The 72,089-nt window shown below is 44.1% G+C and overlaps 1 protein-coding gene across 1 annotated transcript; it reads left to right on the top strand.

Annotated features, from left to right (window-relative positions):
• The first annotated feature begins 37,172 nt into the window (after positions 1-37,172).
• Positions 37,173-65,973, top strand: LOC135525196 (MAGUK p55 subfamily member 2-like). Its single transcript, XM_064952928.1, has 11 exons — positions 37,173-37,271; positions 48,756-48,932; positions 49,284-49,439; positions 49,704-49,931; positions 54,505-54,636; positions 54,769-54,871; positions 59,184-59,252; positions 59,473-59,634; positions 59,891-60,093; positions 60,517-60,645; positions 64,841-65,973. The coding sequence occupies exons 1-11, from the start codon at positions 37,173-37,175 to the stop codon at positions 65,015-65,017; spliced, it is 1,635 nt and encodes a 544-aa protein (XP_064809000.1). The 3' UTR covers positions 65,018-65,973.
• Positions 65,974-72,089: the final 6,116 nt, after the last annotated feature.

The raw sequence follows: 72,089 nt of genomic DNA, 5'->3' as shown, positions 1-72,089 counted from the left end.
TAAAAACATGTTTTCACTTTGTCATTATGGGGTATTGTGTGTAGATTGCTGAGGATGTTTTTTATTGAAATCAATGTTAGAATAAGGCTGTAACGTGACAAAATTTGGAAAATGGGAAGTGGTTCTGAAGGCGCTGTAACTTCTAGCATTTTGCTCACCATTCATTGCACATAAAAACGTTGCAGGTTCATTGACTGAGTGCATGAACCACCTACTCGCTCCAAATCAAAATGTAATTGTATCCGGCTGCATACCATTGCCAAAAATATCTACACTGATAAATGCTATCCTTTTTCATAAATGGGAGACATGAAATGGTTTGGAGGCACAATTTATTCTAGGTTACTGAAAATTCCAGTCGGGAAACTTCCCCTTAGGCTCGTTTACAAAAATAGATTGATGTGTGGGACATTTTTTTAAACAAATGTAATGCTGTCACGCCCTGATCTGTTTCACCTGTCCTTGTCTCCACCCCCCTCCAGGTCTCGCCCATCTTCCCAATTATCCCCTGTGTATTTATACCTGTGTTCGCCAGTTCGTCTTGTTCGTTCAAGCTTACCAGTGTTTTTCCTGCCAACTTCTATTGTTTCCCAGCCTCTCTTTGCTCGTCCTCCTGGTTTTTGACCTTTTCCTGTCCTGACGCTGTACCTGCCCGCCTGACCTCTCTGCCTGACCCTTAGCTTGTCTGCCGTCCTGTACCTTTGCCTTACCCTGGATTTTGACCCCTGCCTGCCTTGACCTGTCTTTGCCTGTTGCTACTATAAACAATGTCACTTTGACAGCCTGGGTCTTACCTTGATCCCTGATAAATGCACAATCAATATATCTGAGGAGATGAATTTATCTCGGGAGTTGAATTTCCATCAGAGTAAATTCATCTCCTCTCTCCGTCCTGCTCAAACTCACAATATACTTGTGTTTTCCATCAGAGGCCATACAACTTTTGGTAATAGATTGATTCAGCCAGCCAAATAAAAAGAAAACAGCTTAATTTTCCCTCTCCTCCATCTCTCTCTTCTCTCCTTCACTTCCCCTCCCAGTGGATTGATAAATTAATATGATATTTATTGTCTCTGTCCTTGTCCTTGTGTCTGTCTGTGTCCCTGTCCTTGTTTATGTCATTCTCCCACTCACTGTCCTTGTCTCTGTCTCTGCCACTGTCCCTGAGCCCTGTCCCTGTCCAATAGCAAGTACAGATAGGCAGAAATCAGGTCACAAAATGGGTACAAAGCATGGCAAAACCTTCAGGGAATTTAACCCTATCAGTCCCGAGACTCTAACTTATCTAACTTTAATTTATCTGCATGTCCAGCCCTTATATTTAGCCTCACAATTACCTTTTTATTTTCAGGACAAACAGGGCTACAAGTAGAACACAAAATTATTTGACATAAACAGTTGTATTCATGAGTTTTATTGACAGTTTTCAATAAACAAATAAGGTCCAACAATGCAAAAACCTGATAAAAATGTATTGATAAGATTGCTGTTAGTACAGAAATTGTTTGCTCTGTGGAAACTTAATATCCTGACAACTGTGTGGAGTTTGGAGTTTTTGACAGGAACTATGTGAGGTTATTTCAGCATGATCCAAACAGTTGGAACCAAAAACATGTTTATCAGCCAAGTTGCTCTTCTGGTTAAAGTCCCAGTGCAGTCAAACATTTGATTTCCTGTGTTTTATGTTACATTTTAAAATGACGAGCTTGGGATAATACTGTGAATTGGGGGAGGGGTAGCTCTAATGCTACCTATGCCATCACTCAACACGCTGTCGGGCACGGGGGCGTTGGAGCCAACCCCCCTGACACACACACCGCCAAAGCAGTGCAGGGACGGAGATGCAGGTCCAATCACTCAAAGAGGCAGGCTTCTGACAGCAAGTCCATCAAAGGATGCATACAGTCACTATGGCAATGCATGCCACAACACCTTCCTTTCAGTCAATTATCTGTCTCGAAGGACCATGTAAAAACTGGGTCCCACTCAAAACGGAGTACAATTAAAAGCTTTATATAGCATACATAAACGTTTCATAATCACTACATAAATGCTTCACATATCAAGCGTATGTCATATTCTAAATGGTTTTTGTAGGGGTGACATAACAATTCCCACTGAAGGGTTATTTACAAAATCTGACATAACGCACTATGTTCATACCCCATTTATGTAGTACGATATACACTTATAGATGATTTGTGAAGCATTGATTATAAAACCTGTATGTATGCTATATAAAGCCTTTATAATTGTATTGGGTTAAATTGGGACCATCACCTGCTAGTGACTTAAGCTGACTTGTCCTCGGTCTGGCTTTGACTATGTACAGACTCAGTGAGCATAGCCTTGCTATTGAGAAAGGCCGCCGTAGGCAGACATGGCTCTCAAGAGAAGACAGGCTATGTGCTCACTGCCCACAAAATGAGGTGGAAACTGAGCTGCACTTCCTAACCTCCTGCCCAATGTCTGACCATATTAGAGAGACATATTTCCCTCAGATTACACAGATCCACAAAGAATTTGAAAACAAATCCAATTTTGAAAAACTCCCATATCTACTGGGTGAAATTCCACAGTGTGCCATCACAGCAGCAAGATTTGTGACCTGTTGCCACGAGAAAAGGGCAACCAGTGAAGAACAAACACCATTGTAAATACAACCCAATTTATGCTTATTTATTTTATCTTGTGTCCTTTAACCATTTGTACATTGTTAAAACACTGTATATATATAATATGACATTTGTAATGTCTTTATTGTTTTGAAACTTCTGTATGTGTAATGTTTACTGTTCATTTTTATTGTTTTTCACTTTATATATTAACTTTATATATTATCTACCCCACTTGCTTTGGCAATGTTAACACATGTTTCCCATGCCAATAAAGCCCTTGAATTGAATTGAATTGAATTGAGAATTGAGAGAGCCAGACTCAGCGGTTAGACTACCATTTGAAGTGTTTTATTAGGTCTATGTGGTCTGAAGAGAGAGAGAGAGAGAGAGAGAGAGAGAGAGAGAGAGAGAGAGAGAGAGAGAGAGAGAGAGAGATTTGAAGTGTTTTATTAGGTCTATGTGGTCTAAAGAGAGAGAGAGAGAGAGAGAGAGAGAGAGAGAGAGAGAGAGAGAGAGAGAGAGAGAGAGAGAGAGAGACTCAACGGTTAGACTACCATTTGAAGTGTTTTATTTGGGCAATGTGGTCTAAAAAGAGAGAGAGAGAGAGAGCCAAACTCAGCGGTTAGACTACCATTTGAAGTGTTTTATTAGGTCTATGTGGTCTAAAAAGAGAGAGAGCGAGAGAGAGAGAGCCAGACTCAGCGGTTAGACTACCATTTGAAGTGTTTTATTAGGTCTATGTGGTCTAAAAAGAAAGAGAGAGAGAGAGAGAGAGAGAGAGAGAGAGAGAGCATACTCAGCGGTTAGACTACCATTTGAAGTGTTTTATTAGGTCTATGTGGTCTAAAGAGAGAGAGAGCGAGAGAGAGAGAGAGAGAGAGAGAGAGAGAGACTCAGCGGTTCGACTACCATTTGAAGTGTTTTATTTTGTCTATGTGGTCTAAAAAGAGAGAGAGAGAGAGAGAGACCCAGACTCAGCGGTTAGACTACCATTTGAAGTGTTGTATTATGTCTATGTGGTCTAAAGAGAGAGAGAGAGAGAGAGAGAGAGACCCAGACTCAGCGGTTACACTACCATTTGAAGTGTTGTATTATGTCTATGTGGTCTAAAAAGAGAGAGAGAGAGACCCAGACTCAGCGGTTAGACTACCATTTGAAGTGTTTTATTAGGTCTATGTGGTCTAAAAAGAAAGAGAGAGAGAGAGAGAGAGAGAGAGACAGACTCAGCGGTTAGACTACCATTTGAAGTGTTTTATTAGGTCTATGTGGTCTAAAGAGAGAGAGAGAGAGAGAGAGAGAGAGAGACAGACTCAGCGGTTAGACTACCATTTGAAGTGTTTTATTAGGTCTATGTGGTCTAAAAAGAGAGAGAGAGAGAGAGAGACCCAGACTCAGCGGTTAGACTACCATTTGAAGTGTTGTATTATGTCTATGTGGTCTAAAAAGAGAGAGACAGACTCAGCGGTTAGACTACCATTTGAAGTGTTTTATTAGGTCTATGTGGTCTAAAAAGAGAGAGAGAGAGAGATGAGAGAGAGAGAGGAGAGAGAGAAAGCCAGACTCAGGTACACCTTAGACTACCTTTTGAAGTGTTTTATTAGGTCTATGTGGTCTAAAGAGAGAGACCCAGACTCAGCGGTTAGACTACCATTTGAAGTGTTTTATTAGGTCTATGTGGTCTAAAAAGAGAGAGAGACCCAGACTCAACAGTTAGACTACCATTTGAAGTGTTTTATTAGGTCCATGTGGTCTAGAGAGAGAGAGAAAGAGAGAGAGAGAGAGAGACTCAACGGTTAGACTACCATTTGAAGTGTTTTATTTGGGCAATGTGGTCTAAAAAGAGAGAGAGAGAGAGCCAAACTCAGCAGTTAGACTACCATTTGAAGTGTTTTATTAGGTCTATGTGGTCTAAAAGAGAGAGAGCGAGAGAGAGAGCCAGACTCACGGTTAGACTACCATTTGAAGTGTTTTATTAGGTCTATGTGGTCTAAAAAGAAAGAGAGAGAGAACCTATTATATTATATTATATTATATAACAATACTTACTTTGGCAATGTTAACACGTTTCCCATGCCAATAAAGCCCCTTGAATTGAATTGAATTGAATTGAATTGAGAGAGAATTGAGAAGACAGAAACATACTCAGCGGTTAGACTACCATTTGAAGTGTTTTATTAGGTCTATGTGGTCTAAAGAAAGAATAAAGAGCAAAGAGATACAGAGAAAGAGAGAGAATCAGCTATTAAAGACTACCATTTGAAGTGTTTTATTTTGTCTATGTGGTCAAAAAAAAGAACCCAAAAAGGCCTGAGGTGAGATGGTATCCCAGACTCAGCGGTTAGACTACCATTTGGAGTGTTGTATTATGTCTATGTGGTCTAAAGAGAGAAGAAGAGAGAGAGAATCCCAGACTCAGCGGTTACACTACCATTTGAAGTGTTGTATTATGTCTATGTGGTCTAAAACTGAGAGAGAGTGAGAGAGACCCAGACTCAGCGGTTAGACTACCATTTGAAGTGTTTTATTAGGTCTATGTGGTCTAAAAAGAAAGAGAGAGAGAGAGACCAGAGAGAGAGAGAGAGAGACAGACTCAGCGGTTAGACTACCATTTGAAGTGTTTTATTAGGTCTATGTGGTCTAAAGAAAGAGAGACAGAGAGAGAGATAGAGAGAAGAGACAGACTCAGCGGTTCGACTACCATTTGAAGTGTTTTATTAGGTCTATGTGGTCGAAAAAGAGAGAGAGAGAGAGAGAGAGACCCAGACTCAGCGGTTAGACTACCATTTGAAGTGTTGTATTATGTCTATGTGGTCTAAAAAGAGAGAGACCCAGACTCAGCGGTTAGACTACCATTTGAAGTGTTTTATTAGGTCTATGTGGTCTAAAAGAGAGAGAGAGAGAGAGAGAGAGAGAGAGAGAGAAGAGCCAGACTCAGCGGTTAGACTACCTTTTGAAGTGTTTTATTAGGTCTATGTGGTCTAAAAAGAGAGTGAGTGAGAGAGACCCAGACTCAGCGGTTAGACTACCATTTGAAGTGTTTTATTAGGTCTATGTGGTCTAAAAAGAGAGAGAGACCCAGACTCAGCGGTTAGACTACCATTTGAAGTGTTTTATTAGGTCCATGTGGTCTAGAGAGAGAGAGAGAGCCATCAGAGAGAGAGAGAGACAGACTCAATTTAGACTACCATTAGAAGTGTTTTATTTGGGCAATGTGGTCTAAAAAGAGAGATAGAGAGAGAGCCAGACTCAGCGGTTAGACTACCATTTGAAGTGTTTTATTAGGTCTATGTGGTCTAAAAAGAGAGAGAGAGAGAGAGAGCAGCAGAGCAGAATTAGGCCAGACTCAGCGGTTAGAATACCATTTTAAGTGTTTTATTAGGTCTATGTGGTCTAAAAAGAAAGAGAGAGAGAGAGACCCAGACTCAGCGGTTAGACTACCATTTGAAGTGTTTTATTAGGTCTATGTGGTCTAAAAAGAAAGAGAGAGAGAGATATTATATTATATTATATTATATTATATACCTTACTTGCTTTGGGAATGTTAACACGTTTCCCATGCCAATAAAGCCCCTTGAATTGAATTGAATTGAATTGAATTGAAGAGAGAGAGAGAGAGAGAGAGAGACATACTCAGCGGTTAGACTACCATTTGAAGTGTTTTATTAGGTCTATGTGGTCTAAAGAGAAGAGAGCGAGTGAGAGAAAATGAGGTGGAAACTGAGCTGACTCAACCTCCTTCAATGTATACCATTTGAAGTGTTTTATTTTGTCTATGTGGTCTAAAAAGAGAGAGAGAAATCCAGAAAAACCCAGACTCAGCGGTTAGACTACCATTTGGAGTGTTGTATTATGTCTATGTGGTCTAAAGAGAGAACCAGAGAAGAACACGACCATTGAAATACCACAGACTCATGCGGTTACACTACCATTTGAAGTGTTGTATTATGTCTATGTGGTCTAAATTGTTTTGAGAGAGAGTGAGAGAGACCCAGACTCAGCGGTTAGACTACCATTTGAAGTGTTTTATTAGGTCTATGTGTCTAAAATGTTTCCCAGAAAGAGAGAATTGAATTGAATTGAGAGAGAGAGAGAGACAGACTCAGCGGTTAGACTACCATTTGAAGTGTTTTATTAGGTCTATGTGGTCTAAAGAGAGAGAGAGACAGAGAGAGAGAGATAGAGAGAGAGAGACAGACTCAGCGGTTCGACTACCATTTGAAGTGTTTTATTAGGTCTATGTGGTCGAAAATTAGAGAGACCCAGACTCAGCGGTTAGACTACCATTTGAAGTGTTGTATTATGTCTATGTGGTCTAAAAAGAGAGAGACCCAGACTCAGCGGTTAGACTACCATTTGAAGTGTTTTATTAGGTCTATGTGGTCTAAAAAGAGAGAGAGAGAGAGAGAGAGAGAGAGAGAGAGAAAGCCAGACTCAGCGGTTAGACTACCTTTTGAAGTGTTTTATTAGGTCTATGTGGTCTAAAAAGAGAGAGAGAGACCCAGACTCAGCGGTTAGACTACCATTTGAAGTGTTTTATTAGGTCTATGTGGTCTAAAAAGAGAGAGAGACCCAGACTCAGCGGTTAGACTACCATTTGAAGTGTTTTATTAGGTCCATGTGGTCTAGAAGAGAGAGAGAGAGAGAGAGAGAGAGAGAGAGAGAGAGAGACAGACTCAACGGTTAGACTACCATTAGAAGTGTTTTATTTGGGCAATGTGGTCTAAAAAGAGAGATAGAGAGAGAGCCAGACTCAGCGGTTAGACTACCATTTGAAGTGTTTTATTAGGTCTATGTGGTCTAAAAAGAGAGAGAGCGAGAGAGAGAGAGAGAGAGAGAGCCAGACTCAGCGGTTAGACTACCATTTTAAGTGTTTTATTAGGTCTATGTGGTCTAAAAAGAAAGAGAGAGAGAGAGACCCAGACTCAGCGGTTAGACTACCATTTGAAGTGTTTTATTAGGTCTATGTGGTCTAAAAAGAGAGAGAGAGAGAGCCAGACTCAGCGGTTTGACTACCATTTGAAGTGTTTTATTAGGTCTATGTGGTCTAAAAAGAGAGAGAGACCCAGACTCAGCGGTTAGACTACCATTTGAAGTGTTTTATTAGGTCTATGTGGTCTAAAAAGAGAGAGAGAGAGAGAGAGAGAGAGAGAGAGAGAGAGAGCCAGACTCAGCGGTTCGACTACCATTTGAAGTGTTTTATTTTGTCTATGTGGTCTAAAAAGAGAGAGAGAGAGAGAGACCCAGACTCAGCGGTTAGACTACCATTTGAAGTGTTTTATTAGGTCTATGTGGTCTAAAAAGAGAGAGAGAGAGAGAGAGCCAGACTCAGCGGTTAGACTACCATTTGAAGTGTTTTATTAGGTCTATGTGGTCTAAAAAGAGAGAGAGCCAGATTCAGCGGTTAGACTACCATTTGAAGTGTTTTATTAGGTCTATGTTGTCTAAAAAGGAAGGACAATACAATTAAGATGATCCACTTTTATAGACAAATTACAAACGCACTGACAGCGCATTGCGTAAACAAACAACCCTTGCAATATCAACTGGAATTACATGTGTCTATTACTGAACTTTTTGTTGAACAAAACTTTTTAATGGGAAGAGACTGTCACTGGCCAACATGGTTACGAGGAGGGGATACTATAATGTTGTTGGAGAAAAGCACCTGAGCTAATTAGAACACACAAAGTAAGCAAAACAATGATATGCATCATTCTAAAATTGCCTTAAAATTATGAATACTGATACTGTCCTGACGTTGGCCTGGGGGTAGGTTTATGACAGTCATAAATACCTCCTCCCCCCCTTTTTCCTTTCTCTACCCTACTGTTGTGACATTTGAAAAACCCTTGGTTAACATAGAGATTCTGGGAAAATCAGAAGGTGGGGGGAAATGAATCATATTTTGGTAATCCAACCAGTTGAACATATGCGGTGGTACTTAATGAATATGATGTCAGTTCGGTTGTCATCTGAGACATTCTCATCAATGATAGGATGACATAAACTCTACAGCGGAAAGTCTACACATTAGAGTTATCAGATTCACATGGAATTGTTTGGCAATTTAAATGTTTGAATATAAAATGATTGGTGAAAAGATTAAATGTAATTTTAGATTCCAAATGAGAGATTTGGGTTTTCATAAGGTTAGGGCTCTGCTCATTCAGTGGCCCGCCCCTGTGATGAGACATGGGCTATAAAACTTTTCAAACACACCCTTCTCCCTCCACTATATAAAGCCTTGATGAAAATGTAAACTCCTGTTCCGGGTACATGAGGATGACGATCTGATGTCAGAAGGGTTCAGATAATAACTACAGAACGAAGCCAACCTCAGCGTGAGCTTTGGTTGCGAATGGTATGAACTTTGAACTCTTATTCACTAAAGAAGTGATACCTCCTAGCCATTGAGTTAGCAACAGCAGCTGCAAACGTGGGCTAGGAAAGAACAGACAGAGTATTCCGTCTACCACACAACGACGGTACTACAATTTACCAGCAGAGACATTCTTCAAAGAACAAAGAACAAAGGACTCGGTTTGGCAACACAGCCTTCCATCTACCACCAACCTACCGAAGCGCAGCTCAGAGTAAATATTTATTGCATTTTCCTTTTCCAAATGGGCGGTAATTTAGAATGCATAAGATACTGTATTTACGATAGCACAGCTTCGCCCTTTGTTCCTCAGTCTTCCCGCTCTTTCACTCAAACTCAGAACCCTTTTCTTTTGTGTAATCAGCTGTCATATCTGTTCCGCCCACCAGGGACGTTTTCTTTTATTACGTAATTTGTAATCAAGGTATGATTCATTCTGTATATTTGTAACTCTGTGTGATTAGTTAGGTATTTAGTAAATAAATAATTAAACCCAATTTTGTTTTGCTGATTCAACTTGTTAGCCAGGGATTGTGAAGATAACCAAGAATGTACAACTTTCAGATGAGACTGAAATAAGGTGACGATTAATATTGACTGTTATTGATGTAAAATATTACTAGGTCTTTAAGAGTTTATTCGGAAGATAACTGCTCTATGAATATTATTTTGTGGTGCCCCGACTTTCTAGTTAAAACCTCTTGATACTCCCCATCCCGGATCCGGGATCGTGAATAAAGCCTCAGGCTCATTAGCATAACGCAACGTTAACGATTTCTGAAAATCGCAAATAAAATGAAAATAATGCGCCTGCTCTCAAGCTTAGCCTTTTCTTAACAACACTGTCATCTCAGATTTTCAAAATATGCTTTTGAACCATAGCAATTCACTAATTTGTGTAAGAGTATGTAAAGCTAGCTTAGCATTTTGAGTAGCATTTAGCACACAACATTTTCACAAAAACCAGATAACCAAATAAATAAAATCATTTACCTTTGAAGAGCTTCGGATGTTTTCAATGAGGAGACTCTCAGTTACATAGCAAATGTTCAGTTTTTCCTGAAAGAATCTTTGTGTAGGAGAAATCGCTCCGTTTTGTACATCACATTCGGCTACCGAAACGAACCGAAAATTCAGTCACCAACAACGTCAAACTTTTTCCGAATTAACTCCATAATATCGACCGAAACATGGCAAACGTTGTTTGGAATCAATCCTCAAGGTGTTTTTTCACATATCTCTTCATTGATATATCGTTCGTGGAAGCATGCTTTCTTCTCTGAATTCCATGGAAAAATACTTGCAGCTGAGTTTTGCGCACCAATTTCGGCGCAGGACACCGGGCGGACACCTGGTAAATGTGGTCTCTTATGGTCAATCTTCCAATGATATGCCTACAAATACGTCACAATGCTGCAGACACCTTGGGAAACGACAGAAAGGGCAGACTCACTCCTCTCGCATTCACAGCCATATAAGGAGACAATGGAAAACGGAGCCTCAAAAATCCTGCTCATTTCCTGGATGCCGTTTCATCTTGGTTTTGCCTGTAGCTCACGTTCTAGGGCACGCACAGAGAATATCTTTGCAGTTCTGGAAACGTCAGAGTGTTTTCTTTCCAAAGCTACCAATTATATGCATAGTCGAGCATCTTTTTGTGACAAAATATTGCACTTAAAACGGGCACGTCTTTTTATCCAAAAATGAAATAGCGCCCCCATAGCATCAAGAGGTTAATTACATTTACATGATTAGCTCAATCAGGTAATATTAATTACAGAAAAGGATTTTATAGAATAGCATGTCATATCACTTAATCTGGCATAGACAAAGACACGAGAATACTAATGATATAGACCTATATAAGCAATATAACCATTCAGATGTACGAACTATGGCATATACGATGGTAAGCAGGTTAAGGGTCAAGCCGTAATTTCGATTAAGACATGAGCAACTTGAGACGGATGTAGCCTATATGCCGCCTATTCGTTCAACACTTTTGAAATGGACAGCGATATAATTCAGAACATGTGCCATTCTTACAGTATTCTCACTGTACAGCAAGTCAGAACCGTAGGATGAATAACAGGGGCACATAAGCAGACAATGAAAGCTCTTATAATATTCGATGATGACATTTCTTTACAACACGATGTAGGCTACATGTGCACTACCAAGTCAGAACAGTATCCAACTATATGCCTATTTTTTTAGCTCTTTTGAAATGGACAGCGACATAATTCAGAACATGTGCCATTCTTACAGTATTCTCCATTTACACCAAGTACGAACAGTTGGCTGAATTAACAGGGACACATAAGCAGACAATGAAAGCTCTTACAATGGGGGCGCGTAAGCAGGCAATGAAAGCTGTTACAATACTCCATGATGACATTTTCTCTAAAACTAGTGGGGAACCACCAAGTCAGAACTGCTCTACAAACAGGCTCCTCAGTGCTGTCTCACAATTGCCACACAATTTAATGCATGCTATAATTCTGGCAAGCGGGTACCTATTCTCCTGCGTTTATTGGTTGTGAAGGTTGATGGCTTGTCTATATGTGGTGTCTAGCTGAGCCACAACTTTGATTTCCTCAGTCATCCGAGTTTAGCAGCGTTGTCTTTATGTGTTGTCTATATGTTTTAAGTCCCTAAACCCAGACTTGGACCACACACACTCTCCACTGAATAGCGATCAGGGGAAGCACAATAGTGATTGCTTTGAAATGCTTGCAGTTAGCCATTGAATCGTTCCAAACCACTCATTGTTGAATTTGCAATTTCCGACTAGTTGTGTAATGTTTATGGCCAATGGCCGATGAGCACCGAGAGGTTTTATCTCTAATGTCCCTTCATATGACAAGGTTGAAAATGATTTGCCAGTAGATTGTCAATGTGATTCATGATGGTGACTGCTTGTCTAGCTTGCTAGCTAAGATTTTGAAAGTATGATGTTGATATGATCAGTCCAATCAAAGCTATGGCAGATAAAACGTGATTTGACGTCAATTTATCCGTGGCCAATGACATTGAGCCTTCAAATCAAATCAAATCAAATTTATTTATATAGCCCTTCATACATCAGCTGATATCTCAAAGTGCTGTACAGAAACCCAGCCTAAAACCCCAAACAGCAAGCAATGCAGGTGTAGAAGCACGGTGGCTAGGAAAAACTCCAGAGAAAGGCCAAAACCTAGGAATAAACCTAGAGAGGAACCAGGCTATGTGGGGTGGCCAGTCCTCTTCTGGCTGTGCCGGGTGGAGATTATAACAGAACATGGCCAAAATGTTCAAATGTTCATAAATGACCAGCATGGTCAATAATAATAAGGCAGAACAGTTGAAACTGGAGCAGCAGCACGGCCAGGTGGACTGGGGACAGCAAGGAGTCATCATGTCAGGTAGTCCTGGGGCATGGTCCTAGGGCTCAGGTCCTCCGAGAGAGAGAAAGAAAGAGAGAATTAGAGAGAGCCCATGTGGGGTGGCCAGTCCTCTTCTGGCTGTGCCGGGTGGAGATTATAACAGAACATGGCCAAGATGTTCAAATGTTCATAAATTACCAGCATGGTTGAATAATAATAATGCAGAACAGTTGAAACTGGAGCAGCAGTACGGCCAGGTGGACTGGGGACAGCAAGGAGTCATCATGTCAGGTAGTCCTGGGGCATGGTCCTAGGGCTCAGGTCCTCCGAGAGAGAGAAAGAAAGAGAGAAGGAGAGAATTAGAGAACGCACACTTAGATTCACACAGGACACCGAATAGGACAGGAGAAGTACTCCAGATATAACAAACTGACCCGAGCCACCCGACACATAAACTACTGCAGCATAAATACTGGAGGCTGAGACAGGAGGGGTCAGGAGACGCTGTGGACCCCTTCCAGGCACGGCATGAGAGAGCCCCAGTAAGCCAGTGACTCAGCCCCTGTAATATGGTTAGAGGCAGAGAATCCCAGTGGAAAGAGGGGAACCGGCCAGGCAGAGACAGCAAGGGCGGTTCGTTGCTCCAGAGCCTTTCCGTTCACCTTCCCACTCCTGGGCCAGAGTACACTCAATCATATGACCCACTGAAGAGATGAGTCTTCAGTAAAGACTAAAGGTTGAGACCAAGTTTGCGTCTCTGACATGGGTAGGCAGACCGTTCCATAAAAATGGAGCTCTGTAGGAGAATGCCCTGCCTCCAGCTGTTTGCTTAGAAATTTTAGGGACAATTAGGAGTCCTGCGTCTTGTGACCGTAGCGTACGTGTAGGTATGTACGGCAGGACCAAATCAGAGAGATAGGTAGGAGCAAGCCCATGTAATGCTTTGTAGGTTAGCAGTAAACACCTTAAAATCAGCCCTTGCTTTGACAGGAAGCCAGTGTAGGGAGGCTAGCACTGGAGTAATATGATCAAATTTTTTGGTTCTAGTCAGGATTCTAGCAGCCGTATTTAGCACTAACTGAATTTATTTAGTGCTTTATCCGGGTAGCCGGAAAGTAGAGCATTGCAGTAGTCTAACCTAGAAGTGAGAAAAGCATGGATTAATTTTTCTGCATAATTTTTGGACAGAACGTTTCTGATTTTTGCAATGTTACGTAGATGGAAAAAAGCTGTCCTTGAAATGGTCTTGATATGTTCTTCAAAAGAGAGACCAGGGTCCAGAGTAACGCCGAGGTCCTTCACAGACGACTGTACAACCATTAAGATTAATTGTCAGATTCAACAGAAGATCTCTTTGTTTCTTGGGACCTAGAACAAGCATCTCTGTTTTGTCCGAATTCAAAAGTAGAAAGTTTGCAGCCATCCACTTCCTTATGTCTGAAACACATGCTTCTAGCAAGGGCAAAATTGGGGCTTCACCATGTTTCATTGAAATGTACAGCTGTGTGTCATCCGCATAGCAGTGAAAGTTAACATTATGTTTTTGAATAACATCCCCAAGAGGTAAAATATATAGTGAAAACAATAGTGGTCCTAAAGCGGAACCTTGAGGAACACCGAAATTTACAGTTGATTTGTCAGAGGACAAACCATTCACAGAGACAAACTGATATCTTTCCGACAGATAAGATCTAAACCAGGCCTGAACTTGTCCGTGTAGACCAATTTGGGTTTCCAATCTCTCCAAAAGAATGTGGTGATCGATGGTATCAAAAGCAGCACTAAGGTCTAGGAGCACAAGGACAGATGCAGAGCCTCGGTCCGATGCCATTAAAATGTCATTTACCACCTTCACAAGTGCAGTCTCAGTGCTATGATGGGGTCTAAAACCAGTCTGAAGCATTTCATATGCATTGTTTGTCTTCAGGAAGGCAGTGAGTTGCTGCACAACAGCCTTTTCTAAAAATTTTGAGAGGAATGGAAGATTCGATAAGGCCGATAGTTTTTTATATTTTCTGGGTCAAGGTTTGGCTTTTTCAAGAGAGGCTTAATTACTGCCACTTTTAGTGAGTTTGGTACACATCCGGTGGATAGAGAGACGTTTATTATGTTCAACATAGGAGGGCCAAGCACAGGAAGCAGCTCTTTTAGCAGCTCAGTTGGAATAGGGTCCAGTATGCAGCTTGAAGGTTTAGAGGCCATGACTATTTTCATCATTGTGTCAAGAGATATAGTACTAAAACACTTGAGCATCTCTCTTGATCCTAGGTCCTGGCAGAGTTGTGCAGACTCAGGACAACTGAGCTTTGAAGGAATACACAGATTTAAAGAGGAGTCAATAATTTGCTTTCTAATAATCATAATCTTTTCCTCAAAGAAGTTCATGAATTTATCACTGCTAAAGTGAAAGTCATCCTCTCTTGGGGAATGCTGCTTTTTAGTTAGCTTTGCGACAGTATCAAAAAGGAATTTCGGATTGTTCTTATTTTCCTCAATTAAGTTAGAAAAATAGGATGATCGAGCCACAGTAAGTGCTCTTCGGTACTGCACGGTACTGTCTTTCCAAGCTCGTCGGAAGACTTCCAGTTTGGTGTGGCGCCATTTCCATTCCAATTTTCTGGAAGCTTGCTTCAGAGCTCGGGTATTTTCTGTGTACCAGGGAGCTAGTTTCTTATGATAAATGTTTTTAGTTTTTAGGGGTGCAACTGCATCTAGGGTATTGCGCAGGGTTAAATTGAGTTCCTCAGTTAGGTGGTCACTGATTTTTGTCCTCTGGCGTCCTTGGGTAGACAGGGGGAATCTGGAAGGACATCAAGGAATCTTTGTGTGGTCTGTGAATTTATAGCACGACTTTTGATGTTCCTTGGTTGGGGTCTGAGCAGATTATTTGTTGCAATTGCAAACGTAATAAAATGGTGGTCCGATAGTCCAGGATTATGAGGAAAAACATTAAGATCCACAACATTTATTCCATGGGACAAAACTAGGTCCAGAGTATGACTGTGACAGTGAGTGGGTCCAGAGACATGTTGGACAAAACCCACTGAGTCGATGATGGCTCCGAAAGCATTTTGGAGTGGGTCTGTGGACTTTTCCATGTGAATATTAAAGTCACCAAAGATTAGAATATTATCTGCTATGACAACAAGGTCCGATAGGAATTCAGGGAACTCAATGAGGAACGCTGTATATGGCCCAGGAGGCCTGTAAACAGTAGCTATAAAAAGTGATTGAGTAGGCTGCATAGATTTCATGACTAGAAGTTCAAAAGAAGAAAACGTAATTTGTTTTTTTGTAGATTGAAATTTGCTATCGTAAATGTTAGCAACACCTCTGCCTTTGCGGGATGCACGGGGGATATGGTCACTAGCGTAGCCAGGTGGTGAGGCCTCATTTAACACAGTAAATTCATCAGGCTTAAGACATGTTTCAGTCAGGCCAATCACATCAAGATTATGATCAGTGATCATTGACTATAATTGCCTTTGAAGTAAGGGATCTAACATTAAGTAGCCCTATTTTAAGATGTGAGGTATCATGATCTCTTTCAATAATGACAGGAATGGAGGTGTTCTTTATCCTAGTGAGATTGCTAAGGCGAACACCGCCATGTTTAGTTTTGCCCAACCTAGGTCGAGGCACAGACACGGTCTCAATGGGGATAGCTGAGCTGACTACACTGACTGTGCTAGTGGCAGACTCCACTATGCTGGCAGGCTGGCTAACAGCCTGCTGCCTGGCCTGCACCCTATTTCATTGTGGAGCTAGAGGAGTTAGAGCCCTGTCTATGTTGGTAGATAAGATGAGAGCACCCCTCCAGCTAGGATGGAGTCCGTCACTCCTCAGCAGGTCAGGCTTGGTCCTGTTTGTGTGTGAGTCCCAGAAAGAGGGCCAATTATCTACAAATTCTATCTTTTGGGAGGGGCAGAAAACCAGCGATTGAGTTGTGAGACTCTGCTGTAGAGCTCATCACTCCCCCTAACTGGGAGGGGGCCAGAGACAATTCCTCGATGCCGACACATCTTTCTATCTGATTTACACGCAGAAGCTATGTTGCGCTTGGTGATCTCTGACTGTTTCATCCTAACATCGTTGGTGCCGACGTGGATAACAATATCTCTATACTCTCTACACTCGCCAGTTTTAGCTTTAGCCAGCACCATCTTCAGATTAGCCTTAGCCTTCTTGGACAGGCATTTCTATTTTAAATCTATGGCAGCACCCAAAGGGGCTTGAACTTTCTAGCTCTCCCTGTAGATTTTGCAGTGATGTTGTGTCCCCAGTAGTGACAGAACACTAAGCCAATGATGGCGCAACTAGAGAACATTACCAACCCCTACGCTCTGTATTTTCCGCTGGCTGCCCCACCACCACAGAAAGCACTGATCTAGGCTGAAACACCTGCATTTTGGAGCTGCCTTACTCAAGAAAACATGTGGCTAAAATAATATATTTACAGTGGGGCAAAAAAGTATTTAGTCAGCCACCAATTGTGCAAGTTCTCCAACTTAAAAAGATGAGAGAGGCCTGTAATTTCCATCATAGGTACACTTCAACTATGACAGACAAAATGAGAAGAAAAATCACATTGCAAATTATGGTGGAAAATAAGTATTTGGTCACCTACAAACAACTTCTTCTTTAAGAGGCTCCTGTGTCCTCTGTTCTCCACTCGTTACCTGTATTAATGGCACCTGTTTGAACTTGTTATCAGTATAAATGACACCTGTCCACAGCCTTAAACAGTCACACTCCAAACTCCACTATGGCCAAGACCAAAGAGCTGTCAAAGGACACCAGAAACAAAATTGTAGACCTGCACCAGGCTGGGAAGACTGAAACTGCAATATGTAAGCAGCTTGGTTTGAAGAACTCAACTGTGGGAGCAATTATTAGGAAATGGAAGACATACAAGACCACTAATAATCTCCATCGATCTGGGGCTCCACTCAAGATCTCACCCCGTGGGGTCAGAATGATCACAAGAACGGTGAGCAAAAATCCCAGAACCACACAGGGGGGCCTAGTGAATGACCTGCAGAGAGCTGGGACCAAAGTAACAAAGCCTACCATCAGTAACACACTACGCCGCCAGGGACTCAAATCCTGCAGTGCCAGGCGTGTCCCCCTGCTTAAGCCAGTACATGTCTAGGCCCATCTGAAGTTTGCTAGAGAGCATTTGGATGATCCAGAAGAAGATTGGGAGAATGTCATATGGTCAGATGAAACCAAAATAGGACCTTTTGGTAAAAACTCAACTCGTCGTGTTTGGAGGACAAAGAATCTGAGTTGCATCCAAAGAACACCATACCTACTGTGAAGCATGGGGGTGGAAACATCATGCTTTGGGGCTGTTTTTCTGTAAAGGAACCAGGACTACTGATCCGTGTAAAGGAAGGAAATAATGAATGGGGCCATGTATCGTGAGATTTTGAGTGAAAACCTCCTTCCATCAGCAAGGGCATTGAAGATGAAACGTGGCTGGGTCTTTCAGCATGACAATGATCCCAAACACACCGCCCGGGCAACGAAGGAGTGGCTTCGTAAGAAGAATTTCAAGGTCCTGTAGTGGCCTTGCCAGTCTCCAGATCTCAACCCATAGAAAATCTTTGGAGGCAGTTGAAAGTCCATGATGCCCAGCAACAGCCCCAAAACATCACTGCTCTAGAGGAGATATGCATGGAGGAATGGGCCAAAATACCAGCAACAGTGTGTGAAAACCTTGTGAAGAGTTACAGAAAACGTTTGACCTCTGCCATTGCCAACAAAGGGTATATGATTCCAAGAACACAGGATGAGATGTTACTATCCTTTGTGCAAGCACTTCCAAGAGTTAATGAACAGTGAGCGTGGTGAAATTTGGGGAGCACATCGTCAGTAGTGTACCTTTGGTTCCTAGGGTTTTTCTGCCTTTCACATTATACACCCTCCCCAAAGGCGGCCAGCGACAGGGTGATCAATCCTACGCTTGCGTCCCATTCCCAATTCGTCATAGGAGTTGCCTTGTTGTTGATAGCCAACATCCCATGGGACTATGCATGGCAAGGGTGTCCTCCTCCCTGAGTCAAGCATTGTTGACCGCATACCTCCTGGCCCTCTCACTTCGGGGCCCAGCTGGGGTCTTTCCTCTTCATCCAGAGCCACTGACTGCTGCCTTCTGCCGCCTCCGATACAGTTTTGATTGCCGAACCCTGGCTCTGGCCCTTAATTCCCAGGTCTCTAAGCAGTCTGGTTGTAGATTGTGCCACAAAACCTCTGCAGCCCACCTCCACTGGTCGGACTTCTGTGTTCCAGCCATGATGCCGTGCTTCGGCAGCTAGATCGGCATAGCACAGATGTTTTCGATCATAAGCCTCATCTACTGAGTCCTCCCAGGGTACTGTGAGCTCAATGATGAAGACCTTATTGAGCAAACGGGACCAGAGCACCATGTCAGGTCTTAGGGTGGTGGTTGCAATCTCTGGAGGAAACACAAGTTGCAGGCCAATGTCAGCTAGCATTTTCCAGTCGCGGGCCAAGCGCAGCTGGTCTCGCTCTAATAGTGTAGAGCCGCTCTTCGGTGGTTTAGCCCCTTCGCGGACAAAGTTTGTCCGTAAGGAGTGTGATGCTGCTGTGGGTGGTAGGGAGTTGGTGGCAGCTCGCTTGTCCTCAAGGGCGGACGCAAGGTTTTTAAGGACTTGGTTGTGACTCCAAGTGTATTGTCCTTGGGTGAGGCTTGTTTTACACCCTGTGAGAATGTGCCTGAGGTTGGCTGGCGTGAAAAGAGGGCACAGTCCGGATCTTCACCATACCATTGGTGAAGATTAACTGGTGTTGGAAGGACGTCATATGTTGCTCTGATGGAAAAGCTCAACCACCTTGCTTCCATGGCCCACAGATCCTTCCAGCTGATCTTCAGCTAACAAAGTATTGAGATAAACTTTTGTTATTGACCAAATTCTTATTTTCCACCATAATTTGCAAATAAATTCATTAAGAATCCTACAATGTGATTTTCTGGATTTTTTTCCTCATTTTGTCTGTCATAGTTGAAGTTTACCTATGTTGAAAATTACAGGCCTAAGTGGAGAACTTGCACAATTGGTGGCTGACTAAATACTTTTTTGCCCCACTGTATATATATATATATACACACAAAAACTGCATATTTTAGAGTGGCCTTTTATTGTCCTCAGCACAAGGTGAACCTGTGTAATGATCATGCAGTTTAATCAGCTTTTTGATATGCCACACCTGTCAGATGAATGGATTATCTTGGCAAAGGAGAAATGCTCACTGGCAGGGATGTATTCAAATTTGTGCAATTTGTTTTTGAGAATAATCTGTTTGTGCGTATGGAACATTTCTGGGATCTTTTTTTCCAGCTCATGAAACACTTTAAATGTTGCATTTATATCTTGGTTCAGTGTATGTTATAGGCTCGGCAGAGCCATGGTTGGGTCCGTTCTTGGTATATTAGCTGTAGTTGCATAGACCCGAGGACAGATGACAAACAAACAGGACCCGACCCTGACATAAAGGAAAATAGTTTTGGACCCGGATGACTTGAGTCCCAGGTAGGGTCTTGGGTGGGCCCGTGAATACCTCTAATTAGGACACATCCAATGGGTGGTGGTGGTGTGGTGATGTCACTAAACAGGAAGGAAGTTCTAGGTATAAATTCCAATCAGAAGATCCCTCTCTCAGCCCCCCTGCTCTCTTTCCCAACACACACACATACTGAGTAGTGGCCGGCAGTAGAAGATTTTTGTGTCTTGTTTCCCCATTTCCAAGCATCACACCTCTCTCGTGTTGTCTCTCTAGAGAAGCATCGCTCTACCCCCCCCCCTCACTTTCTCTATCTCCCCCTCCTTCTCTCCTCTGAGAGGCTTCCATTCAGAGGGAGAGGCTCAATCAGCCTTGGCAGCTCTCAGGAGCTGTGGGTATTGGGAGGAGAAGAGAGAGAGAAGAGAGATAGAGGCGCTCTGTGGAAGGGAAGGATAAAGAGGAGGGGAGGAGCTTCTCAGTTGTGAGTGTATGAGTCGTCAGTGGGTGGTCTACATGGCTGGCAGCCTGTTTGGAAGACTCTCCCTGGAGGAGGAGGAGGACTTTGTCATGTCCCTGGAGGGCCTGGAACTCAGTGGGGAAGGTAAGGACAGAGGGCTGAGGTGATGCTAATGGTGATGGGGGTCATAGTAAATGGATAAGGGTTTGGACTATATGGTGATAGGATAAGGGTTGTGACTCTGTGTTTCATCTACGGTGAAGGGATGGGGGTTTGGATTCTATGGCTCAACTTACTTCTTGGATGTTGTCTTATGTATTGGTCTAGAAGTGAAGTGTGAGTGAGAATGATTACCTACCTATAGATACAGTAGGTGCAGACAGATGGGATCCCAATAGGGTGTGGATGTGTGAGACTCATTGCTGTGAGGTGGGAATCTGTCTTCACCCGATGTCAGAAATAACAAACAGCAGAATCTCAAGCATGTGGGAATACTTCTATTGTTGTATGGCATTACTGTCCTTGATTTTACCATTGATAAAGTGTAATTATTACATACTAGCTAAACTATGTATTGATCCAATGTGCATTATGACTAGGGGAAAATGAGAGTCCACAGAGAGAAAACATGTAGTACTTTTAACACAGCCCTCAAATGGCCATAGAAATAGAATCACTCTATTAGATTGTATTTCTGTGATAAAAATCATTATACTCTTTATGACAAATATGGCTGGCCTTTAACAGTAAATCGCTGTGCCTGACAAAGTTGAATGAGTGTGTGGGGGAAGTGCTCGTCTACATTATATCCATAATTGATGGTATTAAATATTTATGTATTGCATTAGTGATTGGGGAAAAAATGATAGTTACATATCGGGATATTCTTTTTGACGATATATTGTATCGTTTTGACAATATCGTAATGTTATATTTGCACTAGTTGGCTGTACCTGCATAGCTTGTTCACCATATTATTTTAAAATAGGCAACTAATTGCTTTTAAGAACTTTTATTTCCATGACTGTTAAAAACTTGTTTTCTCATGGCTTTCTTGTTTCTCTGCAGCAGATATATGGTAATAAAATCACAGTATCGAATCGCAATACATATAGAATTGTGAGAAAGGCAATACATATTGTATTGTCACGTAATTATTGTGATATAATCGTACCGTGAGGTCTCTGGCAATTCCCAGCCCTATATTGCATACTCTACTGCATGTGTGTTCATGCTGTTTGCATTGATTGTTGTTGGTCATAGAAATCGAAGAACAGTTTATTGGCAGCGTTCACAGATTTGCAGATGTAATCGCAGGTGCAGCGAAATGCTTGTGTTTCTAGCTCCAACAGTGCAGTATAATATAGCAATAAAAAATAAAACAATACACACATAATCCAGAAAAATAACATAATAAAGAAATTCAGAAATATGTTCAGTCACTGAAATCACAGCCACTAAGGAAATGTATCGCTGTACAAATGGATAGGGGTCAAAATGGAACATGAAGCTTTCACAGGACGTACTAGAATCATGTGCCTTTGTTAGACATTATGTTGCATTGACTATCATAATACACTGAACAAAAATATAAACTCAACATGTAAAGTGTTGGTCCCATGTTTCATGAACCGAAATAAAAGATCCCAGAAATGTTCCATAAACACAAAAAGCTTATTTCTCATCCCTTTTAGTAAACATTTCTCCTCGACTATAAGCATCCTGCAACTTATTTTTTTGAGAATTTGGCTGTATGTCCAACCGGCCTCACAACTGCAGACCACCTATAACCACGCCAGCCCAGGACCTCCACATCCTTCACCTGCAGGATGGTCTGAGACCAGCCACCTCACAACTGCAGACCACCTATATCCACGCCAGCCCAGGACCTCCACATCCTTCACCTGCAGGATTGTCTGAGACCAGCCACTGCACAACCGCAGACCACCTATAACCACGCCAGCCCAGGACCTCCACATCCTTCTTCCCCTGCAGGATTGTCTGAGACCAGCCACCTCACAACCGCAGACCACATATAACCACGCCAGCCCAGGACCTCCACATCCTTCACCTGCAGGATTGTCTGAGACCAGCCACCTCACAACCACAGACCACCTATAACCACGCCAGCCCAGGACCTCCACATCCTTCCCCTGCAGAATTGCCTGAGACCAGCCACCTCACAACTGCAGACCACCTATAACCACACCAGCCCAGGATGTCCACATCCTTCTTCCCCTGCAGGATTGTCTGAGACCAGCCACCTGGACAGCTGATGAAGCTGTGGGTTTGCACAACTAAATCATTGCTGCACAAACTGTCAGGGAAGCTCATCTGGGTGCTTGACGTCCTTACCAGGGTCTTGACCACCCTGCAGTTCGGTGTCATAGCCAAATTCAGTGGGCAAATGCTCACCTTCAATGACTTCTGGCATGCTGGATAAGTGTGCTCTACATAGATGAATCCCAGTTTCAACTGTACCGGCCAGATTGGGCAGTGTGGGTGAGCGCTTTGCTGATGTCAACATTGGGAACAGAGTGTCCCCTGGTGGCGGTGGGGTTATGGTATGGGCAGGCATAAGCTACAGACAACAAACACACACAATTGTATTTTATCAATGGCAATTTGAATGCACTGAGGTACCGTGATGAGATCCAGAGGCCCATTGCCGTGCCATTCATCCGCCGCCATCACCTCATGTTTCAGAATGATAATGCAAAGCCCCATGTCGCAAGGATCTTTACACAATTCCTGGAAGCCCAGTCCTGCCATGGCCTGCATACTCACTAGGCATGTCACCTACTGAGCATTTTTGGAATCCTCTGGATCTACGTGTACGACAACGTGTTCCAATTTCCGCCACTATCCAGCAGCTTTGCACAGCCATCGAAGAGGAGTGGGACAACATTCCACATGTCACAAATTAACAGCCTGGTCAACTCTATGCGAAGATGTTTCGCACTGGATGAGGCAAACGGTGGTCACAAGATACTGACTAGCTTTCTGGTCAACGGCCCTACCTTTTCTCCACCATTAGTAGTTACAATCTTTTCTCATCTCAGCAACTCCCCAACAGGCTCGGAAGGTTGAGTCATGCGTCCCCCGAAACATGATCGCAGGTGCAGCGAAATGCTTGTGTTTCTAGCTCCAACAGTGCAGTATAATATAGCAATAAAAAATAAAACAATACACACATAATCCAGAAAAATAAAGAAATTCAGAAATATGTTCAGTCACTGAAATCACAGCCACTAAGGAAATGTATCGCTGTACAAATGGATAGGGGTCAAAATGGAACATGAAGCTTTCACAGGATGTACTAGAATCATGCGCCTTTGTTAGACATCATGTTGCATTGACTATCATAATACACTGAACAAAAATATAAACTCAACATGTAAAGTGTTGGTCCCATGTTTCATGAACCGAAATAAAAGATCCCAGAAATGTTCCATAAACACAAAAAGCTTATTTCTCTAAAATGTTATGCACACATTTATTACATCCCTTTTAGTAAACATTTCTCCTCGACTATAAGCATCCTGCAACTTATTTTTTTGAGAATTTGGCTGTATGTCCAACCGGCCTCACAACTGCAGACCACCTATAACCACGCCAGCCCAGGACCTCCACATCCTTCACCTGCAGGATTGTCTGAGACCAGCCACCTCACAACCACAGACCACCTATAACCACGCCAGCCCAGGACCTCCACATCCTTCACCTGCAGGATGGTCTGAGACCAGCCACCTCACAACTGCAGACCACCTATAACCACGCCAGCCCAGGACCTCCACATCCTTCACCTGCAGGATTGTCTGAGACCAGCCACCTCACAACTGCAGACCACCTATAACCACGCCAGCCCAGGACCTCCACATGCTTCACCTGCAGGATTGTCTGAGACCAGCCACCGCACCACCTATAACCACGCCAGCCCAGGACCTCCACATCCTTCACCTGCAGGATTGTCTGAGACCAGCCACCTCACAACTGAGACCTCCACATCCTTCACCTGCAGGATTGTCTGAGACCAGCCACCTCACAACCACAGACCACCTATAACCACGCCAGCCCAGGACCTCCACATCCTTCATCTGCAGGATTGTCTGAGACCAGCCACCTCACAACTGCAGACCACCTATAACCACGCCAGCCCAGGACCTCCACATCCTTCTTCCCCTGCAGGATTGTCTGAGACCAGCCACCTCACAACCGCAGACCACCTATAACCATGCCAGCCCAGGACCTCCACATCCTTCCTCCCCTGCAGGATTGTCTGAGACCAGCCACCTCACAACCACAGACCACCTATAACCACGCCAGCCCAGGACCTCCACATCCTTATTCCCCTGCAGGATTGCCTGAGACCAGCCACCTCACAACTGCAGACCACCTATAACCACGCCAGCCCAGGACCTCCACATCCTTCACCTGCAGGATTGTCTGAGACCAGCCACCTCACAACCGCAGACCACATATAACCACGCCAGCCCAGGACCTCCACATCCTTCATCTGCAGGATTGTCTGAGACCAGCCACCTCACAACTGCAGACCACCTATAACCACGCCAGCCCAGGACCTCCACATCCTTCTTCCTCTGCAGGATTGTCTGAGACCAGCCACCTCACAACCACAGACCACCTATAACCACGCCAGCCCAGGACCTCCACATCCTTATTCCCCTGCAGGATTGCCTGAGACCAGCCACCTCACAACCGCAGACCACCTATAACCACGCCAGCCCAGGACCTCCACATCCTTCTTCCCCTGCAGGATTGTCTGAGACCAGCCACCTGGACAGCTGATGAAGCTGTGGGTTTGCACAACTAAATCATTGCTGCACAAACTGTCAGGGAAGCTCATCTGGGTGCTTGTCGTCCTTACCAGGGTCTTGACCACCCTGCAGTTCGGTGTCATAGCCAAATTCAGTGGGCAAATGCTCACCTTCAATGACTACTGGCATGCTGGATAAGTGTGCTCTACATAGATGAATCCCAGTTTCAACTGTACCGGCCAGATTGGGCAGTGTGGGTGAGCGCTTTGCTGATGTCAACATTGGGAACAGAGTGTCCCCTGGTGGCGGTGGGGTTATGGTATGGGCAGGCATAAGCTACAGACAACAAACACACACAATTGTATTTTATCAATGGCAATTTGAATGCACTGAGGTACCGTGATGAGATCCAGAGGCCCATTGCCGTGCCATTCATCCGCCGCCATCACCTCATGTTTCAGAATGATAATGCAAAGCCCCATGTCGCAAGGATCTTTACACAATTCCTGGAAGCCCAGTCCTGCCATGGCCTGCATACTCACTAGACATGTCACCTACTGAGCATGTTTGGAATCCTCTGGATCTACGTGTACGACAACGTGTTCCAATTTCCGCCACTATCCAGCAGCTTTGCACAGCCATCGAAGAGGAGTGGGACAACATTCCACATGTCACAAATCAACAGCCTGGTCAACTCTATGCGAAGATGTTTCGCACTGGATGAGGCAAACGGTGGTCACAAGATACTGACTAGCTTTCTGGTCAACGGCCCTACCTTTTCTCCACCATTAGTAGTTACAATCTTTTCTCATCGCAGCAACTCCCCAACAGGCTCGGAAGGTTGAGTCATGCGTCCCCCGAAACATGATCCGCCTAGCCGAGCTGCTTTTTAACACACTGCGCGATTAACCCGGCTAACAACTAATGATCAGAATCAGCTTGCGGGCGACCGGCCCGCCACAAGGTGTCACTAGAGCGTGATGAGCCAATATATGAACTGTAAATCAGTAGACTCTGAAATTGCTGCATGTTGCTTTTATGTTTGTGTTCAGTGTATGTCATTATATACATTATATAAACAGCAAGAGAGAGGTGAATGAGGAATGAATAAGATAATGCATGTGGTGCATACTACTGTATAACACAGTGAGATCGAGATGTACAGTATCTTCCAATACAAGTTGATGTGACAGACAACACAGTCCTATGAACTACACAGTTTGTCAGTACATTGACATTAGTCCTTCATTGAGGACCTGTCACGACTTCCACCGAAGGTGGTTCCTCCCCCTGTTGGGGCGGCGCTCGGCGGCGCCGGCCTACTCGCCATCACCGATCCTTTTTTCCTTTTCCGTTTGTTTTGTCTTTGGTTCTTTCACACCTGGTTTCATTTGCCTTCATTTCTGTGTGTATATATTTACCCTGTTGCCTGCGGTATTGTTTTATTTTGTGATGCAGCTCGGTGAGGTTGTGCCCAATTGTTTTTGTTTCACGCATTTCATTAGAGTGTTATTTAGGAGCTTGTTTGTTCCTCCTTGCGTGAGTAACGGGTGTGTCTGTTGTCGAGGGCGTTTGACTTTTGGATTGTGTTATACCTGTATTTGGTGGACTTGTCTATTAAAAGTACTCATCTCAGACATCTCTGCTCTCCTGCGCCTGACTCCTTCACCTACCTCCTAACGCAACACTGTCACAGGACCTCCCTCCTACCCAGGGCATTGTGTATTCTATGGGAGCTGCTATGCGGGGATTCATATGCAACAGTGCACTTCTCAGAGCGGTCACGTTTGGGAGTTTCTGAGACAGAGACACAACCTTCAAACAACATCCCTCTCTCTCTGCCCTCTCTGTACCAGGACCTGTCACATTGAAATACTCAATGATATGCACAATTGGTAATGGCCCAGGAAAGACATTGTTGTGTACGTCCCAAATGGCACCCTATTCCCTATATAGTGCCCTGATCTGGCCATACGTTGTGTACTATAAAGGGATTAGGGTGCCATTTGGGACGTAACCTTCAGCACCATTGACGATGAGTAAGGGTAGTTTTCATGTATGATTAGGCTGTGAGGAATAGAAGTGTGGTGCCATAGAAGGGTGACTGCTGAGTGTAATGGACTGACGGTGACAGTCTTACATCCTGATCTGATTGTGTGGTTTGTTAACGATGATAATAATACCTGGGTGTTATGTAGCCATTTTCAATGACCCAATGATGGTTTGGTGACAATGGTGATGTCTTCATCTCTGTCATGTAATGCCAGGTCATATTGCTATTGACATGTGATTATATATTATAAGTGTCATTATAGAAATGAACAAAGTGTGTCACGCCTTCTTCATTGTTTCTTCCCCGACAGCCATCATATAATAACCCTGTTGTTTTATCCTGGTCATGCTAGGATTAAATATAATGGGAGCGAAATATCACTGGTTGTTGTCTGGACTGGTGACCTTCAGCTTGATAATGAAGTCTGAGCCCTGAAGCACGTAGACTGGGACAACGACCATCACCATGGAGATGTTGTGGTGTCAATGGCTGCTATACTGTAGGCCCTTCAGAGGGCTTGTTGTGTTCTCCAGGGAAGGGGTGTTGGAAATATCTTAACTGTCAGAATATGCAACACACATACTGTATATTGTCTACATGCATTGCACACAAATGCGCACAGATACACCCACACTGCATGCACATGTACTGCACACAAACATCAGCCCAAACCAGTTGACACAGTGAAGTTACTGTGTCACTGGGTGAATTTTGACTTCAACTCTCGAGACTCTGTTCACAAACTAGAACTCCATTTGCACACTAGGCTGGCTCAATTGATAATTCCAATACCTCTTGTGCTGCATGACATTTTGAATTATATTTGATGTTGTCTAGATGTTGGTTGAAAGTGGGAATTTAAGGCTTTTCTTCAAGTGTTCCAAGTTCAGAAACACAGCACATACAATAATGAAAGCTAGTGATTAAAAGTGCATGTTCCATCAAAAATTGCTAATCAGGGACATACCACTCAGGAACAAGCTCCACTCTAAAACATTTACTGAATATTGTCTACTGGCAGTCATCATCTTTACTGGAGGCCTGAGTTTAATTACACAACTCCATGGAAAGCAGGGAATATTTTTATATTATGTCTACTGCCTCTAACTGTTTCATCATTTCTCATCAAATCTAATGTTGTAAAACTCTTACTGCCGATAGATCATTTAGGCAATTTAGGGTGTCAGTAATTGTTCATTTGAAATGTATTTGATTTATAAATCGCTCCATGGCAGTGCACTTACTTCTAAAAAGCCATTTAAATGCAATTCCTTACAGTCATATCAAACAGCTCATGGATTTACTCAGAGGGAGCAAAGTCGAAGAGGATTTCAGGGAAAGTACTCAAATAGCCTACAGAAACACTACCTGTTAAGACCCTCAAGACATGCCAGTGTGAATTACTGTGTTGTTCTTCAGCAAACTCAAATGTTTAAGCCATAGCTTCGTCTATAGACATTATTAGTCTGCATTTCCTACATCCTTCAATCCTCAAAAAATACTATATCCACAGTACATCCTGTTGTTGTCAGGTGCTCCATATTTGAGATCTGAATGTATTTTAGACAACTCTTCTGACATATGTATGGCATGACAACAACAGACAGATCTCAGAATAGTATATTCCCTATGTGGAGTCACTACACAACAAAAACACCCACTGCCCCTGGCTCACTCACTTGAGCCACAGAGCTCCATAGCAACCTCTGCCACTATCCCTGTCTCACTCACTTGAGCCACAGAGCTCCATAGCAACCTCTGCTAATACTATGAGGTTAATGTTCCCCACTGTGTTCCCATACCAGAACCACAAACAACAACAACTCTGAATGTTTCAGTCAGAATATTGCAGCTTTTTGTTGTTGTTGAGGTGACCACATAGTATGATAATGCATGAATGCTGGGTGACTCAAGGCAGTCCCCTCTACCTATTATATTTTTAGGTATTTTCTAGTTTCAATATGTCTACCTGTTTCTCTTAAGCAAACAGAGGTTATTACAACCCAGTAAACCCACTGTATGGTTTTCGTTATGCCATTGATGTACATATTGGGACCTTAGCAGCTTCCCCGTGAGATCAACTGAAGCTTAACAGTCACAGGCTGGTCACCTTTGGCCTCATGCTGTTGTTTTGGGGCAGAAATGGACAAGGAGGGAGCATTATTTGACATAGTTTTACCTTTTGTGATTGGCTAGCGGCCAAGTCTCCGTCTGTCGGCCATTTTAGTCTGTTACTGTTATTGAAGCGGGTGGAATGTGGTAATCCCACTGACTGCTGTAGTAGACCCAATGTTCACTCTGTTTCCCTGTTAAACCGGGATTAAGTCAAGCGTGAGAATATTTTTTTTTGACAACTTCCTGCTTTTATTGGTAGAGTGACTTGATTTACTTGACCTATTCCTTTTAGCTACTAGTAGAGCCTGTTCTTGGTAGAGTAATACACTGAGTGTACAAAACATTAGGAACACCTTCATAACATTGAGTTGCACCCTTTGCCCTCAGAACAGCCACAATTAATTGAGGTATGGACTCTACAAGGTGTCAAAAGCATTCCACAGGGATGCTGGCCCATGTTGACTCCAATGCTTCCCACAGTTCCACACTTTCAAAAGATATAAGTGGTTTGAGTGTGTCAACAACTGCAACGCTGCTGGATTCTTCACACTCAACAGTTTGCCATGTGCATATAGAATGGTCCACCACCCAAAGGACATCCAGCCAACTTAACACAACTGTGGGAAGCATTGGAGTCAACATGGGCCAGCATTTCTTTGGAATTCTTTCGACACCTTGTAGAGTCCATGCCCCGACGAATTGAGGCTGTTCTGAGGGCAAAAGGTGGTGCAACTCAATATTAGGAAGGTTCCTAATGTTTTGTACACCCACTTAATATGTGTCTGTGTATGTCTGTGTGGGTGTGTGCATGAGTGAGTACATGTGTGCTAAGGTGTGGAGAATCAGAACAGGTGGTCAGTTCAGTTCAAGTGTTCAGCAGTCTGATGTCTTGTAGATAGAAACTGTCTCTGAGCCTGTTGGTATCAGACAACATGCTCTGATACCGTCTGAGCCTGTTGGTATCACACCTCATGCTCTGATACCGTCTGATGGCTTGTAGATAGAAACTGTCCCTGAGCCTGTTGGTATCAGACCTCATGCTCTGATATCATCTGCCCAGCAGTAAGGGAGTGAACAGCTCGTGGCTGGGGTGTGTGGGGTCCTTGATGATGCTGCATGCCTTCCTTAGGCACTGTTTCATGTAGATGTCCTGGATGGGTGGGAGCACTGTTCCAGTGATGTACTGGGCCATCTTCACCATCTTCGCCTTGCCGTCATGGAAGCAGCAATTCCCGTACCAGGCCGTGATGCAACCGGTCAGGACGCTCTCAATGGTGCAGCAGTAGTATTTGGACCAGAGGTGGCATGACGAATTTCTTCAGCCGCCATAGAAAGTAGAGACGCTGTTGCTCCCTCATGACCAGAGTTGTTTTTGTTGTTGGTCCATGACAAGTCCTCGGTGATGTGGATGCTGAGGAACTTAAAACTGCATACTCTCTCCACTGCAGTCCCGTTGATGTGGATCGGGGCATGTTCCCTCCTCTGCTTCCTTAGGTCAACAATCAACTCCTTTGTTTTGCTGACGTCGAGAAGGAGGTTGTTGTCATGACACCACTTACTTGCTCCCTATAGGCTGACTCGTTCTTTGACTATAGTACAGCGTCCAGCCCTCCAAGCTCATCACTAAGCTCAGGACCCAGGGACTGAACAGCTCCCTCTGCAACTGGATCCGACTTCCTGATGGGTCGTCTCCAGGGGGTGAAGGTAGGCAACGAAACATCCACCACGCTGCCTCTCAACAAGGGGGCACATCAGGGGTGCATGCTTAGTCCCCTCCTGTACCCCCTGCTCACCTACGACTGCGTGGCCGCACACTTTTCCAACACCATCATTAAGGTTGCTGACAACACGACGGTGGTTGGCCTGATCACCGACAATGATGAGACATCCTATAGGGAGGAGGTCATTGACCTGGCAGTGTGGTGCCAGAACAACAACCTCTCCCTCAACGTCTGCAAGACAAAGGAGCTGATCGTGGACTGCAGGCAATGGAGTGGCCTAGCATAACACCATCCACATCGAGGGGGCTGTATTGGAGTGGGCCAAGTTCCTCAGTGTCCACATCACTAAGGAATTATCATGGTGTGCACACACCAAAACAGTCACATAGAAAGGCAGGACAACGCCTCTTCCTCCTCAGGAGGCTGAAAAGATTCAGCAAGTGCCCTCAGATCCTCAAAACTTTATACAGCTGCACCATTGAGAGCATCTTGACTGGCTGCATTACAGCTTGGCATGGCAACTGCTCAGCCTCCGACCGCAAGGCGCTACAGAGGGTAATGTGTCCTGCCCAGTACGTCACTGGGGACCGAGCTCCCTGCTGTCCAAGACCTCTATTCCAGGCGGTGTCAGACGAAGGCACTAAAAATTGTTGACGACTCCAGCCACCCAAGTCATGGACTGTTTTCTCTGCTACCCCATGACAAGTGGTAACGATGTCTGGAACCATAGCAAGGGGTACAAGCCTGGAACCAACAGAGCTCTGAACAGCTTCTACCCCCAAGCCACCCCCAGGTGGTGAGGATAGGCAACGAAATATCCACCATGCTAAGATTGCCTAAATATTTAGTCCAGTTGCTATTGGTTAACTATTTAACTATGTGCATTGACCCCTTTTGCACTAAATTGTTTGACTCATCACATACGCTGCTGCTACTGTTTATCCTCTATCCTGTTGCCTTCTCACGTTATCCCTACCTATATGTTCATATCTACCTCAATTAGCTCATACTACTGCACATCGACTCGATACTGGTACCTCGTGTAGGTCGCCAAGCTATAGTTACTCATTGTTAATTTATTCCTTGTGTTATTATTTTTCTATTATTTCTCTTTTTTTATACGGGCAGACTGTATCGGAGCATGAGGTCTGATACCAACAGGCTCAGGGACAGTTTCTATCTACAAACCATCAGACTGTATCGGAGCATGAGGTCTGATACCAACAGGCTCAGGGACAGTTTCTATCTACAAGCCATCAGAACTGAACTGACGCATCACACCACTTCATGCTGCATATGCAGACTCTTATTACAGTATGATTGCTAAATACTGCACAATTTTAAACACTTGCCTCTCAATCCCCCCTTCCCCAAAAACAGGGTAAATATTGGACTATAAATTGTGCCTCCCTGTATTATACTTATGCTCAAATGTTTATTCTATTCTACTGAGCGATTTACTTTATGTTCATATTCTTATCTTTTATGATTTATTATTGTTGCCGCATTATCGAGAAAGAACCTGCAAGTAAGCGACTAATAAAACTTGAAACTACTTATTCTTACACTTTTTGTTGTCGTGTGTCAGGAAAAGTGAGCGAGGCAACCCGATCTGGCAACTGACACGCAGCGAGACACAAGAAGTAGGCCAAGTTGGATTTTTAATAATCCTTTTGAATAATACAATAGGACCCTTATTCTCTTTTCGCTTCACATTTCGCTCGTAATTTGCCTAGACATCAAACCTATTCCAAAACATCAGAAAACCTCATCGAAAAGCTACTTATTTCCCCTGTCTGTTAGCTAGCTCTCCGTATTATCTTATTCAATCCTTTTAAAGAGCCGACTATGTGACGTTACATGATGTTGTCAGAATTGTAGGAACTGACGTGAATAGGAACAGGAGAAAATGTGAGGAGAGAGAGGGGGAGAAATAGCGACACTGAAAAGGCGAGAGGGAGAGAGTGCGATAATATGAGAGAAGCAAGGGAGGGCCCAGTAAACTAAAGTGTAAACAAACCCTGTGTGAAGCCGAAGCAAAGTAGTAGAACCAACATTTATTGTAAAAGTGTAGAGTGGGCACACTGTGGTGAGTGTTGGTTATTATTGATAATTATACAGGGCCTGTAAAAGCCGTGGTCGGTAGTTTGATCTGTTCTCCAATCTGGCAACCTCCGCTCCAGATCTCCAGATGACAGTAGGGGTTTAGGTGGGAAGAGGGGAGGGATAACGAGCCTTCACCACTGCACACATAATTCTTTGTTTAGGGAAGCAGATGGAGACTGGGTTTTTTAATTATGGCCTTCCTTCCTCTCTTTCTGTCTTCCTTCCTGTCTTGTGAAAGCCAAATCAAGACAAGGGCTGCATCTTTAATCCTCATGTTTTGCTGCTGACAGCTGGGGGTGGAAGTGTTGAAGCTGCAGAACCTGTCAAGGGTCAGTATTACTACCGTAGGACCTCCCGAGTGGCGCAGTGCTCTAAGGCACTGCACAGCAGTGCTAGCTGTGCCACTAGAGATTCTGGGTTCGAGTCCAGGCTCTGTCGCCTGAGTCCAGGCTCAGACTTGTCCCGTCGCGCACTAGCAACTCCTGTGGCGTGCCGGGCACAGTGCATGCTGACACGGTAGCCAGGTGTATGGTGTTTCCTCTGACACATTAGTGTATTACAAGCATTTTGCTACACTCGCATTAACATCTGCTAACCATGTGTATATGACAAATAAATAAAATGTGATTATTTGATTTGATAGTGAATTACTACACGAATGTCTCTATTATTGTAATGATAGGACAGGTGTTAAAAAAGATAGGTTACGCAACAGACCATGAATCAGTATTCGCTTGAAGATGAACAGTATCGTTTTGATTATGTGGTAACAGATCCGTCAATTGGGGCGGAAGGCAACCTAGTGGTTAGAGCGTTGGACTAGTAGCTGAAAGGTTGCGAGATTGAACCCCCGAGATGACAAGGTAAAAATCTGTTGTTCTGAACAAGGTAGTTAACCCTCTGTTCCTAGGCTGTCATTGTAAAGGCCGTCATAGTTAAATAAAGGTTAAAAAAAAATACAAAATAATGTGTGTGTGTGATTCATAGTTTCTCTTAAAAAGTGGCATGCTTGAGGATTTAGAGAAGTCTATAGTGTACCTATGTGATTTCCATTTATCTTGTCAAGGCTGTGTCTGATGTACAATGAATGCCTTACTGTGAAGTGTCTCCATAGTGATGTGAGTACAGAACTACTTGTCACTGTTGACCTTGTATCACACTGATCCTCATGTAATGGAAAAGATACACAACTTCTCTCCTCTCTATATTTTATGTCTTCTACCCCTCGTTGCCTTCAGAGCTAGTGTTGTGGAGTGAGGTGGAATTAGTAGAAGTTACTAGTAACCACTGATACGGGGTCAAATGTTTTTCATAACACCAATTGGTTATCAAATCAAATGTTATTTGTCACATGCGCCGAATTCAACAGGTATAGACCTTACAGTGAAATGCTTTCTTATGAGCCCCTAATCAACAATGCAGTTACATTTTTTTAATGGATAAGAATAAGAAATAAAAGTAACAAGTCATTAAAAAACAGCAGCACAATAACAATAGCGAGACGATATACAGGGGGTACCGGTACAGAGTCAATGTGCGTTGGCACCGGTTAGTTGAGGTAATATGTACATGAATGTAGAGTTAAAGTGACTATGCATATACAGTATGATAAACAAAGAGTAGCAGCAGCATAAAAAGAGGGACAATGCAAATAGTCCTGGTAGTCATTTGATTAGATGTTCAGGAGTCTTATGGCTTGGGGGTAAAAACTGTTGAGAAGCCTTTTTGTCCTATACTTTGCACTCCGGTACCGCTTGCCATGCGGTATTAGAGAGAATAGTCTATGACTTGGGGGGCTGGAGTCTTTGACAATGTCTTTGACAATGCCTTCCTCTGACACCGCCTGGTATTGATGTCCTGGATGGCAGAAAGCTTGGCCCCAGTGATGTACTGGGCCATACGTACCACCCTCTATAGGGCCTTCCTCTGACACCGCCTGGTATTGAGGTCCTGGATGGCAGAAAGCTTGGCCCCAGTGATGTACTGGACCGTACGTACCACCCTCTATAGGGCCTTCCTCTGACACCGCCTGGTATTGAGGTCCTGGATGGCAGAAAGCTTGGCCCCAGTGATGTACTGGACCGTACGTACCACCCTCAATAGGGCCTTCCTCTGACACTGCCTGGTATTGAGGTCCTGGATGGCAGAAAGCTTGGCCCCAGTGATGTACTGGACCGTACGTACCACCCTCTATAGGGCCTTCCTCTGACACCGCCTGGTATTGAGGTCCTGGATGGCAGAAAGCTTGGCCCCAGTGATGTACTGGACCGTACGTACCACCCTCAATAGGGCCTTCCTCTGACACCGCCTGGTATTGAGGTCCTGGATGGCAGAAAGCTTGGCCCCAGTGATGTACTGGACCGTACGTACCACCCTCTATAGGGAATTCCTCTGACACCGCCTGGTATTGAGTTCCTGGATGGCAGAAAGCTCGGCCCCAGTGATGTACTGGACCGTACGTACCACCCTCTATAGGGCCTTCCTCTGACACCGCCTGGTATTGAGGTCCTGGATGGCAGAAAGCTTGGCCCCAGTGAAGTACTGGGCCGTACCCACTACCCTCTGTAGTGCCTTGTGGTCGGAGGCCAAGCAGTTGCCATACCAGGCAGTGATGCAACTCAATGGTGCAGCTGTAGAACCTTGTGAGGATCTGAGGACACATGCTAAATCTTTTCAGTCTCCTGAGGGGGAATAGGTTTTGTCTTGCCCTTTTTCACAACTGTGTTGGTGTGCTTGGACCATGTTAGTTTGTTGGTAATGTGGACACCAAGGAACTTGAAGCTCTCAAACTACTCCACTGCAGCCCCGTCGATGAAAATAGGGGTGTGCTCGGTCCTCTTTTTCCTGTAGTCCACAATCATCTCCTTTGTCTTGATGACGTTGAGGGAGAGGTTGTTGTCCTGGCACCACATGGCCAGATCTCTGACCTCCTCCCTATAGGCTGTCTCGTCGTTGTCGGTGATCAGGCCTACCACTGTTGTGTCGTCTGCGAACTGAATGATGGTGTTGGAGTCGTACCTGGCCGTGCAGTCATGAGTGAACAAGGAGTACAGGAGGGGACTGACCACTGAGGGGCCCCTGTGTTGAGGATCAGTGTGGCAGATGTGTTGCTACCTACCCTCACCACCTGGGGGGGGGGCGGCCCGTCAGGAAGTCCAGGATCCAGTTGCAGAGGGAGGTGTTTAGTCCCAGGATCTAAAATTGTCCCTTTCCTAAATTTGTCATGGATAGGGATATGGACTTGTGGTTTCATTTTATTCTCCATAATAAAAAATTCTAGTTAAATTTTTTGGGGAAGCCTGGCTTCCCTTGGCATCCATGAATACACACCACTAGTCAGTCCACTTTACTTTAATGTGTCCCTTTTGTTATGTAAAACCAGTGGACCAACTGCACTGCCAACCTTCCTAGTAAAACAAGTGGAGTTGTTGAGTACAGCTCCCACTGCCCCCCGTCTCTCCCTACTGTGACTACATCGGAGAGATAAAAGAGAGAGAGACTGAGGAGGAAGGGAGAGGCTGTCAACACTGACAGAAAGAGACTTCAAAGGGAAGTGTGTGTGTGTGTGTGTGTGTGTGTGTGTGTGTGTGTGTGTGTGTGTGTGTGTGTGTGTGTGTGTGTGTGTGTGTGTGTGTGTGTGTGTGTGTGTGTGTGTGTGTGTGTGTGTGTGTGTGTGTGTGTGTGTGTGTGTGTGTGTGTGTGTGTGTGTGTGTGTGTGTGTGTGTGTGTGGTGCGTGAGTGTGACTCTCCCAAAGGGTTAGTAGGTGTGTAAAACCAGCAAGTACAAACGTTTTAAAACACCGACTCATTAAAGGGTTTTTCTTTATTTTTACTATTGTCTACATTGTAGAATAATAGTGAAGACATCAACACTATAAAATAACACATATGTAGTAACCAAAAAAGTGTCAAACAGATCCAAATATATTTTATATTTGAGATTGTTCAAATAGCCACCCTTTGCCTTGATGACAGCTTTGCACACATGGGAAAGGTAGAACGGCGAGTAAACTGGAGTCCTAACTGTCCTCATCTCTGTGTTTGTCTTCAGCCATGCAGCAGGTTCTGGACACTCTGAGTGACAGCACCAGCTCCACCATCGCCAATGATCTGGACCTCATCTTCCTCAAGGGCATCATGGAGAGCCCCGTGGTGAGGATATATGTGCCTACAGAATGCCTACAGTATACATACTTGTCTATGGTGTTTTTTGATGCAAGAAACCACTTCACAAAATAAAATGCATCATTATTCCCATACCGTTATTACAGAGAATCAGAACAATGATGCTACCCTCTGCCTATTGGCTACTTAGCTTATTCAAGTCTGCCTCAAAATACAGCAGTTCCCCTTTAAGACAAAAACTCTCTTTTCAAAGATGTCTAGAAAAATGCACACATTTTGTGCTCTTGTAAGAAGCAATCACTCTCCCCATTGCTGACTACAAATGATCTATAACTGGACTAAAAGTTGAAATGTTGATAGTGTTGACAGTGGGAAAACTCTAGAAACAGGGAAAACTCTTGAAAGTTGAGTGTAGTTCAATCCTGCGCCTCTCTGCTGGGGTGGGGGGGGGGGGGGGGCTGCCATAATCGACATCCACGTCTTTGGTGCCCGGGGCACATTGGGTTTTACTTTTATAAGAGCTACTAGAATGAAAAGTCAACCATCAAAATGATTTCAAGCTAATTGTTTTGTTTTCATTTTGAAATGAACAAATCAACCTTGACATCAACATTGTAATTATTAACATTACAACATAGTCGTAATTGTTGCGTCATCCAATCAAATGCAGTTGATGCCTAGGAACTGACAGAAGCTCTGAGCTTTTACAATACCATGTCCTGGGGGATACTGTGTTCTTTTCCTTGCGCTTAGAGAAAGAACAGACTCGCAGGCCCATTAGTGCTGTGTGGTCTTTCTCTCTCTCCTACAGAGAGCATTCAGACAGACTTTTTTGGGGAGAGATAAGAGGATGAGAGCTCTTTGGGGAGCACTGCATCAAATACCTCCAGTTGAAGAAAAGAACAGAGCCCCTCGCTCTCTCGCTTTCACTCTCAATTTCAATTGAACAGTTTATTGGCATGGGAAACAAACGTTTACATTAACAAAGCAAGTGAAATAGATAATAAACAAAAGTGAAATAATTAATAAAAAATGAACAGTAAACATTACTTTCACAAAAGTTCCAAAAGAATAAAGACATGTATTATGTTTTGTACTTTAACACTGTCTATATACAGTGTTAATGTTAAAGGACAAGATAAATAAATCAACATAAATATAGGTTGTATTTACAATGGTGTTTGTTCTTCACTGGTTGCCCTTTTCTTGTGGCAACAGGTCACACATCTTGCTGCTGTGATGGCACACTGTGGTTTTTCACCCAATAGATATGGGAGTTTAACAAAATTGGATGTGTTTTAGAATTCTTTGTGGGTCTGAGTAATCTGAGGGAAATATGTGTCTCTAATATGGTCATATATTTGGCAGGAGGTTAGGAAGTGCAGCTCAGTTTTCACCTCATTTTGTGGGCAGTGTACAGGGGGTAATGAGATGCAGAGGTCATGCCAGGGATGGTGATGTAGATGAGGCTGGGCCTAGTCATGCCAGGGATGGTAGTGTAGATGAGCCTGGGCCTAGTCATGCCAGGGATGGTGATGTAGATGAGGCTGGGCCTAGTCAAGCCAGGGATGGTAGTGTAGATGAGGCTGGGCCTAGTCATGCAATAGATGGTGGTGTAGATGAGGCTGGGCATAGTCATGCCAGGGATGGTAGTGTAGATGAGGCTGGGCCTAGTCATGCAATAGATGGTGGTGTAGATGAGGCTGGGCATAGTCATGCCAGGGATGGTAGTGTAGATGAGGCTGGGCCTAGTCATGCAATAGATGGTGATGTAGATGAGGCTGGGCCTAGTCATGCCAGGGATGGTAGTGTAGATGAGCCTGGGCCTAGTCATGCCAGGGATGGTGATGTAGATGAGGCTGGGCCTAGTCATGCCAGGGATGGTAGTGTAGATGAGGCTGGGCCTAGTCATGCAATAGATGGTGGTGTAGATGAGGCTGGGCATAGTCAGGCTAGAGATTTTGGGGTAGCTGAGGCTGGGTCTAGTCAGGCTAGACATGGTGGGGTAGTGGAGGCTGGGTCTAGTCAGGCTAGAGATGGTGGGGTAGCTTAGGCTGAGTCTAGTCAGGTTATGGATGGTGGTGTAGATGAGGCTGGGTCTAGTCAGGCTAGACATGGTGGTGTAGATGAAGCTGGGTCTAGTCAGGCTAGAGATGGTGCGGTAGCTGAAGCTGGGTCTAGTCAGGCTAGAGATGGTGGGGTAGCAGAGGTTGGGTCTAGTCAGGCTAGGGATGGTGGTGTAGCGGAGGCTGGGTCTAGTTCTGCTAAGGAGGGTGGTGTAGATGATGCTGGGCCTAGTCATGCAATGGAGCGTGGTGTAGATGATTCTAGGCCTAGTCATGCTATGGAGGGTGGTGTAGATGAGGCTGGGCCTAGTCATGCTATGGAGGGTGGTGTAGATGATGCTAGGCCTAGTCATGCTATGGAGGGTGGTGTAGATGAGGCTGGGCCTAGTCATGCTAGAGATGGTGGTGTAGATGAGGTTGGGTCTAGTCAGGTTATAGATGGTGGTGTAGATGATGCTAGGCCTAGTCATGCTAGAGATTATGGTGTAGATGATGCTGGGTCTATTCAGGTTATAGATGGTGGTGTAGATGATGCTAGGCCTAGTCATGCTAGAGATTATGGTGTAGATGATGCTGGGTCTAGTCAGGTTATAGATGGTGGTGTAGATGAGGCTGGGTCTAGTCAGGTTATAGATGGTGGTGTAGATGAGGCTGGGTCTAGTCAGGTTATGGATGATGGTGTAGCGGAGGCTGGGTCTAGTCAGGTTATTCTAGTGGATGAGGAGAGTATAGTGGGGAAGTGTAAGAGACTAGGGGGGAGGAGGAGGGTGTCAAGCGGAAAAGGAAAAAGGATGTGGTCAAAGGCACCATGGAAACTTTTCCTGTTGCTGTGGGTGATGCCCTGACCAGAGAGGAAGGGCAGGTGGTCAGGATGGGAAATGAAGAGGAAAGTGAGGAGGAGGAGTTATTTTTTTCAGACTCCTCTTCAATGGGCCCGGAGCTGACAGCCAGTCAAGCAGAGGGGTCTAAGTACACGTTGAGAGAACTGACAAGGTTCCTGAATGAGACCAAGGGGAAAAAATCTTGAGGCTTTTTTTTTATCCGAGAGAATTTGTAAGATCAGTACAACATGCTATGAAAAATGAGGAGCATGGTGTCCTCTCACCCAGGAAACGGTTTAGGTTGAGGAAGTGGATCACAACAGTGTGTAAAGGTCTACCTTCAGACACTGTTTAGATGTATATTGTCTTTCTGACACTGGGGCTTTTTGAGCTTTGCTATTGGTCTCTTTCTTTGCTGGCTTTCCTCCCACTTCTTATGGAGACTCTTCAGGTAGGCTCGCTCATTATAAATGGAGACTTCTTATGGAGACTCTTCAGGTAGGCTCACTCAATATAAATGGAGACTTCTTATGGAGACTCGTCGGGTAGGCTCGCTCAATATAAATGGAGACTTCTTATGGAGACTCGTCGGGTAGGCTCACTCAATATAAATGGAGACTTCTTATGGAGACTTCTTATGGAGACTCGTCGGGTAGGCTCGCTCATTATAAATGGAGACTTCTTATGGAGACTCTTCGGGTAGGCTCACTCAATATACATGGAGACTTCTTATGGAGACTCTTCAGGTAGGCTCACTCAATATAAATGGAGACTTCTTATGGAGACTCCTCGGGTAGGCTCACTCAATATAAATGGAGACTCTTCGGTAGGCTCGCTCAATATAAATGGAGACTTCTTCTCTTCGAGACTCTTAGTAGGCTCACTCAATAAATGTAGGCTCAATATAAATGGAGACTTCTTATGGAGACTCGTCAGGTAGGCTCACTCAATATAAATGGAGACTTCTTATGGAGACTCTTCAGGTAGGATCACTCAGTATACATGGCGCCAGAGATGCGGGAAAGAGGAGTGTGTTGGGTGAATATGTAAAACAAAAAAAAGTACAGGTGTTGTTTCTGCAGGAGACACATAGTGATGTGGTGAATGAAGTCGATTTGGGGCTCTGGTGGAAAGGGGCAAGTGTGTTGAACCATGGGACGAATCGTAGTGCAGGGGTGGCAGTCCTTTAACACCGGGGCTGTCTGTGTGTTGAGCCATGGGACAGATCTTAGTGCAGGGGTGGCAGTCCTTTAGCACCGGGGCTGTCTGTGTGTTGAGCCATGGGACAGATCTTAGTGTAGGGGTGGCAGTCCTTTAACACCGGGGCTGTCTGTGTGTTGAGCCATGGGACAGATCTTAGTGCAGGGGTGGCAGTCCTTTAGCACTTCGGTAGGCTCACTCAATATAAATGGAGACTTCTTATGGAGACTCTTCAGGTGGCGGGGCTGTCTGTGTGTTGAGCCATTGGACAGATCTTTGTGCAGGGGTGGCAGTCCTTTAACACCGGGGCTGTCTGTGTGTTGAGCCATGGGACAGATCTTAGTGCAGGAGAGACAGTCCTTTAGCACCAGGTCTGTCTGTAAAACGTTGCTCCTCAAAGGAGGTGTGTACAGGTAGGCTGCTTGTTGTTAAAGCAGAAATTAACAACATGGGTTTTGTCTTTATAAATGTGTATGCGCCTAACACAGGGAGAGAAAGAGGGGTTCTATTTGGGAGTCTTTGACAGGAACTCTCACAGGTAGCGCCTGAGGAGACGCTGGTGGTCGGCGGGGACTGGAACTGTACAATGGATTTGACAAAAGACAGAAATTAGGAAGAGCCTCATTCAGTGTCAGTGGGAGTGTTAAGGGACATCATTAATCAGTTCGACCTAGTGGATGTTTGGAGAACTATGGTCGGGGTGTGACACTGTGATGGTCAGGGATGGTCAGGATATGGGAGGAGCCTATCTTCCACAACCCAGACATCCCTTTGAGATCGGTTCAGTTAGCCACCCTGCAGAAGCAACTGGTGGCAGCGGGTTTACTAAGGCTGGGTGACCTAAGACTGCTGGGAGAGGAGGGGTGGAAAACCCTGGAAGTCTTGGCACAACAAACAGGAATAATGTCTCTTAGGCTACTGGAGAGATTCCTGGAAGAGGCCCAGGAGGCACTGTCTGAGCAAGTAAGGGGGGTGTTTGAGCGGCCAAAGGGGGAGGGGCCACCAATGTTTCCACCACTGCAGGTGATGGCAGAGACTGGAGACTGGCAAGGGGGTCTGGAGGTGTAACGGCTTTCTTCTGTTGAAGGAGGAGCGGACCAAAATGCAGCGTGGTATTTTTGAGACATGTTTAATTAAGAATGAAAAACCACGAACAATACAAAAACAAACAACAAACGGAACGTGAAAACCTAAACAGTCCTATCTGGTGAAGACACAGAGACATGAACAATCACCCACGAAACACTCAAAGAATATGGCTGCCTAAATATGGTTCCCAATCAGAGACAATGATAATCACCTGACTCTGATTGAGAACCGCCTCAGGCAGCCATAGACTACGCTAGACATCCCACAAAATCCCACAAGACAAAAACACACCACAATAGCCCATGTCACACCCTGGCCTGACCGAATAAATGAAGAATAAACATAATATATTTCGACCAGGGCATGACAGAACCCCCCCCCCCCCCCCAAGGTGCGGACTCCCGGACGCACATCAAAACAATCGGGAGGGTCCGGGTGGGCGTCTGTCCGTGGTGGCGGCTCCGGCGCGGGACGTGGAACCTACTCTATAAATGTCTTAGTCCCCCCTCCTCGCATCCTAGGATAGTCCACCTTCGCTGGGTGGACCCCACTGGACTGAGGGGCAGCTCGGAACAGAGGGGCAGCTCGGGACTGAGGGACAGCTCGGGACTGAGGGGCAGCTCGGGACTGAGGGGCAGCTCGGGACTGAGGGGCAGCTCGGGACAGAGGGGCAGCTCGGGTCAGAGGGGAAGCTCAGCACTGAGAGGAAGCTCGGGACTGAGAGGAAGCCCAGCACTGAGAGGAAGCCCAGCACTGAGAGGAAGCTCAGCCAGGTAGTTGGATCCGGCAGATCCTGGCTGGTTGACGGTTCTGGCAGATCCTGGCTGACTGGCAGATCTGGAAGAGTCTGGTTGACTGGCAGATCTGGAAGAGTCTGGTTGACTGGCAGATCTGGAAGAGTCTGGCAGATCTGGAAGAGTCTGGCTGACTGGCAGATCTGGAAGAGTCTGGCTGACTGGCAGATCTGGAAGAGTCTGGCTGACTGGCAGATCTGGAAGAGTCTGGCTGACTGACGGATCTGGCTGCTCCATGCTGACTGGCGGCTCTGGCTGCTCCATGTAGACTGGCAGCTCTGGCTGCTCCATGCAGACTGGCAGCTCCATGCAGACTGACAGCTCCATGCAGACTGACAGCTCCATGCAGACTGACAGCTCCTTGCAGACTGGCAGCTCCATGCAGACTGGCAGCTCTGGCTGCTCCATGCAGACTGACAGCTCTGGCTGTTCCATGAAGACTGGCAGCTCCTTGCAGACTGACAGCTCCTTGCAGACTGACAGCTCCTTGCAGACTGGCAGCTCCTTGCAGACTGGCAGCTCCGGCTGCTCCATGCAGACTGACAGCTCTGGCTGTTCCATGAAGACTGACAGCTCTGGCTGTTCCATGCAGACTGACAGCTCTGGCTGCTCCATGCAGACTGACAGCTCTGGCTGCTCCATGCAGACTGACAGCTCGGGCTGCTCCATGCAGACTGACAACTCGGGCTGCTCCATGCAGACTGACAGCTCGGGCTTCGCTAAACAGGCGGGAGACTCCAGCAGCGCTGTAGAGGAGGAAGGCTCTGGCTGCGCTAAACAGGCGGGAGACTCCAGCAGCGCAGGAGAGGAGAAAGGCTCAGGCAGCGCTGAACAGGCGGGAGACTCCGGCAGCGCAGGAGAGGAGAAAGGCTCCGACAGCGCTGAACAGGCGGGAGGCTCCGGCAGCGCAGGAGAGGAGAAAGGCTCCGACAGCGCTGAACAGGCGGGAGGCTCCGACAGCGCAGGAGAGGAGAAAGGCTCCAGCAGCGCTGAACAGGCGTGAGACTCCGGCAGCGCAGGAGAGGAGAAAGGCTCCGGTATCGCTGGAGAGCGGGAGGCTCCGGCAGCGCTGGAGAGGCGAGGCGCACAGTAGGTCTGATGCGTGGTGCTGGCACTGGTGGTACTGGGCCGAGGACACGCACAGAAAGCCTGGTGCGGGGAGCTGCCACCGGAGGGCTGGTGTGTGGAGGTGGCACAGGATGGGCTAGACCGTGAAGGCGTACTGGAGATCTTGAGAGCAGTGTTGGCACAGGACATGCAAGTCTAGAGATGTGCACAGGAGGCCTGGTGCGTGAGGCTGGCACCAACTTCACCAGCCGACTAACACACACCTCAGGACGAGTATGGAGCGCTGACCCAGGTGCCATCAAATCCCCGACACGTTCCGTTGGGCGAATTCCATGCAAAAAACACCAACACAGCAACTCCCTCATTTCTCTCTCCTCCAATTTCCCCATTAAGTCCTTCACCGTCTCTGCTTCGCTCACCTCCAACACCGGTTCTGGTTCTGGTCTCCTCCTTGGCTCCTCACGATAAACAGGGAGAGTGGGCTCAGGTCTGACTCCTGACTCTGCCACACTCTCCCTGAGCCCCCCCCCCAAGAAATTTATGGGGCTGACTCTCGGGCTTCCATCCGCGTCGCCGCGCTGCCTCCTCATACCAGCACCTCTCAGCTCTCGCCGCCTCCAGTTCTTCTTTGCAATATTCTTCAGGCTGATCCCAAGGTCCCTCTCCGAACAATTCGTCCTCCCATGTCCATTCCTCTCTTTGCTGCACCTGCCTGTTACCACGCCTCTTGGTCCTGTTGTGGTGAGTGATTCTGTAACGGCTTTCTTCTGTTGAAGGAGGAGCGGACCAAAATGCAGCGTGTTATTTTTGAGACATGTTTAATGAAGAATGAAAAACCACGAACAATACAAAAACAACAAACGGAACGTGAAAACCTAAACAGTCCTATCTGGTGAAGACACAGAGACATGAACAATCACCCACGAAAACACTCAAAGAATATGGCTGCCTAAAATATGGTTCCCAATCAGAGACAACGATAATCACCTGACTCTGATTGAGAACCGCCTCAGGCAGCCATAGACTACGCTAGACATCCCACAAAACCCCAAGACAAAAACACACCACAATAACCCATGTCACACCCTGGCCTGACCGAATAAATGAAGAATAAACATAATATATTTCGACCAGGGCGTGACAGGAGGACTTGTTAGATTTTAACACTCCGAGCCTGGAGGAGTTTGAAGGGGTGGGAGGTAAAGCCCTCTACAACCTCTGCGTTAAGGTTAGGAACATTAGGAGCCTAACAGGAGTGAAGGCACATCAGTGGCAGGGGGTATATGGGGCGGAGAGTACGGTGGGTTTTAGATGGAGGGGGCTCTACAAACCCCCAGTACCAAAGAGGTCAGGGGACCTCCAGTGGAGGGTTCTACATGGAGCCCTGGCCACTAACAGCTGGTTGGCACGGGTTGAACCGAGAATCGGGCAAGGGTTTCCTTTCTGTGTAATGAAAGAAACTGTGATGTGTTTTCTGTGTGCACCAGGTTAATGCCATTAATGTCTCTGTTGGAATGTCTGTGTGAGAGGTTGGGGGGGGGGGGTTACTGCTGGGATGTTTATAATGGGATACAGGTATCGATTAAGGAGAAGGCCAAATGGGTTTTGTTGAATTTTCTGTTTGCTCAGGCGAAGTTGGCTATTTGGCTAACAAAGAGGAATAGGGTCAAAGTTGGGGGGGTAACAGACCCTTTACTATTGTTTAATGGGATGGTCTCTGCGCGCCTTAGGGTTGAGTTTGAGTTCTATAGAATGATAAAAAGTGTGGAGATGTTTCAGGAGATATGGTGCGTTGGGGGGGCTGTCTGTATAGCTGGGGAAGATGTTTTGGATATACGGTTGTAGAAGTGGTGAGTTGTTTTGGGTATTGTGATGTTGGTTTGTATCATAGGGTAGAGGGCAAGGTGAGTACGGTACATGTATGCAGTACAGGATATATTTTGGTGTTTTATTTTTAAGGGGGGGGTGAGTTTTAAATTAAATGAAAGTCTCTCTCTCTCTCTGTGTGTTTTATCTGTGTGTTTTATCTGTGTGTGTGCCCAATGTGTCTATCGATGGGAAACATCATAAATGATTCATCCACAGATGCCAGCTGTAAGAGCACTGGTCCATGTTCAAGGACTTGAGACAGTAGCGGGTCTATTGTATAATATTCATGGTAAAGAATAAATGGAATATATTACGTGGTGCATCTGAAATGGCACCCTATTCCTTACAGGGCTTTTGAACAGGGCCCTGTGTGTATTCATCAAGGTTCTGTACTATTAAATCAAATGTTATACATACACATATTTAGCAGATGTTATTGCTGGTGTAGCGAAATGCTTGTCTAAACGATGGTGAGAGATATATATATATAATGAATGGATATTGGCAGAAGCAGCAATGCCAAAAGCCATTCACAAAACTACAGAACATTATGATCAGTCATTTCCTTGGCAGCTACTGCTTGGCTCCTTATCTTGGAGTCGTCAGAACTGTTGAAGTTGGAGATCATGAGATAACAAATGTGCTCTTCCTCTCACTCACGTATTTAGTTGGCCTACACTCTTAAAATAAAAGGCTATCTACAACCTAAAATGATTTTCTGGCTGTCCCTGTAGGAGAACCATTTGAAGAACCCTATTTTCCCCCAAGTAGAACCCTTTTGGATTCCATGTAGAACCCTTTCTACAGAGGGTTTTACCTGGAACCCAAAAGGTTTCTCCAATGGTGACAGCTGAAGAACCCTTTTTGAACCCATTTTTGTATGACTGTATCTAAATAAATGACAACAGACTTGAAGGTCTTTTGCTCTATTTGGATTCTTCAGCCTCCCATATTTTCAATGTGCCTGTGTAGTAGCTTACAAAGCCAGACAACAAAAGCAGAGGGCAAAGATAGCTATTATATGGGGCATAACCTGCCTTTGGCTGTGTTGTTCTGCTGTCCAAGGGCCACTCTCTGAAGCTTGCTCCACCAGCCTTGCCACCCTTACCAAAACACATTCTATATGTGTGTGGGTGTGTGTCTCTCTCTCTCTTGTGTGTGTGTGAGTGTCTGTCTGTGTGTCATGCCCTTACCGTAGATTGCTTTGTATGTTTCTATGTTTAGTTTGGTCAGGGTGTGTTGTGGGTGGGTATTCTATGTTTTGTATTTCTATGTGTTCGGCCTGGTATGGTTCCCAATCAGAGGTAGCTGTCAATCGTTGTCTCTGATTGAGAACCATACTTAGGCAGCCTGGTTTCACCCTTGAGTTGTGGGTAGTTGTTTTCTGTTTTGTGTTGCTGCACCTTACAGGACTGTTTCATTTTTTTCACGCTCTTTGTTTAGTGTTTCTGTTCTAATAAAATAACACGGACACGTACCACGCAGCATATTGGTCCGATCCTTCCTACTACTCATCAGAAGAGGAAGAAAATCGTTACACTGTGTGTGTATTGTGTTTCTGTCCGTCTTGTTTAACAGCAGGGGCGCTCTCCTTTCCCTCACGTAAACAAACAGCCCATGGCTGCCAGATCAGAGATTAGACAACAGGCCCAAGGGAGTATGACTGTCTCTGTGAATCTACCAACAAAACAACATGGCTATTTGTACCTGTTTGGGAGTAACGTAGCAGGATGATAGATCATTTATAATGGACTATTCTATCTTTATATTCTATGCAGCAGCTTACTGTAACGGCTATGCATAGAGATCCTTATTTGAGTAGTCTTCTTCGTGTTCTCATTCATTTATCTGGTGCTAATTTGAATCAACACTATAGTTACACTGCACATTGTATGTACTGGTTTATCTAATGGGTTTAAGACAGCATAAGTTGATATCAGTTTAAACCATTTAAGTTCTATGCAGCGTTTCAAATTTCTAAATTAAAGGGTTTGCTGTTAATGGGAGCCAAAAATAAACATTTGGAGATTGATGAACAGTAACACATAATCATTCAGTTCACTAGTTCCACATGGGCGGTGGGCCAGAGGCCAGTCGTGGTGAAAGGTGAGGGCCCAGTGCCCTCGGTACGAGAGACAAAAAAAAACTCATGTTGATGCTCCACAGCACAGGGAGAAAACACACAGCGTACTTGACTGTTTTAGGGCAGATGCTTATTTTCTGAGACGTTTGTTGTTTGTTTCTGAATGGGAGTTGTACTGTGTTTATTTGGGGATTTCCCGTCTTTTTACAATTCATTGACTTTATTGCTAGAAAAGAACTGAGCGAATGGTGAATATTCTGTGACTATTTGCACTTATTTGTATGGCCTAAGTACGTTGTGAGATTTGGCACTAATTGGTTCTGATTTGGTTCCAATGGTCCTGTGTGGCACAGTTGGTAAAAGCATGGTGCTAGCAACGCCAGGGTCATGGGATTGAATGCAAAAATGTGTGCACACAAGTGCACTGTAAGTCACGCGTTTGATTAAAGTGCCTGCTAAATAGTGTAGGCTAAAATTTCCAACAAAGATGGTTATTAACAAGACCGTTTTTTTATCTTCAGTTCCCGTCTCCCTGCTACCCTCAGGCCCATGAGAACCTGGAGGAGTCCAGGCTGGAGGCGGTGAGCGACAACAACATGGAGCTGGTGCAGGACATCCTGAAGGAGCTCACTCCCCTTACGCACAGGAACAAGGCTGCAGACGAACTGGCACGCATACTGAAGGAGCCACACTTCCAGGTCTAAACACTCAATGTTTTAAGCTTTTATCAGGGCTGATCTAGGACAAGGTCCCTCCTGTCTACGTAATCTTATTCATGATGATCTGAATGGCCAAACTGATCTTAGATCAGCACTCCTACTGTGGGACTTCTACACAGAGTTTTACCCATTCTCCAAGAACTTTAACTTATTGAGGGAAAAGTGACCTAATTGATGTAGCTACCATGGATGGCATGCTACCGTGTTTAATGTATCAAATGCCGTCTTCTTAAGATCAGTTGTGAATCTTACGAGGTCAATTCCATCCTACAGTATGTGTCATGCAATCATCAACATCATTATCCTCTGCCCCTATTGGTCCACACACAGTCTCTCCTGGAAACCCATGATTCGGTGGCATCCAAGACCTTTGAGACTCCTCCTCCCAGCCCCTGTTCCTTCATGGACGCTGCCTTCAACACCCAGCCTGTAGCCCCAGATGCAGTCAGGATGGTGGGCATCCGCAAGGTGTCTGGAGAGCACCTGGTAAGACTCAGTGAGGGGCAAGAAATGCTGGACACTCTGGCAGCCACTTTGAAATGGCTTACTTTACAGTGGCTTACAGTGCAACTGTTTGTTGAGTTTGTGAGTATGTTTCTTAATGAAATTAAAAAACAAAATGGCGGTCCTTGTTAAACCTTTGTAGGTTCTTCTACTCAGTGTCATGGATTTTTTTTACTTTTCTTTGACTCTGCTCATGTAGTTAAAAACTGCAATGTAAAATACAGTGCTATATCTTTGCCTTTGGAGGGTGTGACGTTCCGGGTAGAGAGCGGAGAGCTGGTGATCGCCCGCATCCTCCACGGCGGGATGATCGACCAGCAGGGTCTCCTCCACGTTGGTGACATTATCAAGGAGGTGAACGCGAAAGAGGTGGGCAACGACCCCAAGGTGCTCCAGCAGATGCTGAAAGAGGCCAGCGGCAGTGTGGTGCTCAAGATCCTCCCCAGCTACCAGGAGCCTCACACCCCACGCCAGGTGAGTTGACCCATGATTTCTCTGTGACCCCATACAGTGAACCATATGACCTGCCATCCAGGACCCTCTATACCAGTCAGTGTCAGATGAAGGCCCTAAACATTTTCAAAAGACTCCAACCACACAAGTCATAGACTGTTCACTCTGCTACTGCATGGCAAGCTGTACCTCTGCTCCAAGTCTGGAGCCAACAGGACCCTGAACAACTTCCAACTCCAAACCATACGACTGTAAGTAGTTAGTTAAATAGTTGACCAAATAGCTACCCAAAATAAAGAATTCAGACCCCTTCCCCTTTTCTACATTTTGTTACATTACAGCCTTTTTCTAAAATGGATGAAATAAATAAAAATCCTCATCAATCTACCCACAATACCCCTTGACAAAGCAAAAACAGGTTTTTAGAAATGTTTGCAAATGTATTAAAAATAAAAAACAGAAATACCTTATTTACCCATAGTTTCTTCAGCTGTCCTTGCGGCTGGTCTCAGACAATTCCACAGGTGAAGAAGCCAGATGTGGAGGTCATGGGCTGGCATGGTATCGCGTGGTCTGCTGTTGTGAAGCAGGTTGGACATGCTGCGAAATTATCTAAAATGACATTGGAGGCGGCTTATGATAGAGACATGAACATTCAATTCTTTAGACATTTCTGCAGTCAGCATACCAATTGCACTCTCCATCAAAACTTGAGACATCTGTGGCATTGTGTTGTGTGACAAAACTGCACATTTTAGAGTGCCTTTTATTGTCCCCAGCACAAGGTGCACTTGTTTAATGATCATGCTGTTTAATCAGCTTCTTGATATGCCAACCCAGACAGGTGTATGGATTATCTTGCCAAAGAGAAAAGCTCACTAACAGGGATGTAAACAAATTTGTGCCCAACATTTGCAAGAAAGAAGCTTTTTATGCTTTTGGGAAATTTCTGGGATATTTTTTTTCAGCTCATGGAACAAGGGGATCAACACTTTTGTTGCGTTTATTTTTTGGTTCAGTATAAATGTAGCCCATATCTGTTTTGGGATTTCTGTATATTTGAAAGCATTTTATATGTGTATCCAATATGCCAAAAACGTATTTGGTTTTCAGAAAATACTGTAGAGCCAATGTCTGCAGAGTGGTATGCTCTGCAGAGTGGTAACCTTAACCACACTGCCAATGCTAATGTCAAACCCTAACCTTAGATTAAGACCAAAAAGCACATTTACATTTTCCTGAATTTGTACGATATGTCCAATTTTGACTTTGTAGCTAGTCCATCTAGTGGAAATCGCTCAGTTCTGTCTGCAGGCCAAGATTCATGACAATAAACATCACCCTGCCAATTGCGCTGGCAATTTTACTTTTACAATTTTGTGAGAGAAAAAAAAATGTTTAAAGTGTAAACCTACTAATAGCTCATCTCTCATGAATAATGAATTCGCTACTGGAGTCACCGTGAGGATGAGAGAGCAAACCAAAAAGGGCCAGAAAAACAGAAAAAGATCTGTACAGTACATCTGTTCCAACTAGAAAGAAAATGTTTCAATCGGTTATTTCAACCCACAGACTCAGCATTCAGTTGACAAAAATAGTTATTCAAAATAGTATATGCACCCTAAATAAATACACCTAAAACACATTACTGGTTACTATTAGTCCCCTTGAACCTTTCCGCCCAGCCTTTGGATTCCTTGTTTGTATGGTGTCCTTAGCTCTGTGAGTCTAGCTAATGGACCCAGAATCTCTGAGGAGTCAACCCACTGGGCACAGATGTCAATTCAATGTCTATTCCACGTTGGTTCAATGTCATTTCATGAAATGATGTTGAAACACGGTTGTTTCAACCAGTGTGTGCCCAGTGGGAAAGAGTGTGCGAGATTGATTGTACTCAGTGGCATCATGACCCAAATGAAATAAATAACAATGAAATGTTTTGTCAGATACACCGGATAGGTCCATTGAAAGGTTTTATTTTGCAGGGTCAGCCATAGTAATACAGTACCCCTGTTGCAAATGAGGGTTAAGTGCCTTGCTCAAGGGCACAACGACAGATTTTTCACCTTGTCGGCTGGAGTATTTGAACCAGCGACTCTTCCGTAACTGACCCAGAGATCAAGGAAAAGCTCACAGGACTGGACACCTCTCTCAAATAGCAGTAATTCATGGCATGCTAATAGCTCACAGCTCTGTACTGTCCATCCAGTCCACTGACATTTTGAAATCAGTCCCTGGGCTATTCTTTTGGAAATGACATTTGGCGCATTTCAAAAGGTTCTGAGAAGAAAATGTGGAGGTTACGGCATTGAAATGCTTCCTGGCGACCGGCGAGGGTCCATTTTGAAGTATTTTGATCTCCGGAGGCGACTTCAGGCTATCCAAACCGAGAGTTGCTGCAAAATGGCTTCTCTGAAAGGGAGAGAGATGACAGATGAGATGCTATTGTCTGTTTGTGCAGACATTTCCCTTGCCTCTCAAAACTGCTCCATCATCATAACACATGTTCAAATCAAATCAAATTTCATTTGTCACATACACATGATTAGCAGATGTAAATGCTTGTGCTTCTAGTTCCGACAATGCGTTAATAACCAATGAGTAATCTAACCTAACAATTCCACAACTACTACCTTATACACACAAGTGTAAAGGGATAAAGAATATGTACATAAAGATATATGAATGAGTGATGGACTCGGTCCCTGCTTTGATGCACCTGTACTGACCTCGCCTTCTGGATGATAGCGGGGTGAACAGGCAGTGGCTCGGGTGGTTGTTGTCCTTGATGATCTTTATGACCTTCCTGTGACATCGGGTGGTGTAGGTGTCCTGGAGGGCAGGTAGTTTGCCCCCGGTGATGCGTTGTGCAGACCTCACTACCCTCTGGAGAGCCTTACGGTTGTGGGCGGAGCAGTTGCCGTACCAGGCGGTGATACAGCCCGACAGGATGCTCCCAATTGTGCATCTGTAGAAGTTTGAGTGCTTTTGGTGACAAGCCAAATTTCTTCGCCTGCTGCGCCTTCTTCACAACACTGTCTTTGTGGGAGGACAAATTCAGTTTGTCCGTGATGGGTATGCCGAGGAACTTAAAACTTACTACCCTCTCCATTACTGTCCCGTCGATGTGGATTGGGGGGTGCTCCCTCTGCTGTTTCCTGAAGTCCACGATCATCTCTTTTGTTTTGTTGACGTTGAGTGTGAGTGTGAGGTTATTTTCCTGACACCACACTCCGAGGGCCCTCACCTCCTCCCTGTAGGCCGTCTCGTCGTTGTTGGTAATCAAGCCTACCACTGTAGTGTCGTCCGCAAACTTGATGATTGAGTTTCAGGCGTGCATGGCCACGCAGTCGTGGCTGAACATGGAGTACAAGAGAGGCCCCAGTGTTGAGGATCAGCGGGGTGGAGATGTTGTTACCTACCCTCACCACCTGGGGGCGGCCCGTCCGGAAGTCCAGTACCCAGTTGCACAGGGCGGGGTCGAGACCCAGGGTCTCGAGCTTGATGATGAGTTTGGAGGGTACTATGGTGTTAAATGCCGAGCTGTAGTCGATGAACAGCATTCTCACATAGGTATTCCTCTTGTCCAGGTGGGTTAGGGCAGTGTGCAGTGTGGTTGCGATTGCGTCGTCTGTGGACCTATTGGGGCGGTAAGCAAATTGGAGTGGGTCTAGGGTGTCAGGTAGGGTGGAGGTGATATGGTCCTTTACTAGTCTCTCAAAGCACTTCATGATGACGGAAGTGAGTGCTACGGGGCGGTAGTCGTTTAGCTCAGTTACCTTAGCTTTCTTGGGTGAAAGGGACAATGGCGGCCCTCAACAATGAGATGAACAGTTTGTCCAAACACCGTAACATTACATTACATACAAGGTGCTTTGTGCAGGTGGGTGCTACACTACATTGATAATGGATGAAACATTCCCCTTAAGTGCTCAATTAATCCAGTCCATTAAAGAGATCCGCCCGGTATATTACGAAGTATCAACTTTAACTCCCATCTCTCTGTACTGTGCCGGTGTATGCTGAGGTGACCGAGCTAAGTACCAGTGTCCTGTCTGTGACTCCAGGTGACAACAGTTCCCTCCACATTGCTAAAATCACAGGGGTTAGAAGGGGTGATGGGAGGGCTAGAGTAGCTCAGGGGCTGAGGGGAGCATTTCATTCACACTTCAACTTGCTGCCATGAGTAATCACCGTTGAGCATAGGAAATGGTTGCCATGGTTACCTGTTTGGGCTCTAACTCCTTCCGACTCTTCCATTTTCAGGAGATACAGGGGTGGTGCTCTAGCTTTGTGTTGTCTGGGACAGTAAGAGGCAGATGAATGAGTTTCAAGTGAGCAAGGTTGTCTGATTGAGATGGTCTTGACCAGATACTGTAGCTATTCACCAGGAACCATTGAGACCACACGCTGGTTGCCGGTATTGTGTTCATAGTAGTATGGCATGTAAACAAATACTGTAATAAAGTGTTTAAGGTAGCATTTTGAAGTAGGCAGTGTATTGAGCACTAGATATTATGTATTATGTTTAGATGGCGTTTACCTCGACTCAAGCTCTGACCTGTTCACCGAGCTCCCTCTCCATCTCCCTCAGGCGTATGTGAAGTGTCACTTTGACTACGACCCGTCCCATGACAACCTAATACCCTGTAAGGAGGCAGGCCTGGGCTTCAGCAGTGGAGACATCCTGCAGCTTTTCAACCAGGAGGACCTCAACTGGTGGCAGGTCAGTCACTTCCAACGGACAACCAATGTTTAGTCTTTCACTTTATCATGTTTATCCTAAATAGTTTAAAAAATATATGTTGTGGTTGCAATGCAGTGATAGAGGCACTTTATGAATGTATTTCCACCACAGGCATGTCACCTAGTGGGGGGCAGTGCAGGCCTTATCCCTAGCCAGCTACTGGAGGAGAAGAGGAAGGCATTTGTCAAGAGAGATCTGGAGCTGGTTACTACAGGTACTGTATATTATATACTGAGGATACAAAGGAGCTTGGCATCTTCTACACACTAAAGACAGCACTCAATTTACTCAAGTTGAACACATTTACTAGGCAAGTCAGTTAAGAACAAATTATTTACAATGACGGCCTACCCCAGCCAAACCCTAACCCGGATGACGCTGGGCCAATTGTGTGCCGCCCTATGGGACTCCCATTCCCAGCTGGTTGTGATACAGTCTGGAATAGAACCAGGGTCTCTAGTGTTGCCTCTAGCACTGTGATGCAGTGCCTTAGACCGCTGCTCCACTCAGGAGTCCACATTTGTCAGGAAGATAGAACAAGAAAAACTCAAATGGGATAAGATGATACTTTTTTTATTGTCTGAATGCGCAAAATATGGTCCACCAACATGAAACATGAGTAGAATAAATTGCGACAAAATAAAGATTTTTTTTTTGTTCTGGGTGTTTTGTGTGCATACGCTTTGACTGCCTGCTTGTCCCCTCGTCACCCTTCAAGATGGTTGTTGTTTAATCAGTGAAGAGGGACTAGCAAAAAGCAGCAGACTTAGAAAGACATGACTCAGAAAGGCAGGCTGTTCCTCGTTAAGCTCATTCTAGACAGGAGGTGCCAGGTCACATTCATACTGCAGTGTTCTCTTTCTGTCTGTAGCACAGGTGGTAGGTGGTGAGTCCCCCCACTCCGCCCTGCCTGCAGCCACATGCTCTTCACTTCAGTAGAGGGTGGTGGCAGTCAGGCAGTCCACTAAGGCACTAAGACTGCCCTTGGACCTGTATGAGACAAATATGGGACACTTGTGGGGGCTATTCACGCAGTATATGATATAGTCATACAGTCGTGGCCAAAACTATTGGCACCTTTGCACTTTTTTCAAATATGCACAATTTCTTCCAGAAAACTGTTTAAAAATAAAACATTTTGGTATCCAAATACGTATGTCTTCAGTGTGCAAAAAATAATCATAATAAATAAAATACAAATCAGAATAATTTATTTACATCTTTTATTTACATCAGCTTATTCCACAAAGAAATCCTAAAATGGCCCGGACAATATTATTTGCACCATCTAGAAGTAGTTAGAAATAATTAGATTTCAAGCAGGTGATTCTCCTTTACTTTGGATTTGAACTCACCAGTGGTGAGTTGAAGGTGCCTGCAGTATAAACATCACATATTCATCCAGGTTAAATAGAGAAGAGGACTTGTACCTGTCTGTATTAACCAGCTCCAGATCTCTCTTGGCACTGTGTGTACCGCAACGAGCATGGACAAAAGAAAGAACCAGAGAATTATCTGAGGACGTCAGACACAAGATTGTAGTCAAGCATGGACAATCTCAATGCCACAAGTCCATCTCCAGAGACCTTGATGTTCCTGTTTCCACCGTACGTAATGTTATCGAGATGTTTGAGGCCCATGCCACTGTAGCCAACCTCACTTGACGTGGCCGCAAAGAGAAAACTTGATGGAAGATTGCAGCGAAGGATTGTTAGAATGGTGGATAAGCAACTCGGCCAACTGCTACACATATTCAAGCTGACCTTCAGACACAAGGTAGGACAGTTTCCTGTCGCACCATATGGCGCCAACTCAATGGTAGGGGCTTATATGGTAGGAGACCCAGGAGGACCCCACTGCTGAGAGAAAGACTGGAAAGACTGACTGCAATTGAACACACACACTTGAGCATGCCTTTCTGACAACCCAGTGTCAGAAAACTGGGTCTCCGTCAAAGTTCATGGGTCTTCCAGCAGGACAATGGCCCCAAACACATTTCAAAAAGCACCCAGGAATGGTTAATGACAAAAGGCATAGACTGTTCTGAAGTGGCCAGCAATGAGTTCAGATCTAAATCAGCACCCTTCTGAAAACAGCACCCTTCTAATCTGGGAGAACTGGAGCAGTTTGCACAAGAGGAGTGGCCCAAACTGCCAGTACAGAGGTACAGGAAGCTCGTTGCTGGCTACAGGAAGCGCTTGATTGCAGTTATTTTGACCTAAGGTTGTGCTTTCAAATATTAAGTCAAGGGTATCAATAATTTTGTCAATGCCATTTTTTTATTTTATGATGTAAATTGATACGGTGCCTTGCGAAAGTATTCGGCCCCCTTGAACTTTGCGACCTTTTGCCATTTCAGGCTTCAAACATAAAGATATAAAACTGTATTTTTTTGTGAAGAATCAACAACAAGTGGGACACAATCATGAAGTGGAACAACATTTATTGGATATTTAAAACTTTTTTAACAAATCAAAAACTGAAAAATTGGCCGTGCAAAATTATTCAGCCCCTTTACTTTCAGTGCAGCAAACTCTCTCCAGAAGTTCAGTGAGGATCTCTGAATGATCCAATGTTGAGCTAAATGACTAATGATGATAAATACAATCCACCTGTGTGTAAAAGTCTCCGTATAAATGCACCTGCACTGTGATGGTCTCAGAGGTCCGTTAAAAGCGCAGAGAGCATCATGAAGAACAAGGAACACATCAGGCAGGTCCGAGATACTGTTGTGAAGCCGGATTTGGATACAAAAAGATTTCCCAAGCTTTAAACATCCCAAGGAGCACTGTGCAAGCGATAATATTGAAATGGAAGGAGTATCAGACCACTGCAAATCTACCAAGACCTGGCCGTCCCTCTAAACTTTCAGCTCATACAAGGAGAAGACTGATCAGAGATGCGGCCCATTATCACTCTGGATGAACTGCAGAGATCTACAGCTGAGGTGGGAGACTCTGTCCATAGGACAACAATCAGTCATATATTGCACAAATCTGGCCTTTATGGAAGAGTGGCAAGAAGAAAGCCATTTCTTAAAGATATCCATAAAAAATGTCGTTTAAAGTTTGCCACAAGCCACCTGGGAGACACACCAAACATGTGGAAGAAGGTGCTCTGGTCAGATGAAACCAAAATTAAACTTTTTGGCAACAATGCAAAACGTTATGTTTGGCGTAAAAGCAACACAGCTCATCACCCTGAACACCATCCCCACTGTCAAACATGGTGGTGGCCTGCTTTTCTTCAGCAGGGACAGGGAAGATGGTTAAAATTGATGGGAAGATGGATGGAGCCAAATACAGGACCATTCTGGAAGAAAACCTGATGGAGTCTGCAAAAGACCTGAGACTGGGACGGAGATTTGTCTTCCAACAAGACAATGATCCAAAACATAAAGCAAAATCTACAATGGAATGGTTCAAAAATAAACATATTCAGGTGTTAGAATGGCCAAGTCAAAGTCCAGACCTGAATCCAAACGAAAATCTGTGGAAAGAACTGAAAACTGCTGTTCACAAATGCTCTCCATCCAACCTCACTGAGCTCGAGCTGTTTTGCAAGGAGGAATGGGAAAAAATTCAGTCTCTCGATGTGCAAAACTGATAGAGACATACCCCAAGCGACTTACAGCTGTAATCGCAGCAAAAGGTGGCGCTACAAAGTATTAACTTAAGGGGGCTGAATAATTTTGCACGCCCAATTTTTCAGTTTTTGATTCGTTAAAAAAGTTAAAAATATCCAATAAATGTCGTTCCACTTCATGATTGTGTCCCACTTGTTGATTCTTCACAAAAAAATACAGTTTTATATCTTTATGTTTGAAGCCTGAAATGTGGCAAAAGGTCGCAAAGTTCAATGGGGCCGAATACTTTCGCAAGGCACTGTGTATATATATACACAAAAAACAAGTTATTTTTTTTATTCATGTTATTATTTATGAATACGACGAGAAACAGCAGAATAAACACATTTAAATGTACTTATCTACAGTAGAAAAGAGGAGAATAAAACTAATAGTAAGCTTTCTTCGCTTGAACATACATTTTTGCCAAAACATAGCTAAACTTTGTTTATACAGCTAAACAGCTGGAGTTACCTTTCTAGCTAATAGGCTATGTTAGAGTTACACTTCGGCTAACAAATCCAATGTGGGGAGGTCAAAATAATGAAAAACAATCTTCTAAATCCATTCATTATAAAATGTTGATTAGTTCTCCTTGCCATTATCTGTCACCTAATGATAATACATTTTTTGCTAATATATGAATGGGGTCCCTGGGTCACTGTTTGCCTGGGAGGAGGTTTCTGGGTAAGATTGAAGGCCCCTGCTGTAATGCATTGGCATACTCCCCTCTGGTGGTACAGGCTACATATTGCAGACTTGATTTATGATACAGAACAGCAACATTGCAAAAGGCAGCCGACCCTAACTGGCAGGTACTATCCATTAAATTGTTAAAGACTCAATTTAAGTGGGTTGAGAAGTACTGAATGAAGACAACATTTTGTGTTGCCTTTCTCAGGTCCTCTTTGTTCTGGAATGGGTGGGAAGAAGAAAAAAAAGATGATGTATCTGACAACCAAAAATGCAGGTACGTTTTTTTGTGCCAAAATGACAATTCGTAAACATAACATTTTTTGAAACTGCTGCCATTGTATTCTTTACTTGTAAACTTTATTAGAAAACAGTGTAAACGGTTGTCAATGTGGCATGCTATATTGTGTATGTGCAGCATGAATTAGATTAGGTAAAGTAATACTCATAGTAACACTGATTATGTGGATGTCTGATATGAATATGTTCCTGTTCAGAGTTTGATCGGCACGAGCTGAGGATCTACGAGGAGGTTGCCAAGGTTTCACCGTTTCGCCGGAAGACGTTGGTTCTGATTGGAGCACAGGGAGTGGGCCGCCGTAGTCTGAAGAACAAACTGTTGGTGTCAGACCCCCTGCGCTACGGGACCACCATCCCCTGTGCGTAGCACTACAGTAGCATTTAACACTGACAAGCCATTGACATTGACCCTCTGTGATTTATGCCATATTAAAATAATATTTTAAAAACATACAATTTAGAAATACAAATACTGTATTCACATTTGTATGAGATACAAAGGGCCACATTTCTTTATTCTGTGTGCGTTGCTCAGCACTGTGCTTGTCAGTTGCTACACCTTTCTGTACATCACCCAACAACAACCGTCAATCTCTCTTTATTACCTGTTTCCAGTTACTTCGAGGAAACCCAAGGTGGATGAGAAGGATGGACAGATGTATTCGTTCATGACTCGCACTGAGATGGATACGGACATTAAGAACGGACGCTTCCTGGAGCACGGCGAGTACGACGGGAACCTCTACGGCACCAAGATCAACTCCATCCACGAGGTGGTGGATGCTGGAAAGATCTGCATCCTGGATGTCAACCCACAGGTAGACTATAGCATCTGGGCATCTTTATTCATTCATCGGTGTAATACTCCAGACACATTTTCTCTGCATCAATGTCTGGAGAAGAGGTTGATCTTGACCTTTTTCTTTCTTTTCGAAAGGACAACAGAATTGGGTCCCCCTTCGTATTTTATTATTTTATGGAGATTGTTGTCTACATTACCACTATGCCAAACTTTGGCACATAGATCAGTGAAGTAATAGGATTATTATAGAACGTTCTTGTTTTTTTAACCAAAGCCAAGGTTTGCATTACGGAGATGAAATGGAAGGAATGGAATACTTTAATGAGACTCAATATTCCCAAGTGGTTCATAGCTAATTTGATTAGCTCATTACCGCATTAGCATCTACTAATAATCTATGATTAAAACTGCTTTTCAACTATTTAATTTCTTTCTGCAGGCACTTAAGGTTCTGCGGACATCAGAGTTCCTTCCCTACGTGGTGTTTATTGAGGCTCCAGATTATGAAATCCTCAAAGCCATGAATAAGTCTGCCAAAGAAGCCGGAGTGATGACTAAGCAGTTAACGGTGAGTCCCAGACAGACTGGACAGTTGTATCATAGCTACATCATTGTTCCAGTTAGCAGAATATGTTGTTTGAAACGCGTTAAAATGTATGACTGGTATGTTGAACATGCATTAACCCTAGCAAATCATCATATTTAATTACAGTTTTTCTCAGTTGCTAAAACACTAAAACCCATTTGGCTGAACTAAGTTCTCAGTTGCCTGGACTCATTTAGCTAATTATGCCGTCTGTTGTCAATACCGTAAACCATTTCACATGATAAAACACCATTTGCAGACTTTTCAGCAAAACTCTAAGCACATTCTCATTCTCAAAACACATTCTGCACTCTAATGCACATGTCATCCATACTGGTAAACACAAGTGGCAACAATCAAATACAAATAGAGAACATATGTCATTGATTGAACACAACCACTGAAAATTGATTTAACCTGTTTCAAATGATGTGACAACCAATATAATCCAGTTCAGAGAGCAAACAGGTTGTTGAAGGTGGGAAGGAGAACATCTGAGAATGGATACTGTAGTACAGTGCATTGTAGGCTGTATACTATACAATGGATGAATTGTATGGCCCTGAACATTGTGCTTTCCATTTATTAACAGTACTGGCTGCTTAATAGATTTTGACTGGTTGCAGGTTCATATCAACAAAGAACAAGAATTACAGTATCACAGAGACAAATGACAAGTTTGTGAGATGCAGGGTACAGTACTGTAAAAATAGGGGCACAAGGAGGAGGAAGAACAAAAAACAAAATTGCAAAGAGCAAAGCAGAGTAGTATTTTCTGATCAATTTTGAGCTACTATGATAGAACATGTTTTCGTTCATCAAACGAAAACAAAAATGTACTTCTCTCTGAGAATTGTATGTTTTGAACAATGTGTTTTCTATTTTTCTGTGTATTGTTTACTGACTGCTTGAGAGTGTATATCATTTTGATCACTTTGTTTATGATTTGAGAGCAGTGTTTGATTTTGAACAGTAAAAACTGTTTTGAGGCGAACGTTTCATTTTGCAAGAGGAGTCAGAGGTCATGTAAATAGTGCATGAAGATGAGGTTTTGTGTTTAATGTTTTCAGGAAATGGAGCAAGGTTTCAGTAATTGTGTTTTAGCAATTGAGAAAAACTGTAATAAGCCTATTAACACCAATTAATTTATGACTGTGTACCACTCAGTGTTACATCACCCCTTGTTACCGTCTCGTCATGTCATAGTATCAGTTTGACCTGATGTACAGTCCTACATCAGCACCCCTACTCTCAGACGCTTTTTGAATGGGCACAATTATTTGTACGCAAATAAGTCATAAGTCATATTTGTCCGTAATTTTATAATAATTGATTTATTCCACCTTTATTTAACCAGGTAGGCCAGTTGAGAATAAGGTGATAAGGTGGTCAGTTGAAAATAAGTTCTCATTTACAACTGTGACCTGGCCAAGATAATGCAAAGCAGTGCGATATAAACAACAACACGGAGTTACACATGGAATAAACAAACATAGTCAATAACACAATAGAAAAAAGCAAATACTGTATACAGTGTGTGCAAATGACGTGAGGAGGTAAGGCAATAAATAGAAAATAGTAGCAAAGTAATTAAAATTTAGAAAATTAACACTGGAGTGATAGATGTGCAGGTAATGAAGTGTAAGTAGAAATGCTGAGGTGCAAAATAGCAAAAAAAGTAAATAAAAACAATATGGGGATGAGGTAGGTAGATTGGATGGGCCATTTACAGATGGGCTGTGTACAGCTGCAGCGATCGGCAAGCTGCTCAGATAGCTAATGCTTAAAGTTAGTAAGGGAGGAAAAAGTCTCCAACTTCAGCAATTTTTGCAATTCGTTCCAGTCATTGGCAGCAGAGAACTGGAAGGAAAGGCAGCCAAAGTAGGTGTTGGCTTTGGGAATGACCAGTGAGATATACCTGCTGGAGCGCTTGCTACGCTTGCCAGTGAGCTGAGATAAGGCAGAGCTTTACCAAGCATAGGCTTATAGATGACCTGGAGCCAGTGGGTCTGGCGATGAATATGTAGCGAGGGCCAGCTGACGAGAGCATACAGGTCGCAGTGGTGGGTGGTATATGGGGCTTTGGTGACAAAACGGATGGTGCTGTGATAGACTGCACCCAGTTTGCTGAGTAGAGTGTTGGAGGCTATTTTGTAAATGACATCAACAAAGTCGAGGATAGTCAGTTTTACGAGGGTATGTTTGGCAGCGTGAGTGAAGGAGACGTTGTTGTGAATTAGGAATCCGATTCTAGATTTAATTTTGGATTGGAGATGTTTAATAGGACTCTGAAAGGAGTTTACAGTCTAGCCAGACACCTAGGTATTTGTAGTCGTCCACATATTCTAGGTCAGAACCGTCCAGAGTAGTGATGCTATTTGGGCAGGCGTGTGCAGGCAGCGATCGGTTGAAAAGCATGCATTTAGTTTTACTAGCATTTAAGAGCAGTTGGAGGCCACGTAATGAGTGTTGTATGGCATTGAAGCTTGTTTGGAGGTTAGTTAACACAGTGTCCAAAGAAGGGCCAGATGTATACAGAATAGTGTTGTCTGTGTAGAGGTGGATCAGGGAATCACCCTGAGAGCGACATCGTTGATATATACAGAGAAGAGAGTCGGCCCGAGTCTTTTATCGATAGTGGTTATGATATCGTTTAGTACCTTGGGTGTCCCTCAGCCACGCTCGTGACCAGCTCGGAAACCAGATTGCACAGCGGAGAAGGTGCTGTGGGATTTGAAATGGTCGGTGATCTGTTTGTCAACTTGGCTTTCAAAGACTTTAGAAAGGCAGGGCAGGATGGATATCGGTCTTGAGCAGTTTGGGTCTAGAGTGTCACCCCCTTTGAAGAGGGGGTTGATTGCGGCAGCTTTCCAATCTTTAGGGATCTAGGACGTAGCAAGAGCGACATCGTTGATATATACAGAGAAGAGAGTTGGCCCAAGTCTTTTATCGATGGTGGTTATGATATCGTTTAGTACCTTGGGTGCCCCTCAGCCACGCTCGTGACCAGCTCGGAAACCGGATTGCACAGCGGAGAAGGTGCTGTGGAATTCGAAATGGTCGGTGATCTGTTTGTCAACTTGGCTTTCAAAGACTTTAGAAAGGCCGGGCAGGATGGATATCGGTCTTGAGCAGTTTAGGTCTAGAGTGTCACCCCCTTTGAAGAGGGGGTTGATTGCGGCAGCCACAGCCAAAGCATGGCCAGCCATAGAGAAATGCTTATTGAAATTCCTGATTATCGTGGATTTATCGGTGGTGACAGTGTTTCCTAGCCTCACTGCAGTGGGCAGCTGGAAGGAGGTGCTCTTATTCTCCATGGACTTTACAGTCTCCCAAATCTTTTTGGAGTTAGAGCTACAGGATTCACATTTCTGTTTGAAAAAGCTAGCCTTTGCTTTCCTAACTGACTGCGTGTATTGGTTCCTGACTTCCCTGAAGAGTTGCGTATCGCGGGGACTATTCAATGCTAGTGCAGTCCGCCACAGGATGTTTTTGTGCTGGTTGAGGGCAGTCAGGTCTGGAGTGAACCAAGGGCTATATCTGTTCTTAGTTCTACATTTTTTGAATGGGGCATGCTTCTTTAAGATGGTGAGGAAATTACTTTTAAAGAACGACCAGACATCCTCTACTGACGGAATGTGGTCAATATCTTTCCAGGATATCCGGGACAGGTCGATTAGAAAGGCTTGCTCGCAAAAGAGTCTTAGGGAGCATTTGACAGTGATGAGGGGTGGCCGTTTGACCACGGATGCAGGCAATGAGGGACTGATCGCTGAGATTATGATTGAGAACAGAAGAGGTGTATTTGGTGGGCAAGTTGGTCAGGATAATATCTGAGGGTGCCCATGTTTATGTATTTAGGGTTGTACCTGGTGGGTTCCTTGATCATTTGTGTGAGATTGAGGGCATCTAGCTTAGATTGTAGGACTGCTGGGGTGTTAAGCATATCCCAGTTTAGGTCACCTAACAAAACTAACTCTGAAGATAGATGAGGGGCAATCAATTCACATATGGTGTCCAGGGCACAGCTGGGAGCTGGGGGGGGGGGGTCTATGACTTGCGGAAACAGTGAGAGACTTATTTCTGGAGAGAAACATTTTTAGAAACTGTTTGGGCGTAGACCTCTATCATAGACCTCTATCACCACTATCATCACCATGTTGTTCCTCCCATGCAGGACTCTGAGCTGAAGAGGACATTGGATGAGAGCGAGAAGATCCAGCGTGCCTACGGACATTTCTTTGACCTGAACATCATCAACAACAGCCTGGAGGGAGCCTTCTGCAACCTGAAGACGGCACTAGAGAGACTGAGCTCAGAGCAGCAGTGGGTTCCTGTCAGCTGGGTCTTCTAAAGGCCAATCAATCAGAGGTCAGGGCTAGAGGTCAGGAGGTCAGAATAGGGGTCAAAGGTCTGAGGAGTTGGCAGGTAGAGTGGGACCAATTAGGAGAGAGTAAATTGTAAAGGAGTGGAGTTTCCCTCAGCAGCGTATGACGCTATACGATGTGAAAGTCACGTCAATTTTAGTTCCGTTTCCCTTGTTTTGTAGGCTAAAAATGAGTCTCAAATTTGCATCGTCCAAGTCATGAAAACGTGGCCATTTAAGATATATGTGAAATTGTATACTCTACCATAAGATGGTTTTCAATGTATTTGATGGCCAAGAAGAAGCATGGAGCCGAAAAGTGAAATCCGTTTCATTAGAACAACAAATCTTTCGGCAGCTCGCCAGGTCTACAATCCTTTTTTTTTTTGCATTAAAAAAAGTACCGGCTGGCAATGTTCATTAACAAAAACAGCGTAATCTAATATACAACACATCAAACAGCCTGTAAGTAACAAGTTCTTACTGTGAGAGTTAGCTACTGTGTGATCTACAATGGCAGCCCACAGCCGGAAGACCCTGGATAAAAATGTGTTTTAAACACTTATTTGATAGTGAGGGACACATTCAACCCGACATATCATAAGTTTTGTTCCTTGACATTATGGATCTGCATTTGTTGATGGGAAATGTTTTTTTTTGTTGGTGAAACCCGAATAGTTTACGTTTGTTTGATGAAGGGATCCAGGCTACAGTTCTTTCCACAACTTGGCATCAATAAAGAGTAAAAGTAAAAATGTTTCATGTAAATCTTAATAGAAATGCCTATTTGCAGGAGGAAACGAGTAAGTTCTCGGCTAGAGCATGCATGCTCCGGCATGCTGTCAAAGCAGCAGGAGACGAAGTTCAAAGGAGACTTTTCTACCTTTCTGCCATGTGTCTTACTTCTTGAGCGTCAAATATTTTTAGAGAAGGCATTGATATGACTAAATCACAAAAATGAATATGATGTTATATCATAAATATCTTAAATCACATTGTTTTCCTGAATTTGATTATAAAGTCTTCATTACCATTCAAAAGATCTGGGCCAGGTTTCCCAATAGTTTCCTAATAGTAACTTAGGCATACTAGTGTTTTTAACGTTTCTATCGTTCCTACAACGGCCGAATATGTTACATGCGTTTCCCAAAACGCCACACAGAGAGAATGTTTGCTAAATGCGTCGTTGGAGCATGTGTGGATACTGATAGGGTCGAAAGAAAGTCTGCTCTCGGATCAGCTTTAGATATTTCCACATATGGCAGCAAATATTGAGGCTGCTTATTCTAACACGTATCCAATAATAATGCACAAAATTTGGCAGATCATTGCACATGTTGCTACACATAATGACAAATAGTGAGGCCAAAATTACAAAGAGTAGCTTAACCTAAAATGAGCAAAATATACCTGATTGAACGTAAAATGTATTTTGATATGATTGAAAAACTGTATATAGGTGTTAGGGTCGTCGTTGTGGTGGAAATGACCGGACCAAGGTGCAGGGTGGTGAGCGTACATTTTCCTTTATTTGTGTAAATGTTGCCAACAAAACAAGAAACAAAGAAACGACCGTGAAGCTTCCTAGGGCTATAGTGCCACTAACAAAGATAACTACCCACAAAATACAAAGGACAAAAGGCTGCCTAAGTATGATTCCCAATCAGAGACAACGATAGACAGCTGTCCCTGATTGAGAACCATACCCGGCCAAAACGTAGAAAAACAGAAAACCTAGAAATAAAGAAACTAGTATGCCCACCCTAGTCACACCCTGGCCTACCCAAAATAGAGAATAAAAGCCTCTCTATGGCCAGGGCGTGACAATAGGCCTATGCAGCCTATATTATTTATCTTTTAATGCAGTCATCTTAGTTTTCATTTGAAGCATTGTTTGTCATTTGCTTGTTTGTAACAAAGACATTGCCAACTTTGTATTTGTAGTCGACTTCGTTCTGAAATTATCGGTGGTCACAGAGAGACAGCTAAACATCTTAACTCTATGTTTAGCGGAGATCTTTGAATGAGTGGGTGGTTAAGATAGCGCCGACCAAGGGCGACTCGCCTCGAGCTCTGATAAAACAGGTTTCTACTTTTTGTTGTGTATTTCTACTGTTTTTCTCAAATTTTCATAACATTTTACTTCATGCATTACTAAATACACCCGGGTAGAACTATTAGAATATGAATCACTTGGTACTCACCGTCCACCCGACCTCCCCGAATCCATGAGAAATCGAAACAATGGACTAGCTTCTTTGGCGAGGCGCCTAGCTGCTTGCGAGGTCTACCTGAGAGTAGGAAGCGAAGACACGAACGGAGAGGCAGACATCATGGGATCTTAGTGAGATTAAGACGCTGTGCGCCCCGTCCTACATTACCGAGCATATTACTCGCCAATGTTCAGTCATTAAATTAACAAAATTGACAAACTCAGAGTGAGGATCTCCTTCCAGAGGGACATCCGATCCTGCAACATACCTTTCTGAGATTTGGCTTTCCTCCGACATCCAAATGGATTATATACAACTAGCGGTTTTTAGTGTATTTTGAAGAATAGGAAGCAGGCTCTCTCTGGCAAGAGCAAAGGTGTTGGGCTCTGCTTTATGACCAATAACACATGGTGCGATGGAGGAAATGTACATGAACTTGCGAGCATCTGCTCCCCCTATTTGGAATACTTGGTCATCAAATGTCGCCCTTTTTAGCTACCGAGAGAGTTCTCAGGCATCCCATCCCAAGCCGACACCAAAAAGGATCTCAAAGATCTTCATTAGACCCTGAACAAACTGGAGACCGCATTCCCGGAGGCAACGTTCATTGTTGCGAGGGACTTTAACAAAAGTAATTTGAGAGCTGTGCACCCAAATTATTACCAACACGTCGACTGTCTATTTCGTGGAAATTCTACTCTTGACCACTGCTACACACCTTTCGACATGGGTATAAGGCCCATCCTCCTTTCGGGAAATCCGACCATGACTCCATCTTGCTTCTCTCCACCTACAAACAAAAACTCAAGAAGGACGTTCCAGGGACAGGTCTGTACAGAGTTGTACCAATCAGAATTCACGCTGTTTTGATCACATGGACTGGAATATGTTTTGGGTCACCTCTGGAGATAAAATCAATGAATACGCCGACTCAGTCACTGGATTCATAAGGAAATGCATAGATGACGTGATACCAATAGTGTCTTTCAAAACGCTCCTGAATTAAAAACGTCAGATTGATAGCAGCCTTGTAGGAAAACTGAAAGAGAGCGATGCGGCTTATAAACAGGGCAAGGATACCAGGGACAATAGTTTGGTTAAACAGTACAATAACACCTACTCAGATCGATTAAGATGGCAAAACACAAGTATAGGGACAAAGTGGAGGAGCAATTCAGTGGGTCAAACACAAGGCATGTGTGGCAGGTCACCAATGCCACCCTACCGGAGGCGCTAAACACCATTTTCCCGCGTTTTGAGCACAATGACCCTGAGCTGCCCAGGAAGGCCCACGATGACAATTTGTATGGCAGATGGCATTCTGCCAGACAATGTGTATGGCAGGCCGTATGGCAGATGGCATTCTGTCATCATAAAGTGCTTTGAGAGGCTAGTCAAAGACCATACACCTCCCTCCCCACACACTCGACCCTCTCTTGTTCGCCTACCACCCTGGCAGATCCACAAACAATGCAATCCACATTGTACTGCACACTTCCCTTATCCACCTGGACAAAAGCAATGCACAAACAATATGCCATCATATTATTATGTGAGGATGCTGCTCATCGACTACAGCTCGTTCAATACCATAGTGCCCTATAAGCTCATTACAAAGCTCACGGCCATGGGTCTGAACTCGTCCATATGTACCTGGGTCCTGCACTTCTTGACGGGTCTTCCATCTCCCCCTGCCACTCCCCCATGGATCCCCCCTGCTACTCCCCCATGGACATTTCCTCCCCACACCCCCTCAACGGTTATTTACCTTACATGCTTCTGTATGGACATTTTCCCCCCTCCCCCCCCAACTGACTTTTACTCTGGCCCCACATTCCTTCACTGTTGCAGTTGTTAATATGTATATTATTGATTTAAAGAAGTTGTTTTATTTATTTGCTTTCAATTGGTCCCCACACCCCTTATGGTCAGTGCCCCAAACCACAAAATGTATTATAACATTGTGTCATTGTGAACTTTATCCGCAATGTCATTTGTAAAGATTCTAAAGACCTGCATCACGATGCTAAGAGCTTTGCCGTTTGTAAAAAGACGTATTTAGGTGGTTGTTTTGTGTTCTTTGGACGTCCTGGAACTCAGAAAGTCAATCGCTGCTCGTGTAAGTTTCTCAAAACCAAGTGAAAGTGTCTGGACCTTTCTATAGCATGCCATTTACAGTACATCACAAATTTACAGATTAGGTTCCTAAATAATGAAATTCTCCTTTAAGATGCTTTTGGGGAACCGGGCCCAGGGGACATGGATACGGACGTATGACATAGGAACGCATCACTTTCATGGGGTATTGGTTGGAGGCCTGTTGTAAAGGGCCCATTCAGATGCTCCAGTGCAAGGGGTTTGCCTCATGGTAGACTGTTGCACAAATTATAGTTCCTCCACAGACATGATGTTGAACTGTAATTTCTGTCAAAATGATAAGCCTAATTTATAAAAAAAGATATTAACAAAAATGAGGTACAGTATGTAGCATGTGAGTGATACGAGTGACAGTGTGTTATATAGGTTGAAGTAGGCTTATATATTTAGCAGATACTGTATTGGAGTTCTTGGAGTATAATGAATATTGTTATACTACCAGGAGTTCACTGAACATTCTTAGCCTTACCAAATATTTATTCATTAAAGAAAATTGGGGCCTTACCAAACCTTACAAAAACGATGTACTGCAATGTTTACATTCAGTGTTTCATTTTATGGCCAACTGTAACTATTCTTTATATGAAATTCTGTATATTTGGTCAAATGATCATACAATTGTAAATAATTGACAATTGTTGATCTTACTGTACTTATTCTTATTAATGTTCTTTGTTGTAAAAGTAAGATGGCATAGCAATAGAAATACATGATCTGAGATAAATATACACAAATGCATGCATGAATGCATAGGCACACACGCAAAGACATTCACACAGCAATCAACAATGCATCCTTCTGTTGAATTTACCTGGTTGCAGCACATGATCTATTTTCATACTCCGAGAATGGAATATTTTACTGTCAGCTTTCATTTCTTTGTTCTTTGTTGCCATGTTTTTATCAAATATGTTTTTTTTAAATGGTTTATTGTCTGAGATGTTGGAAATATTCTGTTCGTGATCTTTGTAGCATAGACCACAATCAGTAAGTATTCATTTAGTCCTCTAAGAAATGTTTTATATAATTTAAATAATGTGTACTGATTACTGTTCACACTTCATTTTCAAATGTTCTTAATGTGAACTATCACTTATAGTGTCTGACTGTTTCTTGGAAGAACATTTGTTTTGATGGACTTATTTATTTTATTATCAATGTTGGTTATACATAGATAGACAACTTGTGTTTAATTTAATTAGCCCATTTTTCATGGTATCCAATTGGTAGTTAGTCTTGTCTCATCACTCCAACTCCTGTACAGACTCAGGAGAGGTGAAGGTCGCGAGCCGTGCATCCTCCGAAACACAACCCAACAAAGCCGCACTGCTTCTTGACACAATGCCCACTTAACCCGGAAGCCAGCCGCACCAATGTGTCGGATGAAACACCATACACCTGGCAACCATGTCAGCGTGCACTCCGCCCGGCCCGCCACAGGGGTCGCTGGTGCGCAATGGGACAGGGACATCCCTGCCAGCCAAGCCCTCCCCTAACCCGTACGACGCTGGGCCAATTGTGCACCACCCCATAGGTCTCCCGGTTGCAGCCGGCAGCGACAGAGCCTAGACTCAAACCCAGAATCTCTAGTGGCACAGCTAGAACTGCAATGCAGTGCCTTAGACAACTGCGCACCTCGGGAGGCCCCCGGATGACGGCTTTTAACAAGAAACATTTTTTTCAAACACTTTTTCCCGGTTGGCCGATCTACTATATTATTATAATCTAATAATTATTTTAAGAGATCTTTCTCTTGCCAGGTGAAGTTGTGCAGGTCAAAACAGTGAATGTGCTCTTTTGAATGAGATTGTGTAACTCAGTGCTTTAGTGACGCTACATTTGTTATTTTTGGGGGGTAAAAGAAGAGAGTCTTTTCTAATAACATAAACTATTTTAGTCTTGTGTGAGGTGTGTTGAAATGCTTTGGTAGAAAATCTGCTGATATAACAGCAACAAAAAGAAATGGGGCAGACAGACTTAAAGGGGAATTTGCAGATCTAACACCACCAAAGCGAACACCCCGGCACTGTTTCGGTCAACAGCTGAAGGACGGGGCTGGAGAAATGTAACCACTCTCAAATTCATAGACAGAGCTATGGACGCAAGGACTGACCATCCATGAGATCAAAATAATAGTTTTAACCTAGCCCTATAAATAGTACACCAAATGCATCATATTTTATACTTTTACATGAGGATATTGTCTTTAAAATATTTATAACCTCATGTTATTGCTCACATACTGATTTGATGTGTAGTATCCAGTACATCCACATCTGAGTGTTAAATTAAATTCATTGTTTTCCCTTTGATAGGGGTGTAGATCACAAACAGAATGAAACAGAAAAATAAAGACTTACTTTATTGAACCAAGTAACCAACTGTCAGTGTCCGTCATAGTCTGTTGTTGTGATAGGTCTCTGTCTATGTGGAGAATACAGAAAATAGAATTCTGAGGCGGGGGCGGACTGGGACAAAAATTCAGCCTTGGCATTTTAGCCACTAGTTCTATGACAAACACAGAAGGTTGTATATTGAATTCAATAGAAGAAAACAGAGAGAGAAAGAGAGCAAGAGACTGCAAGTTTCTTAATGTTTTGACTGTATAATACAGCCAATGGCTACATTAAGGAACTGACAGTCTCTCTCTCTCTCTGCCTATCTCTGTTTTCTTCTATTGAATTCAATAT

This window comes from Oncorhynchus masou, chromosome 31, assembly GCF_036934945.1.
Source record: "Oncorhynchus masou masou isolate Uvic2021 chromosome 31, UVic_Omas_1.1, whole genome shotgun sequence".
NCBI lineage: Eukaryota > Metazoa > Chordata > Actinopteri > Salmoniformes > Salmonidae > Oncorhynchus > Oncorhynchus masou.
The sequence above is the reverse complement of the archived record's forward strand: the minus strand, read 5'-3'. Positions and strand labels throughout refer to the sequence as shown.

Excerpts from the sequence above, each read along its gene's own strand:
- LOC135525196 (XM_064952928.1), top strand. The coding sequence starts at position 37,173 with ATGCAGCAGGTTCTGGACACTCTGAGTGACAGCACCAGCTCCACCATC. Across the intron at positions 49,932-54,504 it reads AGCCTCACACCCCACGCCAG|GCGTATGTGAAGTGTCACTT; the intron begins GTGAGTTGACCC and ends CATCTCCCTCAG. Across the intron at positions 59,635-59,890 it reads CTACGGGACCACCATCCCCT|TTACTTCGAGGAAACCCAAG; the intron begins GTGCGTAGCACT and ends ACCTGTTTCCAG.